This window comes from Capricornis sumatraensis, chromosome 3, assembly GCF_032405125.1.
Source record: "Capricornis sumatraensis isolate serow.1 chromosome 3, serow.2, whole genome shotgun sequence".
Classification (NCBI taxonomy): Eukaryota; Metazoa; Chordata; class Mammalia; order Artiodactyla; family Bovidae; genus Capricornis; species Capricornis sumatraensis.
Window position 1 is genome coordinate 175,439,046 of NC_091071.1, and position 60,948 is coordinate 175,499,993.

Consider the following 60,948-nt stretch of genomic DNA (forward strand, 5'->3'; position numbering starts at 1 on the left):
GTGTCAGAGGAAATAATTCAGTCAGGTCCACCTGACTCCCAGCCCACACCGATGTCAGTCCCTGTGTGTAGTCCGACAGGAATAAAATTTATTTTGTCCTTCCTTTTGTTCATTGCCAGCCTAGGACCCCATTCATTCCCTGAACATTGATGGAGCGCCTTCTATGCCAAGGAGACCAGAGAGCTGATCTGGGCTCAGAGGCTGGGGGTCGAGGGTCAGAGGTTAGACAGTAAAGTAGGAGGGTCTCCTGACCCTTCTGAACCAAGGATGGCCACGCTCCCTCTCCATCGGTCCCCATGCCAGCCACAGCCCACATGTTGGTGACCTCTTTCTCTGCCCATCATTTTGCCCATGCTGTATGCTGTAGCCTGACTTTTCCCTCGTAAGAATTGGAGGTGTGACTCAGCAGGGGCTTCTGGATTTCATACACCTCAGAAGACTCTGTGGGCAACAGCAAGGCCAACCACCACCATGCTAACTCTTCATGGGCACAAGGCACCATGGCGACTCCTCTCCCTCTGCCCCACCTTGTATGATGGTCACCATCACCTGTGAGTCAGGAGCTGGTGCTCGCCTACTGTCCAGATGTGAGAACTGAGGCTTACTCAGGCCTGGGCTGGGCCCCACTCTGTCCGGCTCTCAGGCCTGTGTCCTTATCCCTGGCTCACATTGCCCTGCTCTGGATCCAGGCTCTGTGCCCAGGCTGTGTGGCTGTGCATTTAGAAGCCTGGTTCCTAGAAGGCAAGCTTCAGCCAAATACATGTTGAGTGTGCCTTGGGAAGTGCTTTGTGGGGCTAATGCTTGTGAAGATGGAGAGACTGGGTTTTGTTTCTTTGAGGGACGTGGGACTCCATGCAACTACCCCCACCTGCCCCCCTGAGGCAGAAGAGGCTTTCAGGTGTCCAGGGTGTCAGGGCCAGGCGGCGTGTGCTGTCTGAGGGCTTTCTTCTTGGCTGAAATGTCCCTGAGACTGACTCAGAGCTGAGTCACCTTGGGGATGGGGGGAGTGGGGGTGGGGGGAGAGGTCTTTTTTTTTCTGTTTGACTTGGGTCTTAATTGGGGCTTCCCTGATAGCTCAGTTGGTAAAGTGTCTGCCTGCAATGCAGAATACCCGGGTTTGATCCCTGGGTCCGGAAGATCCCCTGGAGAAGGAAATAGCAACCCACTCCAGTACTCTTGCCTGGAGAATCCCATGGACAAAGGAGCCTGGTGGGCTACAGTCCTTGGGGTCCCAAAGAAAGGCATGTGGGTGTGGGATCTATCTCCCTGACTAGAGATCAAACCTGGGCCCCCTGTACTGGGAGCTTGCAGTCTTAGCCGCTGGACCACACCAGCAAAGTCCCAGCCTTAGGGGATCTTCACAGCTACTTCTATTTCCCTGGCCCTTGGGCAGGCAAGCCTCTTAGCCTCTCAAAGTTTCTGTTTCCTGGTCTGTGAACTGGGGATAATTTACAGGGTGGTCATGCGGACTGAACTAATCAGAGTGCCCGGCACATGGCCTCAGGGACTAGCAGCGGCTCTTACTGAGCTGGGATGCTCTGTGTGATGGGGGCTGAAGTCTCCCAGGAGAGAGGGGGGTGGGGGAGAGAGATTGGGGTGGCAGGAGAGAGCTGGATCTGCTCTTTGGGCCGGCCTCAGTTTCCCCATCAGCCATGGCTGACATAAAACTCTTGCATAACCAGCCTCAGCGGGGGCTCTTGTGATCACAGAGGTCCCGGGGCGCGTAGGTGCGTCTCCATGATCTGCACACCCAGGGGTCGGCTCCGGGGGGCGAGGGGGCGGCGGGAACACGGTGGGCGGCGGCACAGGTGCCACCATTGTGGCCCGCAGGTGTGTTATTGTGGGCCGGGAAAAGGCACTGGCAGTTCGAGCCGGAGATTAGGGGGGAAAGCGGGTTCGCGGGCCGCCTCCGCTCACGGGGGAGCAGAGGAGGTCGCGGGTGAGCGGCGCGCGGAGCGGGGTGCAGGGCGCATCCTCCAGGCCCCCTCGGGTCCCCGCCCTCTCCGGAAGAGATGCCCGGGGCGCTGTCCCTGGTCCTGGAGCCTGCCCGTTTCCGTGCTGGCCAGTGGAGGGCGCCCGGGACCGCGGCGGATGCGTGCTTTATTTTCCTGGAATGGTATTCCCAGATAATAAGCCTACCCACACACACAGTTTAAAAATACCAAAGACCAAACTGCCCTCAGAGAAGTAAAAGCCCTCACTTCCATGGATAAAGACTCCGGCGTGATCACACCAGGGGACCTAATGAATTAACCGAATGCTTGATTCTGCTTGTATATTTTTTTAAAAATTTAGATTTAAGGGCAGAAAATCTTATTGTGGTGCCTGACTTTTAGTTCAGAATGGCTCCAGTTGTTACATCTCTGGGAGGCTCAGTATGTATTCGGTTCAGGTCAGTTCAGTCGCTTAGTCGTGTCCGACTCTTTGCGACCCCGTGAATCACAGCACTCCAGGCCTCCCTGTCCATCACCAACTCCCAGAGTTCACTCAAACTCATGTCCATCTAGTCGGTGATGCCATCCAACCATCTCATCCTCTGTCGTCCCCTTCTGCTCCTGCCCCCAATCCCTCCCAGCATCAGGGTCTTTTCCAATGAGTCAACTCTTTGCATGAGGTGGCCAGAGTACTGGAGTTTCAGCTTTAGCATCAATCCTTCCAAAGAACACCCAGGACTGATCTCCTTTAGGATGGACTGGCTGGGTCTCCTTGCAGTCCAATGGACTCTCAAGAGTCTTCTCCAACACCACAGTTCAAAAGCATCAATTCTTCAGCACTCAGCTTTCTTCACAGTCCAACCCTCACATCCATACATGACCACTGGAAAAACCATAGCCTTGACTAGACGGACCTTTGTTGGCAAAGTAATGTCTCTGCTTTCCAATATGCTATCTAGGTTGGTCATAACTTTTCTTCCAAGGAGTAAGGAGCTGCCCTGAGGGGAGCTCTGAACATAAGCTGTCTCTCTTCCAGTTCAACTTACCGCTTCTGAACATGGGCGGGGAGGGCCATGCTCTTAGCAGGGGCAGGACAGACAGGCTGGCTGGATCCCAGCCTGTAACGTGTGAGAGGGGATCTTGGCTTCCCCTCTCCTAGGGAGGCAGGAGTTCACGCCACTTGATCTCTACCTTTAGTCCTTCCCAGTAGTTGGCTGAGCACTGGGTGTGTGTGTGTGTGTGTGTGTGTGTGTGCATGTATGCCTGTGTATATTTTGTGTGATCTGAGTGTGTGGGCCTTAGTGATTTCTCTGCATGAATCTGTTGTCATTGGTGTGTATTCATGTGTGTGTACAAACCCAGCCCTAGTCAGCAGGTGAGCACTCACCGATTTGGGACCTCTGGGTGTGAACTTGACCTTTGCAAGTGTGTGTGTGTGGGGTGTTTCGACTGTGGGGGCTGATGTTCTGCATGCCTTAGCCCCTGATGTGATCTCTACAGGCACGAGTCAGGCGTCTCTGTGCCCAGTACAAGGGCAGGCAGCCTGTGTGCCCTGGTGAGGTTTCTGTGCAGGGGTACACAGCAGTCCACACAGACTCTGTCTTGTTCATCCTCTGCCCCTAGTTCCTGAACAGCATCAGACACACAGTGTGTATTTGAGTAGCCGGAGGTCTCAGGAACTCACTCAGTGGGACGGGAGGCTCAGAGTCAGGACGGTTTGTTGGTTCAGTAACCTCACCAGACAGCTGCCTGGGGACAGGGTGTGAGCCAAGGCACACCCACTCCTCCCACCATCCGTTCCCAGAGCTTAGGGACCCTCCAGGAGACTCCCTTTCCAGGAGCTCAGGGTTAGCAGCATCTTAGGTTTGGGTGGGTGCAGCTTGGCTAGAAGGGCCATGAGCGAAGGATGCTTTGAACCTATGAAATTCTCTCAAGGCAAATGTATTTTTCCATCATTATGTCTCTAGTCCAGCAAAGTGAGAGTGATGAGTCAACGGAGACCGAGAGAGGAAAACTGGTTAACATGGGAGGCTGCCTGGCCAGGCAGGAAGCCCAGCACTGCCCTGCCCCCTTCTCAGGATACCGCCCCCACCACCTGCCCCCGGCAGATAACCTGAATGGGAATGACAGGGGGCAGGGAAAGCATGGAAGGCCACTGGGGATCCACTGGGTTTCCCCAGGGGCTTAGATGGTAAGGAATCTATCTGCAATGCAGGAGACTGCAGTTCGATCCCTGGGATAGGAAGATGCCCTGGAGGAGGGCATGGCAGCCCACTCCAGTATTCTTGCCTGGAGAATCCCAGAGACAGAGGAGCCCAGCGGGCTATGGCCCACAGGGTCGCATAGGATCGGATGTGCAACTAACGCTAAGCCTAGCTGGTGAGAATAGGCCCCACCAGCCCCATCTGGAGCCCAGGCTCTTCTCTTCCCAGGAGGCTGCCCCTCCCTGGGCCCTCACGTATCCCTGTGGAGTGTTGGGAAGGCAGCACTGGAGGCAGGGGATGGGACTTTCAGGGTTCAGCCCGGGGTGAACTCGGAGAGGGAGCTCTGCGTCCTGCCACCCCTGTCTGCTTTCCTCCTCCTTCACACTGTCTGGCAGCTGTTTGAACAACTCGGGTGCAAAATCAGGGTGGCCCAGAAGAGGAGGCTTCTTCTGAGAAGGAGGGCCTGGTCCCTGGAGGGCAGCCTGGCTCTGGTTTCTAGGAGAGAGGCTGGAGGAAAAGGAGGAAGGCGCTCCCTCCCCCTCCCTCCCCCAAAGATGACAGTGGCTTCCCCGAGCCAGTCTGCGAGCCCCAGCTCTGTGCTACCTCCAGAGGACTGAGCACCCTGTCACAGGCGAGTGTTAGACACGATACAGGGAGGCAATGCCAGAGCCAGGCGGGGCACCCCCTGCCCTTACTGCCTCATGCCAGTGTGTCTGTCTTAGACGTTGTTCCACATGCCCACACATCCACCCACCCACCTTCTTTCCAACAGCTGCATATACTGCAAGGTGCCAAGGGACCTTAATTTACTTATCTGGTTCTCTCTGGATGGCCATTAGTTTGTTTTGGAACTCTTACTAATATATCTTTCAGTTCAGTTCAGTCGCTTAGTTGTGTCTGACTCTTTGCGACCCCATGGACTGCAGCACGCCAGGCCTCCCTGTCCATCACCAACTCTCAGAGTTAAACTCATGTCCGTGGAGTCAGTGATGCCATCCAACCATCTCATCCTCTGTCCTCTCCTTCTCCTCCTGCCTTCAATCTTTCCCAGCATCAGGGTCTTTTCAGATGAGTCAGTTCTTTGCATCAGGTGGCCAAATTATTGGAGTTTCAGCTTCAGCATCCATCCTTCCAGTGAATATTCAGGCCTGATTTACTTTAGGATGGACTGGTTGGATCTCCTTGCAGTCCAAGGGACTCTCGAGAGTCTTCTCCAACACCACAGTTAAAAAGCAACAAGTCTTCGGTATTCAGCTTTCTTTATAGTCCAACAGTCACATCCATACACGACTACTGGAAAAGCCATAGCTTTGACTAGATGGACCTTTGTTGACTAGATGGACCAAAGTAATGTCTCTGCTTTTTAATAAGCATCTTTGCTAACTCAAAAAAGAAAACAGTGATTTCATGTAGTCCCGCCTAATAAAGATGATGCTGGAGAGTTTTATTTAACAAATGCATTTGACTCAAATACTATTCTCAATGCTTTTAAAGTATTAACTTAGTTAATCCTTGGCAAAACCCTTTGAAGTAGGTATGCTTATGTTCATCATCAGCCTTATTTTGCAGATGAAGAAACTGAGGCACAGAAAGATGAAGTGACTTGGCAAAGGTCACACAGCTGATGAGGCGGAGAGCTGGGATTTGAACGCTGAGGAGGGTCGTAAAAATGAGGATATAAGCCCTTGTTTTCCTGTCCCTTGTCCTTGGCCGTCCGTCTTGAGAGTCACCTGTGCTCATGTAGTGGGTCCATTCTAGGAGGTGCTTCTGCAGGTTCAGAAGAGGCATTAGGTTCTGCTGTGGCCAGAGGGACTGGGGCTGGCCTGGGGGTGGCCTGTGCATTGTTGGTCGAGGGACTGTGACACCTACCCCACCCCACCCCAGCTCTTGCCAGTGAGCCAGCTGCAGCTGGTCAGCGCCCAAGAGTCCGGGCCCACACTGGGCTCTTTGTCTTCGGTAGGAACGCTGCAGCCCCCACGGCCCCTCTCAAGGGCCCACTGTCCCAGCACCAGCAGGGCCTCCCGGGGGCCCAGCCCGGCTGGGAAGCTTGGCACATCACAGGCCTCCTGGTTACCCTGCCAAGCGGACGTGCAGGGTCCTTCCCACTGAAGGGCCTGAGGACACCTTCCCACTGAAAAGAGACTGGTGAGCATGAGGGCTGTGTCCAGGCGGGCGCCGCACCCAGGATGGGGCTGGAGTCCTGGGTCCTGGCCCTGAGGTTGTGTATGCTCCTATGACCCAGGCCCAGTGCCCAGTGCCTCCTCCTCCACCCCCTGCAGCTCTGGGGGTGCCCTGCCACTCCCACCACTGAGGAAGGAGAGACTTCCTCCCTCTTCGGGGCAATCTCAGTGTGCCTAGGGTTGCCCCTCTGGAGCCCGACCAGGCTGCCCCGTGAGGAGTGGGCTTCCCACTCTGCCCAGGAACCTGCAGCCCTGCCCAGAGCAGGAGGGGCCCGGCCCCAGCTCCAGAGTGCCCTGCCAAGGGGACCCTCCTCTGAGAACCCAACCAAGGGGGTGGTTCCTGGATCGGGAAAATCACACAGGCCCTTCCCAGTCTCCGAACTCTCAGGGGGCTCTGGAGGGTTCTCCCGCCTACTGGTGTGGAGAGGAGAGGGGGTCCAGGGGCCGCAGAGAGGAGGGCTAGGGCAGAGGGAGTTCTACAAGAGAGGGGCATTTGCTCTGAGCCAAGGTCTCCGTTTCTTCGTATCTGAAAGGAGGAGATGGCTACACTCACAGCCCTGCCGGGGCGAGGCAAGCTGTGGAATCTTCTCCCCAGAGCCACCATTTCCCAGTGGAAAATGGAGCTCACTGAGCCAGGGCTCAGGGCCCAGGAGGAACGGTTCGTGAAAGGCCTCTTAAGAATCCCACCACCCTACAGTTGTGCCCTTGGGTGTCCTTTCTCTTGTCTCCCCCCATTGCAGGCTCTTTGAACAGAAAGCCCCTTGGAAAGTGTCAAGGTTCTGGGAGCCTCTCTGGGTGCGGGGTGGGGGGTGGGAGGCCGACTGGGTGTTCTGGGAGGGGTGAGTGAGTCCTGGGGCAGGGGCAGGCCCCCTGCCTCCTGATGCATCTTTTCTTGGAGCGGGAGAGACAGCTTCCTGTGGGATGCAGCCGGGATCGTGGGCTCTGGGGACTGAATGCACAGCCGGCTCAAGGTCTCGGGGCCCAGTTTGTCTCTGAAGGCTGCTGAGGGAGGGAACCCAGGCTGGATGCATTTTCGAGAAGAGGGTGGGTCCTTGCGCTTCCTGCTCTGCTCCTCTTCACCTGGGCACAGGGGTGATCCTGGGAGCGGGGGATGAGAGTGGGCCACTGGGACTCTGTTCCCCCCTCCACTCATTTGAGAGCAGACTGGCACACAGGGCAGGACTCTCCCAGCTGGCATTTACTGAGCATTTACTGTGGCAGGCCTGGCCCTACAGCTCCACATCCGTGGACTCCTTCCGCCATCACGAGGGCCCCAGGGGATCAGTCCTGTTCTGTTGTTACTGTGGGTCAGTCGCCCTGTTGCGTCCGACTCTGCAACTCCATGGACTGCAGCACGCCAGGCCTCCCTGTCCCTTACCATCTCCCGGAGTTTGCCCAAGTTCGTGTTAGTTGCATCGGTGATGCCATCCAGCCATCTCATCCTCTCAGTTCAGTTCAGTCGCTCAGTCGTATCTGACTCTTTGCAGCACGCCAGGACTCCCTGTCCATCACCAACTTCTGGAGCTTGCTCAAACTCATGTCCATTGAGTCGGTGATGCCATCCAACCATCTCATCCTCTGTCACCCCCTTCTCCTCCCGCCTTCAATCTTTCCCAGCATCAAGGTCTTTTCCAATGAGTCAGCTCTTCACATCAAGTGGCCAAAGTATTGGAATTTCAGCGTCAGCATCAGTCCTTCCAATGAATATTCAGGACTGATCTCCTTAAGGATGGACTGGTTGGATCTCATCCTCTGACACCCTCTTTTTCTGCCCTCGATCTTTCCCAGCATCAGGGACTTTTCCAATGAGTCTTATTTTAAATAGGTGAGAAATTCGAGGTCGAGTGCAAACCATTTTGACTCTGGATTCGTAAATTCTGGACCCAGCTCGCTCTGGGCTTCCCCCCCGCCCCCCCACACCTCCTGATGACGGGAGAGGGGACAGCTCCGCTCCTGGTGGGAGGGGGCGGTGCGCTAGAGTGTTGCCTGCAGAAGAGGGTGTGCAACCCGGGTCGCCCGGGGTCTGGGGATGGGGGCGGGGACGGGCCTTGTCCTCCCCGCTCCCCGCCCTCCGCCAGCGCCGAGGCCCCGCCCGGCCCTCCCGCCTCCCCGCCCCGAGGTCCCCGCTCGGAAAGTCCAGCGAATCCCCCGCGCCGTCCCCCCACCCGGCCCGAGGGCGGCGCGAACAAGCGGCCCTTTCTGTGCGCGGCTGCCCCGGACAGCTGGCCTGCAGCCCGCGGGGGCGCGGACAATCCCGGGGCTTGTGGCCGGGGGTGGGGCACCGGGGGTTGCCAAGGTGACCCGGGCTCGGGCAGCAGCTCGGGCTCGGCGCGGGCGGCACCATGAGCGGCCGGAAGCGCAGCTTCACCTTCGGGGCCTACGGGGGGTAGGTGCGCGGGGGTAGGGGAGCGCGCGCGCCCGCAGGCGTCCTCCTCGGGTCTGGGGGCGCCGGGAGCTGTGAACCTGTGTGGATGTGTGAGGTGATCGGTCTGATGTCAGGGCCGTAACTTGCGGTGTTGGTAAGTCTGTGTGTGTGTGTGTGTGTGTGAGTGCGCGCGCGCGCGCGCGCGCTCCGACTGGATACCCCTATGCACGTGCGCGGACGCAAGTGGCCGTGGGCATTTCTGTGTTTGTGTCTAGCGCGTGGCAGTGGTAGGTGTCTGACTGTGTGTGTGGACTGACAGGCTGGGCCTGTGTATGTCACGCCAGGCGTGTGCATATAGGTTGTGGGGGGTGGGAAAAGGCAGGTCCAGGGGAAGCCCTGCGGGGGCCCCCGACTTGGCTTCTGAGGCTACCCAGCCCCTGCAGTGAGGCTTTGGGAGGAGGGAACATATAAGCCGTAGCCACCCCGAACCCCGGGGCACCCCGCTGGCTGCCCCGTCTCAGCCTGCCTGGCTTTCAGGAACCCTCTCCTCTGGGACTGCTGGCTGGAGATCTGGGGGTGGGGGTGGGGGGCTGGAGAGTCGAAGTGGTGCCTGGTCCATCTTGGGTTCACTGTCCTTCCCGACCCCAGGTGCCCACCCCAGAGGAGTGCACAGGTGGGCCAGGAGGATCTGTGTCTTAGGCGGAGGTTTGGGACCTTGGAAGGGAGACTGAGGAGACAGACCGGCTCCTCTCCTGGCTGGCCAGGAAGTTGCATAACCTTCAGCAGGGCCTCCCTCCTGGTGGTCAGAGGGACACCAGGGACCCACCTTCCGTGTGCAGAGCCTTTGGGGCTGCTCACACGTGTCACACTGCAGACTGTGGGTTCTTTGAGCTGTAGGGATGGTGTCCCCTCTCTAGGCGCCCATCCCCCCCGGGGACCCCGCAGAGGGGCCGGGTGCGGTGGGAGACCCGAGAGCTGCCTTCTGGGCAGGGGGGCTCTGCGGGCCATCAGGCCAGCCCCCAGCGATTGGCCTGGAGCCTCCTGGTGCAGGAGGCTCTCCGCTGACGCCAGGAGGCAGCAGGGCGCGGGGCTGCGCTGTTGTGTGACGTTGGGCAAGTCCTGGCTTCCCTGGCCTCCTGGGCCCCACCCGCACGAGGTGGTCCCCGGGAGACCCCAGCCCTGCATCCCCAGTTCATGTCTCCTGAGATGGCAGGTCCTATCTGGGGCCCCTTTCCCCTTCTCCTTTGGCCTCTGGCCAGGGAGCAGGGCTTGTTTGTTGTCCCAGCAAGGTGGGAAGGTTGAGCTGTCCTCTACGCCAGGTGCCCTTGGAGGGTGGTGGGGGGCCCCAGGGAGGGGCACTGCCTGTATACCCTCCCTGATGCTGGGTCTGGAGGGACTGAGGGGAGACAAAGGCTGAGGGTGGCCCCTGAACCCTGGGGGCTTGTCTCCCCCTGGCTCTGCCTCCCTTCCTCCTCACCCCACACCCCACGTCCCTAATGTGACATTAAGGCCCCTACAACCTATGGCGGGCGGTCTCAGAGCATCAATGCCTCCGCCAGGCCCCTGTGAGGTGCTGGGACCATGTGGGTAGGAGTTGGGGTAGGGGTTGGCCTGACGTGCTGGGCAAGGCCTGGTAAGACGGGGCTGCCCCTCACCTGCCGCCGCTCTTGTTGTGTTTCAGGGTGGACAAGTCCTTCGCCCCTCGCCGGAGTGCATGGTGAGTACTGAGGGCCCTCAGTACTGGGCTGCTTGGCTGAGATTTACGGACACTCCCAAGCCATTTGTTGTTGTTAATCACTAAATCATGTCTGACTCTTTGTGACCCCAGGGACTGGAGCCCGCCAGGCTTCTCTGTCCATGGGATTTCCCAGGCAATGATACTGGATCATGTTGCCATTTCCTTCTCCAAGGGGTCTTCCCGACCCAGGGATTGAACCTCCGTCTCCTGCATTGGCAACTGGATTTCCTTGAGCCACTTAACCTGGATTTACCCCTGAGACACCTGGGAAGCCCTCCCAAGCCATCACCAACCCCTCTGATACCAGACCAGGCCCCAACAACCCTCCCCTCATCCTCTGCCAGCCTTCAACAGCTCTGCCCCATGTATTTTCCCCCACAGTTCTTTCTAGAGCTCAGCCTTGAAGTAAGACAAATCAGGTTAAATCTCAACCTGCTGCTGCCTGTGCAGCTGTCACCAAGTCACTCGTCTCTCTGAACCTCAGTGTTCTCATCTGTGAAATGCGGATTAACATGCCTATTTAATAGAGTGTAAAGTTGTACCAAAAAAAAAAAAAAGGTCAAAGCGGGGCCTGGTATAGTGTAGGCCCTCAGTGAAAGGGTTTCCTTCCTTTTCTCTATGCCTCCCATCTCATGGTGGCTCCTGGCTGGGCCGGGGGTGCCTTTAACCTTCCCACTGATCCTCAAACGCTCTCCCCTCTCCCACTCCATACAGAGCCTTCGGGACCCCCTCCTCCAACCCATTTCCTGTGTCTGAGGCTGCCTCTCTCTGGAGGAGGGCGCGTCTGCAGCTTCCCCTACACTGTGAGCAGGAGGTGGGGGTGCAGCCACACCTCGGGATTCACAGCCCCCCGCCCAGTGCCCCCGCAGGTGGGTGCCTCCTGGCCCCCCAGGACGCCGCTTCAGCTCCAGCAGGAGAGCCCCCAGCTGCTCTGGCTCCTGCTTTCTGCCCCTGCTGAGGGCTTCCAGGGGTCCCCCGGCCCTGCAGTGCCCCCCAGCTGCTGGATCTCTCCCATCAGGCACCATCACCTTACCTGCTGCCAGAGCCCCCCTAGGGAGCCACACCTGGGTGGGAGGCACGGGGTGCCCAGGCTAAGCTTCAGGGCCTGCCCTTTCATTTTCTTTTGACAGTCTCTGTGCCACCTAGAGTCAGTTACTTTCCCTCTCTGGATTTTCTCTCCTGCTGCTGGGCTTCTCCTATGTGCAAAGTCAGTTGGAGCCTTCACCATGTGCAAGGCCATATGCCAAGCCCAGAGCAGGGACAAGGTGGGGAGAGAGACAGGTGGAGGTGAGGAAAATGCCTGTTCCTTCAAGGAGTTTAGTAATAGTGTCCCAACAACTGCCGTTTGTCAAGCACCTGCTGTACACCAGGTCCTGTTCGGTGCTTGACCTGCATCCTCTCACACGATCTTTACTGTATCTCTGAGTCGGGACTGTTGGCCTTAACTACAGATGAGAGCAATGTGCAGAGGGGACAAGCGACTTCCCTGAGTTCACGCAGCTAGTCGGTGGCAGCTGGGATTTGAATCTCCATCTTCCAGGCTCTGTGCGGAACCCAGAGTATCACTCACTCTGCCCCTAGGACCTCCAGGCCAAAGGGCAGATCTGATAGATGCACTTGGAAGATTTGGAGACAGAGGAGTGACTCAGAAAGCTCATTCCAGGGAGGCCTGAATGAAGAGTCAGAGATGACGGTCTAGGAGTGAGAGTAACTAACCACTGTGTGACCCTGGGCAAGTCCCTTCCCCTCTTTGGGCCTCGGTTGACACATTTACGAAGTAGGATTCTGGGAGGATCAGGACTTACCCATCATCCACGATGCCTTGCCCGACCCTGGCCTTGCTGGAGCCGCTGTCCATGGTGCTAGCCCCCAGGCCCTCCCTTCCCCCATCACCAAGCCAGCTGCTTCACCTCCAGCCTGTGCCTGGGCATAGAGTTTGTGCTCTGTAAACGGGCAGTCATTTTGACTATTAATTGTGATTTCCTGGCATTCAAGGCCTGTCTCCAACTCAGCTTCCAGCCTGGGACCCATTTCTCTTATGCCTTGTGTTTCTTATTAATGAGAATATGGCCCCCGTGAGCACCACCTCCAGGCTTTTGGTCACATTGTACCCTCTTCTTGACCTGCCTTCCTCTCGCATTTCCACAAGGCCTCCTTTAAAATATATATTTATTTGGGTGCCTGTCTGGTGGCTCAGATGGTAAAGCGTCTGCCTGCAATGCAGGAGACCCGAGTTCGATCCCTGGGTCGGGAAGATCCCCTGGAGAAGGAAATGACAACCCACTCCAGTACTCTTGCCTGGAAAATTCCGGGGACGGAGGAGCCTGGTGGGCTACAGCCCATGGGGTCACAGAGTCAGACACGACTGAGCGACCTCACTTTTAGCTGCAGCATGCGAACTCCTAGCTGTGGCATCCAGTGGCATCCAGTGATCGAACCTTCACCCCCTGCATTGGGAGTGCAGAGTTTTAGCCGCTGGACCACCAGAGAAGTCCCCAGCTCACCTTTATCACTGTTTGTTGAGTGTTTCCTTCCTGATCCGCACACCCCCTCTCTCTCCTTGAAGGCCTTTCTGCTGCTTACGTGCTTATAGAGCAGATGCTAGTGCTCCCCCCTGGGGCAGTGGGAAAAGCACAGCCTTTGGAGTCTGACAGACATGGGTTTGAATCTGCCTCCGCCACATGCTAGTGGTGAGACCTTGAGCAGGTTGCTTCCCCTCTCTGAGCCCACTTGCTGCTCAACAGTATTCGCTGACTTGGATCCTTCAGTGAGGTGACCACATATAACACTGTGCCTCAAGACAGGCTCTGAGGTCCTTGAAAACAGACGTTGCTTGAGTTACTTTTGACTTAGGCCCAGTTTTCAACATGAATCCCCTAAAAGCTGGACTGTACTATTCTCATATCTCTGTCCTCCACAGTCCTGCCCAGCTACCTGAACACAGTAAACACTTAATGAATGATTGAACTGAATGTGTCCAGAGAGTGGAACAGGTGAAAACTTGCCAAGTAGGCTAGGAGGGCTTCCTGGAGGAGGCGAGGTTTTCACCACCTATTTTTTTTTTTTTTTTAAGGTTAACAGTTAGGAGCGTGGATCAAATGAGCAGTGAAGACTGGTAGAGGCCAGGTGTGATCATGGCTGGATTCCCCTACCCTCTGCCCCTCGTTAGCAATCTGCAGTGGAGGAACACACGAGTGTGCAAATGTTGGAGGAATGACGCCCAGTGGGAGGATTAGGAGGCAGTGTAGTGGCTCTGACATCCAGCCAGAGTGGTGGATTAATCTGGCTCTGCAGCTGTAGTGGACATTAAATATGGAGGCTTCTCTGATAGCTCAGTTGGTAAAGAATACCCCTGCCGTGCAGGAGACTCCAGTTCGATTCCTGGGTTGGGAAGATCCACTGGAGAAGGGACAGGCTTCCCACTGCAGTATTCTTGGGCTTCCCTGGTGGCTCAGCTGTTAAAGAATCCGCCTGCAATGCAGGAGACCTGGGTTCTATCCTTGGGTTGGAAAGATTCCCCTGGAGAAGGGAAAGGCTACCCACTCCAGTATTCTGGCCTGGAGAATTCCATGGACTGTATAGTCTATGGGTTGCAAAGAGTTGGACACGACTGAGCGACTTGCACTTTTTCACTTTGCACTTTCAGATGGTGGGGGAGGGGAGATGGCTAAGCAGGGCTGAACAGGGAAGGATGGTTCCAGAAATACCCTGGGAAGAGGGGAGTCAGCTTTAACCTTCAAGCTGGACCCTGGAGGAAGAGGCAGGACCTGGCGAAGACTAAGTGCCCGTGTGCGCTGGGCATTTTGCTCTGGTGGTCTCATTGAGTCATGGTGACAGTCCTGAAAGTTGGCCTTAGTGTCCCATTTTGAAGGTCAAAGCCAAGACTGAGGATGTTGAAGACTGGCCCAAAGTCACACAGCTGGCAAAGGCTGGATGGAGTCCAGCTTTTCCTCCTGCCAAGGAAGCACGTAGGCCAGAAACATGGAAGCCACAGAAATGAGAGAAACCCTGGTTATGGGGTGAGGAGGGGAGACGGAGAGTCAGATGATCCCGAGGACTTCCAAAACAGGGGTCACTGCCCAGCCTCGTGTGTGCCCCCCAGGAAGGCCCATCTGGTTCCTGAGATCCCATGGCAGTCACAGTACCATCTGCTCCCATATATGAAGCATTTTCTGGGTCCCAGGCCCTGGGCTGAGAACTTCGTTTGAATTATTTCATTGTGTCCTCACACCGGCTTTACACTGTAGAAACTGTTACTGTGCGTGTCCCATTTTACAGATGAGGAAACTGAGGCTCCAGGAGGGGACCTGGCTGGCCCCGGGGCACAGTGGTGAGCCCGGACTGGCAGCCCAGTCAGTCTGAGCCCATACGTTTAGCCGCAGCTGTCCTGGCGGCTGTGGAGTGGGGGCTTGACTGGGCGGCCCCCGTCCTCAGGGGGCTCCTTTGTATAATCTCTGAGCCAGAAGCTCCCAGGGGCCTGTGCGCTGCTGCAGGAAGCACGAGGCTGGCCTCATTAGTGGCTCTGAAATGCCAGGTGGGCCCAGCCTGCTGGGTCTCCTCATCTATTATGTACCTGGTGGGCAAGCCCCTGGTGGGCAGCTCACAGAGCACAGAACGGGGGCTAGTCGCTGCTTCCTGTGCCCACAGCTGCCACCACGGCTCTGGGCAGGGATCCCCCAGCCAAGGTTCCCAGTCTGGCTGGCCCTGCTTGCCGCTATATCCCAGCGATGCTCAGGCTCAGTCCTTTTGTTCGGGAGGTGCATGGAAAGATAGGGCTTCTGTTCTCAGGCAGATCCGAGTTGAGATACCAACTTCAGCTTTTCTTCCTTGCTGTGTGGCCTTGTCTAAACTACTCTGCTTCTCTGAACCTCAGATTGTCCATGACAGTAAGAACCAGGCTGCTTGCCCCAATGGAGGACTTAGAATGAAATAAGTTCATTGTGTGGGCTCAGTGGATGTTTTTCCTCTCTGTGAGCATTTGCATTTTGAGAGAAAAGACTCGTTAAACCAAAGAGAGACTCATTAAAATTTTTAATGCTCGAATTTTCAGCACTGTGGAGGTGGCTCATTTGAGAAGTGATTAAGGAGGAGACCTTTTTGATATCCCCAAATCTCACAAAGGCTTTCCTCTGCTCAGGGTCTCTCCCAAGACAGTCAGTCATTCATTTAGCAAATTAATTCAACAAATATTTAATGTGGGGATACTCTCTAAGGGCCAACCCAGCCCTGTGCTGGACCCTGAGGTGATGGAAGTGACAGACAAGGCCACGGTCCTCGTGGAGTTCAAGGGCAGGGCAGAGAATAAGGAAACAGCTCTGAAGGTGGGGAGGAGTGATACGTGTTGACGGGGCAGATGTGGGGACTTTCGATAGCTCAGAGACGCCCTCCTCCCCCACACCTGGGCATCGGGGAAGGCTTCCTGGAGGAGGCGACCCAGAAGTGGGTCGAGAGGCAGTGTGTCGTGTGCGTGGTAGGGGAGGGAGGGCCACTGCCAAGAGGATGTTCCAATAAGAGGCAGGTCAACAACAAGAAGGAGAAAAGTGTTTGGTGGCATGTGCTGGGTACAGGACTGAACTGGAGCTGGTGGCAGAAGGTGGGCAAGGCCGCCACAGGGTTGTGTCCCTGCCAGCCCTGTTGGGACTTCCTCTGGGCACCCCAGAGGGTCTCAACCCCCAAGCCATCAGGGGGCCGCCCATCATCCACTGCCCTCCCCATGGCGGAAGCCACCTGTGCTCTGCTGTGAGTCCTGGGCTGTGGACAGCAGAGGATAACTTCTCCAGGTCTTGTGAAATAAAGACAATAAAAGCACCTGCCCTGAGGATCATTGTGGGGGTTGAGTGAGATACAGCGTGCCAAGGTCAAGATGCCAGCAATCACGGTCACTGCCGAGTTGCCCCCACAAGCTAGCTGGCCCTGGCAGTGGGGGCAGAATCACTCAGGGTGTGGACTCTGCTCTTTGGAAGTTCACCACCTGCCGGGAAGCGAGACCTGCCCACACGTGAGCACATGCTCAGCCCTGGGCTCTGACCTTGACACTGACCCTGAGAATGCTGGCTTTGCAGCCAGCCAGGTCTGCACCGAGTCCTGGCTGGGGTGACCTTGGGCAGTGCCTCCCTGGCTGAGCCATGGTTTCTTCCTGTGTGCAGAGGGGTTGTTCGTGTCCCGGTCTCGGGGTGAGGGAGAGGGGGGAGGAGGTGCTTTAGAGCCCAGCCCAGCCTAAGAGTGCAGCTCTGTCAGACCAGGGGAAGCCGTGGTGACCTGAAGAATCAGTTCTCTCGCTCTCTGAGGCTCTCTTTCCTGTCTGTACAATGGGAAGGTCAGCTACAAAGCCCTCTCATGTGCTGGGGTTCTAGTGGAGTCAGATAGTTCTTAATCTGGACCCAGTCTGCTGTGTGACCTTGGGCTAGAGGCTTAACCTCGCTGAACCTCAATTTCCACACCTGTAAACAGGAACAGTATTCACCTCACCTTTCAAGGTGCCCACTAGCCACTTGTTCATTGAGCAGATACTTATCAAGTCCCAAGCATGTGTCATGCAACATCTCAGAACCAGGGCTACGGCAGCGAACCTCATAGACCCAGTGTCACACAGGTCGCCTTCCAGGGCGGGAGACACGCTGCTAGACAAATAATTGGGCAGGGGGCAGTGAGGGGCAGGGCGGGGAGGCACCCGCCTCTGCTCAGGATATCAGGGAGGGCCTCGCAAGGCTTGAATGGGAAGGGGTTGACTGGGAAGGGCACTCCAGGCAGAGGGCAGAGTATGTGTCCAGGCCCTGAGGCAGAAATAAGATTCCTTCCTCTCCCCAGATCTGGAACATTCCAGATCATTTCCTGGCAGCCGGGGGTAAGGTGGCTGAGCCGGCAGCGGGGGTGGGAGGCCCGTCTCCTCTCAGATCAAGAACTGCTGCTCACAAGGCAGGCGGGGAGGGGCCACTGTGGGCACTGTGGGCAGCCATGCAAGGAGAGGCTGGGATCCGGCCTCGGGGGAGGTGAAGGGTGTGGGCAGAAGGGCACAGGTAGGAGGCCAGCTTGGCCACCACCCAGAAGTGTTGAGGGTCGGGTCCAGAGACCCTGGGCTGGACTGTTTCAGGAGGGATTTGCAGAAGAACTTGGGCAGGCTTTCTCTCTCACTGCAGCCCACATGGGCCTGAGCACCAGTCAGAGTGCCCCGGCCAGAAGTCTCAGATCTGGCCTCCCGTGGGCCAGAGGTTCTCTTGAGACGCCACCCCACCCCCGAACACACACATATTCCCTGTGTACATGCCTAGATTTGACTTCAGTCCCTGCAGCTTCATTGCGAGCACACAATTATGTACACATTCATTCAAGTGGCAGACCAGCGTCCGGCATCGACGGCGCGCCGGGCCCCCAGACAGATCCGGTCCGGGCTCGGTTTCTGGTGGGAGAGGCTGGGAGTGTCTGATAATCACACTGTGACAAGTGCAAACCAGACTGACAGATCTGAACAGCCGGGGACAGGCTTCTGAGAAAGTTGGTCAGGGTGGGGGCAGGCCGACCCAGCCTGGGGAGGGGGCTCCAGAAAGACTGGATAAGAGCGTAGCCTGTAGGTGTGGGGGCGGGGAGGAGCCAGGCAGGGTGGAACAGGTGGAGGGTATATGGTGTGTGCAAGGGGGCTTCCCAGGTGGCCCTAGTGGTAAAGAACCCACCTGCCAGTGCAGGGGACATAAGAGACGTGGGCTCCATCGCTGGGTCAGGAAGATTCCCCTGGAGGAGGGCAAGGCAACCCACTCCAGTATTCTTGCCTGGAGAATCCCAAGGACAGGGGAGGCTGGTGGGCTACAGTCCATGGAGTTGCAAAGAGTTGGACACGACTGAAATGGCTTAGTACGCACGCCGAGTGTGTGCAGAGGCCGGGAGGGGGGACAGATGCTCAGGGCCTCATGGGCCACGTGAGGCAATCGAATCTCCACCCTGCACATGGCGGGAAGCCACGAGGTGCCTTTCGGCAGGTGGATGGCGTGATCGGTACAAACGCACGCCTGCAGCCCACACACGCCCCAGACACGAGCGCTTTCTCTCCCGCCCACGTTTCACATTCCTGCCAGGCCTCCCACCCACGTCCTCACCGCACACACCCTGTCACACCACCAGGCAGCGCTGCAGGGAGGCCTGTGCCAGCTCCCAGCAAAGGTGGCAGCCATGCGGCCCACCTGCTTGCTGATGGGGCGGGGCAGGGCAATTTGCACCCTCCGCATGTTCACAGACGTGCACATGGCCCCCTCCCCCACCACACGCAGGGTCGTAACCCATCATTCTGGCACGTGAAAGGCGGCTTCTAGTTTAGGGAGTACTTTCACAGGCGCTATCTCACTGAATTCTCCCGGCAGCCAGCCCTTCATAGGGTATTTATCAACACCGTTTTACAGCTGAGGCTCAGAGAGGCAAAGCAACTCGCCCCGGGCCACACAGCTAGAGCGTGACCTAGTCAGGACTTGAACTCAAGTCCATCTGACTTGTAGGTCTATCCACTGTCTATGTAGAATCAGGAGCATGCACCTGCCTTCTCTCTAGGCATCTCCTCTCTAGGAGCTCAAGAAGGCGGCAAGGGACCTTCGACCCCAGATTCTTCCAGAAACATCTTGATTGACTTGGAAAGTTATTTAGAGCCCCAGTGCGTGCACACTGGCCTGGTGATGCTGAGGCCTTGGGGAGTGGTTCCAGGGGTGGGGTGGGGTGCCTGCCAGCCTGCTAGCCTGGGGCAGCTCAGGGCAGGGACCTGACTCCAGCAGCAGAGCCCGCATTTATTTGCATTTGCAAATGAGGCAGACAGCCTGGTCCCCACACAGGCTGACCCCGGCTGGCCATACTTTCCTGACCTGACAGCTCAGTCCCAGGGAACATCCTGGGCAGCTTCTCTCCTGCCTTCCCTCCTCCCTGCCTGGTGTGGGGGGAAGAGCGTGAGCTTCAGAGTCAGCCAGAACGAGGGCTACAGCCCAGCTCTGTCACTCCTGCCAGGGGTGACCTTGGCCATCGTGGTATTTAACGTCCCTCGGGGTTAGCCTCTCCCTGGAGTGAGGAATATCTCCTTCTCAGGCTGAGTGCGGAAAAAGAGTCAGATTCTCAGTGGGCTGACACGTGAGGCTCAGTGTTTTTAATCTGTTTTTTTTTTTTTTTTCTGATGGCAAAAATAATACGTGCTCACTGTAAAAATTCAAACGGTGCAGAAAAATGTATCCTGTAGACGACAGAAAGCCCCTGGCCATCCTGTTTCCCAGAGATAACCCATGTGAGCTTTTACCTGCAACTGAACATTTTTCAAGGGAGATTTCAGTGGTGCTACTTGCGCTTTTCACTTGACAACAGGCCTCAAACCCCCTTTACCGTCAGGACTCGAGACCGCCTTTGTCATCGCCGCATGGTCTTCCGTGGCCTGCGCGTGCCGTGTGTGTTTAACCAGCTTCCAGATTTCAGCCACGGCAAACCCTGCGGCAGTGAATGGTCTCTGTCCGCGTCATTTTGTGTCTATTTTTTGGTAAGCGTTTCTGGAGGATAAATGCCTAGAAGTGGAGTGACTGGGCCAGAGTGTGCACATTTTCATCTTTAATGGGAGAGGCAGGCAATCCATGTGCCCCAGGAGACCCAGGGAAGTCCATTCCCTTGAAAGAATGTATCCGCTGCCTCTGCCCTTGACCACAGGCTGGAGAGTCACGAGGACTCGATTCCACGCGTGGCAGGCGCCTGGCAGCCCTCTAGTGAAGCCCTGTGCCCGCCTTACTCCTCTGGCTCCCGTACTTTGGAATCTTCCCCTTCACCCCTGCCTGCCTTTGCTCGACAGGCGCTCGCTACCTTACGTGGCTCCACCCACTGCACTAGTTCTCACGTTGGGCCCTAGTCTCCCGTCTCCGGACCCGGAAGCCCTGTCTCAGTCCGCAGCAGCCCACAGAGGAAGGGAAAAAAGGAAGAGAGAAGGGAAGGTCAGAAGGTGCTTGTGGTGAATGTCTACGTACTTTACACGTATGAACTCGGGTAGCCCTCATGTCAATGCTTGAAGGCAGACACTGCTGTTATCCCCATATTATAGATGAGGAAACTGAGGCTCAGAGAGGTTCAATAACTTGCTCAAGTCCCATAGCTGTTGCTGTTTTATTTATTTGGCTGCACCAGGTCTTTGTTGCAACATGTGAGATCCAGTTCCCCAATCAGGGATCAAACCGGGCCCCCCTGCCTTGGGAGCATGGAGTTCTGGCTCCTGGACGACCAGGGAAGCCCCCCGAAACAAGCTGTTAAGTGCCAGAGCTAGGATACAAACCCAGGCAGTCTGGCTCCAGAGCCCACACCTCTGAGGTGATGCTCTCTGCCAGGAGCTTATTTATAATGTATTGATACCTACTGTATACTCAGCTTCCACCCACCAGCGGCCTGGAGCCCATGAGGCAGCAAAACCCATTGGCTAGCAGGGAGAGGGTTGGGTTTACAGGGCCTCCCCTCTGCAGGGTGCAGCGTCTGAGCAGGGAGGCCACAGGGCAGAGAAGAGCTCTGGGCAGTGTCTCCGGGCTTCGCTTTGAGGTGGGGGAGGCCCGGCACCATTGTCTGGCCCAGAGCGGGTGTCTGGATGGGAGTCCCAAGGGAGTGACTAGTCACCAGAATGTAGAGCACATGAGGGGGTGGGGGGGTGACGGAGCGAGCAGGCGAAGGGACGCCTGGAGATGTGGGCAACCCCCCTGGGCAGCAGAGGCTGGGCAAGGACACAGAGGGAGGCAGGTGCGGGCGCTGGAAAGGGCCCTGTGCACCCTTCCCCTGGGAACTGAGGGGGGCCCCCACTCAGCTGTCCCGTGCCCATGTGGGCAAGGAGGCGGGCAGCTGGGTGGGGCTTCAGGGGTGACACCTCGGGCAAGTCATCGCCTCTGCCCCGCTTCCGTGTAGAATTGAGGTAGTTTTCCCTGCCTCCGGCTCCTTGTGAGGCTGTCGAGAGGGTCGGGAGCAAAGGAAGTCTGTAGACTGTAAAGCGCCGGGCAGGAGGAGCAGATATTATTCTGGAGCAGGAGGAGGCCCCGTGGCTCGAGGGAGGAACCAGTCCTGCGCAGGCGGAGGGCCAGGCTTTGGGCCGCTGCGGGCCTCGGGCCACCTGGGCTGGGAAGGCGCTGGCGGGCAGCTGGCGGATGGGAGGCCTTGCTCCCGGGTGCTGTGCCCCCGCGTGGGGCCCATCCCGTGACCTCCTCTCGGGGCTGCCAACCTGTTGTTTGCTCAGGAGGCCGCCGCCTGGCGCAGCTCCGGGATCCGGGTGTCTTGGCGGTCAGCCAGCTCGGAGCCGGGGTGGGGGCCCCGTGTGCCTCCTTCCTGCTCCCCTAGGGCCCTGCCTGGAGCCTCAGGTCCTCTCCTCCCGCCCCCGGTGGCTGTGAGACCCCAGCCCATCTGTCAGCCTCCCGAGCCTGTACTTCCTTGCCTGTGACACGGTGTGACGATACCAGCCTCGATCCGGGTTTGTTGTCAGGATTACCGGGCATCAAAGCGCTGGGCTCCCCACGCCGCACCATTCCCCTTGCCCTCGAGGCGCCCTCCTGAGTCCCGGCTGAGGTCAGAGGTGCCTGGGGCTGAGGTCAGAGGTGCCTGGGGAAAGGTGATCCAGGAGCAGCCACATCTGTGTCCCCACTCTGTCCCCTCAGGGGCTTCCGGAGGAGTGGGCCAGCCTCTCAGAAACTCGCCCACGGCTGCCCCTGGCCACCTTCCCTGCACCTTTGGCAGGGCCAGGGGCAAGCAGTGCCGGATGGTTGAGCTCTGCAGACAATGGGCCTCTGTGGCCCCCGGGGGCGGGAGCAGTTCCAGGGTGGCCTCTAATCTCTGGTTTCGGGAGATTAGAGTCCCTCAGACCTGATTCTGTGACTGGGGGAACAGGCCGCCTGTGGAGGGGCAGGCCCCCTCCTGAGGGCCCTGTCTCAGAGGTCTGAGGGTCTTCAGGAGGAGCCCTCTGCAGCTCTCCTCACGGTGAGGTCTGCACCTTTCCCCACATGTGTCGCCAGGCTGGTAGAAGCAGCTGGTCTCATGGGTACCAGGGATACCCAGGGAACCCTGACCTCTGGTCACCAGCAATGGGCTGTCCTGGGCTCCTTAGGCCCACCCCAACAAATCCATCTTGGCCGTGTGTTCTTGGCTGGCTGAGCCCCTCTTCCGCCCCCCCAAGTCCAGTTTCCCGGCCTCTGTGCGTGCTGTCCAGCCCCTGCTTGGCTCCCCGTCGCAGGCCTCCTGTCTGGGTGGTCATGTGTCACCTGTTCTGATCACCAAATTTCCCCTTGAATTATTTTTTTCCGTTTATTATTATTATCTTGTATTGGCGTATAGTTGCTTTGCGATGTTGTGTTTCTGCTGTACAACAGCCTCAATGAGGCATGTATATATATCCCTCTTGAACCTCCCTCCCGCCCTTCACAAACCACACCCCCACCCCCAGGTCATCGCAGCACCGGTTGAGCTCCCTGTTTCCTCCCACAGCTCCCCACTAGCCAGGCATGTTACACGTGGTGGCACGTACATGCCCCCCCCCCAGGTGGGACACGTGTGTCCACCAGTGTCCGTTCTCTGCATCTGTGTTTCTACTCCTGCCCTGAACCTACAAACAGGTTCACCTGTATCATCAGCTGAATTTTAAAGCATGGATAGTTTATCAGGAGGAAAAGAAGGAAAAAGGAGCTCCCGGCAAAGGGCAAAGCCTGTGCAGAGGCTCGGCGGTGGGAAGCAGCGTGGCTTCTCTTTAAAAGCTGCCTGCAGCCCAGCCAGGTGAGGGCAGAAAGTGGGGGTGTGTGAGGATGAGGCTGGGCGAGTCTGCAGGAGCCAGGCCCACCGTGGGGGGTGCGGGGAGCTCCATTTGGGGCAGTTCTTGCTGGATGGCCAAAGGGCCAAGTCCTCTTCATGGGATGCCCCAGCCCCTCTCTGATACCCAGAAGGGCGGGGCTGTCTGGGACAGTGTCTAACAATAATAATAATAATAATAATAATAATAATACCACCACTTCTGCTGGGCTTACTCTAATCCGTGGTTTAGGAGGTGGCTACATGCTCTCTCATTTTATAGATCAAAGAAAAAGACAGGACCCCCTGCCCCTGACCCAGCTCTCCAGCTGGTTAACAGGTGGGAAGCGACCAGGGCAGCATCTGGTCCCCTGTCCTCTGCCTTCCCCGTTTCCCCAGTCACTCTGGGTCTGACCTGAGTTTTTGCAGTGTGTGGATTCCCCCCTAAAATGCACCCCCGCCCCGCCCAGTGCAGCACCTGGGGCCCTGGACTGGGGGTACCCTGGTTCTAGCTCCCCAGCTGCTCCTGCCTTGCTGGGTGACTTCCAGACGGTTGTTTAACCTCTCTGAGCCTCAGTTTACCCTTCTGGGAGTGGAGGATCCTAGTGACTGCCTTATCTCCTGCTCCAGTTCCGCTGAGACTCCCAGGCATGAGCAGATGAAGAGGGCTTTTGAAAAGTACAGAGAGCTGCACTCACGACACGGCAATTATTATTGTTACCTCGATGTGGAGATAAGGGAGGGGGAGGCGGTGCAGTGACAGTTGCCAAGAAACCCGGGAGCTGTCGGCAGGCTTCCGGCCTGGCCCATCCCGCCTGGGAGCCCGCCACACCCTTTCGCAGGGGGAGACGGGCACTCCAAGGGGGAGGGGAGCCGGAGCCAGCTGGCTGCAGGCCACACACCTGTAGGGCCTGAAGGTGACCCCAGAATGTACCTGGCCTGGACTCCAGGCTGGCTCTGGCTCTCTGTGTGACCTTGGGCAAGTCACCTCCTTCCTGGCTGCCGCCTACTACTGTGTCCAGGAATGTCCTTTACCTGCAGGCAGGTGTCCAGGCCAGACAGGGCAGGATTGGAGCGGGACCTCGGGAAGATGCTTGGTGGCGGCCGGAACCAGGGGCTGCTATGGGGAGGCCGCTGGGGGCTGGGTGACGCTGGGGTCAGCCTGCCTTGAGAGCAGCAGGGGTGGGTGCCGTAGAAGAGCCCTGAACTAGAGGGAAACCTTGGCACCGCCCTTTCCCTGGTATGACCTTGGGCTTGTCCCTTAACCTCTCCGAGCCTCAGTTTTCTTATCTGGAAGAAGGCTGATAATAATCCAACCTCAGAGCTGCCGTGGTGATTGAGACAGTGCCTGTGCCAACTGTAGAGCGCTGTGCAGCTATGACTGCGGTCCTGGCTGGGGGAAGGGAGAAGTGGCGAGAGTTCCCCGTGTCCCCCGTCAGCCCCGGGCACCTCCCAGCTGCTGCGTGTGTGGGAAGAAGGTAAAGCATTTTTAAGCCGAGCCAGGGGGACTTCCCTGGTGATTCAGTGGTTGAGATGCTGTGATCCCACTGCAAGGGGGCTCAGGTTCAGTCCCAGGCTGGGGAACTAAGATCCCACATGCCAGGTGGCATGGTCAAAAAATTAAAGAATAAATAAAAAATAAACTGAGCCAGGCAGGTTTCCAGAGAAGGGTCTGGAAGGCTTCCAGAGAAGTAGGGAGGGGCAGAGACCAGGGGCTGCATGTGCACAAAATGATGGAGACCAGGAGGAGACAAGGGTGAGACGGGAGGGAAAGGGGAGGGACAGAGAGATTCAGGTTCCTGAGAGGGAAGAGCATGACCAAACCGGAGGAGGAGTGCAGAGATCACAGGCAGAGGAGAAGGAAGGGTGGGCTGGGAAGGGGGAAGGAGTGTGTGAGAGGTGGGGAAGGACGAGAGGAGGAGGAGGCATCAGGCCGGCAGAGGGGAGGCAAGCGGCTGGGTTTATTCATTTCTCCAAAGGTATTTACTGAGCAACGGCTGTTTACTGTGAGCGAGTGCGCTAGTCGCTCAGTCGTGTCTGAGTCTTTGCAACCCCATGGACTGCAGCCCACCGGGCTCCTCTGTCCCTGGAATTCTCCAGGCAAGAGCACGGGAGTGGATAGTACAGTGGAGCAAGAGGGCAGCGTCTCGATCCAAGTTCAGGGGTTCGGATCCTCTGTATCTCACTTACCGTCAGCCTGACCTTGGACCTGCTGCTTAACCTCTGTGTCTTGGTTGCCTCCTCTGAAAGATGAGGAGTAAATGAGGGGATACGAGTGAAGCCATTGCAGCCGGGTCTGCACACGGTTGGTCCTGTATCAGCACTGGCTGCCGTTGCTGTTGTTATTGTTACTTCACCGACCCGACCTGCTGGGCCCACAGGCCTGGCCGCCCATGCTCCAGAGTCCGGGTCCTTGGCTCCGGAGTGGCAAGCCTGGGTTCAGATGCCTGTTCCGCGCCATTAACTGTGTGACCTTGGGTGAATTAGTATCCCTTTCTGAACCTCAGTTTCCTTGTGGTGCAAAGAAGCAGGTGGTTGGGAGGGCTTTCCTCGTGGTCCAGTGGTTATGACCATGCTCCCAAGTGCAGGGGGCCGGGGTTCCATCTCTGGGTCAGGGGACTAGATCCCACGGGCCGAAACTAAAGGTCCTATGTGCTACAACTGAGACCCGGGGTTATTTTAAGTATTTATTTATTTATTTAAATTATTATTTAAATAAATATTATTAATTAATTAATTAAATTATTAATTTAAAATAAATATTAAAAAATAATAAAGCAGGTGGTTTTTGAGCACCTGCCTCTTCGGGCAGCTGTGAGGATTAAGAAAAATCAGAAAGCACAGGAAGGCTGTGGCTTTTGTTTTTGTGGTCTTTGAATCCCTGCAGGGCTGGGCTGGGTGGGGGCAGGCATGGCCGAGAGCCTCAGACCTCCTGCTCTGTCCTCATCCCGGAGGCCTTCCCGGCCCCGGCACCTTAGGCCCCCGGCAGTGACCTTGTAGGTGGAGGAGTTGCCCGTGAGGGGGAGACTCAGGCCCGCCAGGAAGCGGAGAGCTGAGGGGCTCGGCAGAAGCCAGAGCCCGCCTGCCCTGAGAAACCTACCAAGGACTGTACCAGTGTGAGCGGCCCTGTGTGAGAGAGGCAGCGGGACATGGGGAAACTGAGGCCGGGGCTGGAAGAGGAGCGTGTTAGGGAGCTGCTGCCGGGCTGACCTGCAGTGGCTACAGCCGGAGCCTTGGGGTGTGGGAAGCATCAGACAGAAGCAGAGCGTCAGAATCGCTCGGTCATGGGCACCCAGCAGCCAGAGCTCCCAGCACAGTGGTCCTCACAGTCAAGGGGAGCCGGCATCCCCTGGCTTCAGCTGTCGGACTTCCAGGTTCTGCTCTCCGTCCTGCTGGCACTGGCCCTGATCGGTCTAGGGCATGGGTTTTAAATTCTGTCTCTGTTACCTGCTTGCTCGGCGATGTGGCTTCATCTCTCTGAGCTTTAGTTTTTCCATCTGTAAAAAAGGTGTGTGTGTGTGTGTTTTTTTAACAAGCCCCTTTTGATTTACAAACCCCTGGTGGTTTAGTGGCTAAGGCTTCACGCTCCCAATGCAGAGGGAGGCTCCATCCCTGGTCAGGGAGCTAGATCCTACACGCTGCAACTAAGAGTTGGCATGACACACTAAAGATCCTGCATGCTGCGAGGAAGATCGAAGATCCTGTGTGCTGCCACTCAGACCCAACACAGCCAATATATATATATTAAAAAGGGAGGGATAAATAATGCCGACCTCCCTGCAGAGTAGTGAGGATGTAATGTGCCTGCCTCAGTTCCAGGCACTCGATCCATCTGCAGGGTCCCCGTGGCAGCCTCAGTGGAATGTGTCTGGACCATTTCTGTGGGCCTCTCTCCACCCACCCTCGCTTCCCAGTCTCTCCCCACGTCACTGGGCCTTGTGATCTACAGAAACCCGTGCGGAGGCCATTCTTTCTCACAAACCTTTAATGCCTTCCTACTGCCAACATTCACTCATTCACCCACTCATCCGTTTAACAAATGCTTAATGAAACCCTGATGTGGGAAGGCAGAGTTTACCACGAGTGAATGAATCAAAGAAAGGGTTCATTGAGTGAACACCTTCTAGCTGCCCAGGTTCTAGGATGCCATTTGTTTTTTTCTGGAAACCAAGGCTGAGAGGAGTACATCATTGGTTTAAGGTCATGCAGCAGGTAAGTGCCTGGGCATACCTCCCCTACAACGATGTCACGGGCCTCAAACGCCGCTGCCAGCACGTCTGTCCCTGTGCATCGAGACCGCCCAGTGCAGGGTCCCCTGGGAAGACGCTAGCCCACCAGGGCCATGGACAGTCCCTCTGAGCCTTCCTCCCTGAGTAGCTGGGCCCAGGTGAGCCAGGAGGGGGCTCAAGCTTTCTCGGGGTCTCCTTCCTGGGTCAGGCTTCCACAGTCCCTTCCCCTCTTGGGGTGTGGCGGTCTCAGCCTTGACTCAAGCGGGCCGTGGGCTGAATGACTCACCCTCCCAGGAACCAGCCTTGATTGAGGGACTGGGGTGGGGCAGCAGCCACGTCAGGGTGGCCCTCGGCGGTGGGTGGAAGCCGGGCCTGCTTGCCCGGCCTGGGCCACCTGGGTCCCGGGAGCCACTGGGCACTTCCTCCCCTTGACCCCAGAAGCTGCCTCCTCGGCAGTCTTTCTAGGGTAACAGGAACTGACTTCACCCTCGCCAGACCTGCTTCCTCTCCTCAGGAGGGTGTGGGTGTGGGCCGAGAGTCTGGGCTTGGAGTCAGTCAAGCATCACACAGGTGCTGGTTCGGCCACTGACCAGCTGTGCAACCTCCGCATACCTCTGGGGCCTCACCTGTACACTGGGAATACCAGTGTGATGACTTCTTGTGCCCTCGGGCCTGAAAGAGGGTCTTGGCAGGGGGCCTGGCATGTCGTTGGCCCAGTGAGTGTCTGTTGTTGTTATTGTCATTAATAATAGCAATGGCCCAGGTGGCCTTTCAGCCTGAAGGCTACTATCTTTTTAAAGGCTCAGGGACGGATGTACCTTGCTTAGTCCAGAGGTCAGGGCTCAGCCCTATACAGCAATCTCCAACCCCTGCCTCAGTCTGCCCATCTTTAGAGTGGGCTGTGGACAACCTCTTGGCTGGAGTATGAGTTCAGTTCAGTTCAGTTCAGTCGCTCAGTTGTGTCCGACTCTGCAACCCCATGAATTGCAGCACCCTAGGCCTCCCTGTCCATCACCATCTCCCGGAGTCTAACCAAACTCATGTCCATCGAGTTGGTGATGCCATCCAGCCATCTCATCCTCTGTCGTCCCCTTCTCCTCCTGCCCCCAATCCCTCCCAGCATCAGGGTCTTTTCCAGTGAGTCAACTCTTTGCATGAGGTGGCCAAAGTATTGGAGTTTCAGCTTCAACATCAGTCCTTCCAATGAACACCCAGGACTGATCTCCTTCAGAATGGACCGGTTGGATCTCCTTGCAGTCCAAGGGACTCTCAGGAGTCTTCTCCAACATCACAGTTCAAAAGCATCAATTCTTCAGCACTCAGCTTTCTTCACAGTCCAACTCTCACATCCATACATGACCACTGGAAAAACCATAGCCTTGACTAGGCAGACCTTTGTTGGCAAAGTAATGTCTCTGCTTTTGAATATGCTATCTAGGTTGGTCATAACTTTCCTTCCAAGGAGTAAGCGTCTTTTTAATTTCATGGCTGCAATCACCATCTGCAGTGATTTTGGAGTATGGGTTAGGGAGGCCTAATGGAGAGTTTACAGGGACACTTTGTCCATATCTTTGATCTCTGGGAAAAGTTGGAAGCCCTGCTCGCCTCCTGCCTCCTGGGGAATCCAGGTTCCCTTCCTTTTCGAAATCTGTTCCCCTAACATCCCCCAATTCTGAGAATGAGTCTTCCTCCCAGAGTTCACAGATCTCCCAACTTGGGGCCCTCCCTGACCTCAGACTCTTTTTCTCTTCCAGGAGGAGTGATGGGCAGAACCAGCGCTTCCCCCAGGCACTAGACCTGCCAAGAGTGGACTTGGTTCCCTCTCAGACTGCCTCATTCCACCCTAAGGTAAGTGCTCGCCTCCCCGTGGCCCCTGGTCTGGAGGACCCCCCCGCCTCCCAGGGCCAGGAGACAGCTAAGAGTGACTGCTGTGCAGAGGCAAAATGTTTGGCAGATGGGGCTTGGGGTTTAGCCCCCCAAGGGGACACCCCTGATGGACCTGACCCAGTCTCAGAGGTTCAGGGTCTGTAGCAAGGTTGGGGGCAAAACAGCTGGGAAGAAACTGGCCAAACAGCTCTTCTTCCTTATCTTCATCATCAACATCACCATCCATTTCCTCAGCTGTAAATCAGGTGTAATGAGAATATCCCACTTCACGGGGCTGCTTCTCAGAGGAGCCCTGTGAAGTGGGGTAAAGTGTGAAAAAGCAATGGTAAAACACTGCATAATATCTGGCACAGAGTGAGAGCCCTGTAAACGAGGCTGTTCTTGCTATCGTCGAAATCAAATGTTTGCCCGGCACATGACCCGTGTCAACTTTCTGCTGGGCGCTGAGGTGCCAGAAATCGGTCTGACACAGACCCTGCTCTCAAGGAGCCACGGTCTGGTTAGGAGATAGATAACTAAACAGCTTCTGCAGGGGCTCCAATACCAGTGATAACCACAGGCATTTATTGAGGTTTACTACAGGCTAGGTGGGCTCTTAATCTTTTGCATGCAGGGTCTCACACTGTGGACTTACATTAGTACTCTTCTTAGTTCCATTTTGCAGATGAGAAAATCGAAGCTAGGAGAGGTTAAGTTACTTGCTCAAAGACACACAGGTAGGATGTGATGGGTCCAGGACCAGAACTCATGGTCTGGTGGAATTTCTAATACCGAGGGTAATAGGCTCTCACTTGTGTAGCACACTTTTCAGACCCTAAAGCGTGTCCACAGGTACCATGCTTCTCAGTCCTTTCAGCAAACCATGGGTGGCAGGCATTCTCGAGATAAGGATCCAGGTGCCCAGAGAGGTAAAGTGGTTTTCCCAAGGTCACACAGCCAATAAATAGCAGTCACAGGATATGCCAAGCTTCTCGCCCAGAACTCTGACCTGGAACAAGAGCCATGTACCCCTCCTAGGTCAGGAGAGGTATATGGCCAAGGAATAGTGTACTTTTCAGGGATCACCACCTCCAACGGGGTCCAAAGTGTGGGTCCTAGGGACTATATCAGGGGGTCCTTGAGATCCTCTCCTGCTGTCTGTGCCTGGGCAACAGCCCAAGACTGGGCCATGTGGATCCTGGGACTTGGAAGGGAGCAACTCCATGGCAGCTGGGTTCAGAAGTGAGGTTCCCAGTCCTTGTCCCCCTAAGCATCTGGCAGGAGGCCTGGGTTCACTTCCCCTCCCTGCACCTCAGTGTTCCCATCTGCAGCAGCAGCAGCAGCAGCAGCAGCAGCAGAGCCCGTCTCCCCGAGTCCTGCCTGCTCAGGTTAGCTCTGGGCTGTCTCCCCCAGGCTTCCTGGCCTCTTGCCCAGTTCGGCTGGAAGCCTCCATTTGTGCCAACACAGTCTCAGACGGCTGTGGGCTCCAGACTGCCCCATCCCACAGCCCACACCCACCCCAGGATCAAGACACAGTCGATGGATTGTTCTCCTTTGACTGGAAAGGAAACCGAGGCCCAGAGAGACTGAGTGATCCCTCTGGGTCCCCAGCAAACCAGGGAGGGGTGAGGGGTCCCAGGTCTGTGACACGTTCTCCATACCCCTCTCCCGGCTCTGCTCACATTAATAATGTTGATGGCGGAGCCAGTCTGAGGAGCAGGTGACCTCCATGCGTCAATGGGCAAAGCCCTGCCCCTCCCTGGGCCTCAGGTTCTTGTCTGTAAAATAGAGGGGACAGTTTCTTCTCTACCCACCAGGCCCGTTTGCCAAAGGGTGATGACTGTGAAAGTAATCTTGGAAAGTTGCAATCAGGAAGTTGAGGGATGATTGGCCTCATTATGTTCCCAGGGCAGGAGAGAACACCCAGAAGGGACGTCTCTCTCTCACTGGGAAGCCACACTGGTACCCAAGGCACTCCTACCCTGTTCCCTTGTAGGGGTTTTTCTACTCGAGGATTTAGAAACCTGTACCTGTTTACATATACAGCCTACCCACACCTACATACATGGGAACATCCACATGTCTGCAGATGCATTCAGACTTGCACGTGTACACATGCATGGATATACAGATACATGTGCACAGACACACCTAGGATGTCCACAAACACACAATCACATCTGCTCTCAGAGTCACACACACACAGTTGCAGGCACACATGTGCACACTCTCCACTCCTGGCACACACACATCTCCACTGATGCAAGCAGCTCTTGCCTCCTCCCCGTGTGGGAATGAATGTTTCTCTGGCTGCATTTTGATGGGTGCCCGGAAGCGCTCAGGCCTGAAAGTGCCTGCATAAATCAATATTTGCTGCTGTTAATTATTAAAAACAAAGCTACGCCGTGTCTGGAACACACATCTCCAGGGTTCCCGCCGGCTTCCTGGGCTCCAGCCTGACCCATGGCCAGGTCTAGGGGAAAGGAAGGTGCAGTGCCTTCCTTCCAGGAGCCCTTGGTCCTGAGATGGAGAGTGGTGGTGGGTAGCTGCCAACAAATCCTTCAGGAAGCTGAAGAGAGGTTGGGTACTGAGCTGGTGGGCAGCCCTGCCCTGTAGGGTCTGAAGCAGCTGGTGTTGACTTGGCCACAACTCAGGAAGCAATTACTGCTTTCCCAGCATCTGTCTGGGGAAGGGGTACTGCAGCCCTGCCCCCACTCACAGTGGCAGACACAGTGCAGGGTCAGCTGGAAGGGCCTGAGGAGGCCTTGTATTTCGCAGATGGGGAAGCTGAGGCCCACAGAGGCGGCAGGGGCTGACTCAAGTCTACTCAGCAGGTTGTAGCAAGGTCAGAGCCAGAACCCACATATCCTGAAGTCCTCTCCACGCATGGGGCCTTGGCAGCCCCTGTTCCTGCCCTCTCCCAGGGTCAGGGGCAGTAAGGGACAGGTGTGGGCCTGGGGCCTGGGGAAACCAGGGTACCAGTGGCCTGTCAGGCATTGGTGGGGATGGAGGTGGATTCCTAGTTCTGCCTTTTCCTAGCTGTGTGGTCTTGAGCATTTGTCATCTCTTGGAATCAGTTTTGTCTTCTGTAAAATGGGGATGACACTCCTACCTCTTGAGTTGTGGGGAGAGGATCAGACTTGCAAAGGGTTCAACATTAAGCAGACGTTCAAGAAAACCCCTCTGTTTCCAAGCTAAGCCTCCCATCCCCACCGCTTCCTTCCCGATTTCAAAGCCCAGCCCAAGAAGCCCATCTCTGAGGCCCTGAGGCACAGTCCCCAGAGGAGGCTCAGTTCAGTTCAGTTCAGTTCAGTCACTCAGTCGTGGCTGACTCTTTGAGACCCCATGGACTGCAGCACGCCAGGCCTCCCTGTCCATCACCAACTCCCAGAGTTTACTCAAACTCGTGTCCATGGGGTCGGTGATGCCATCCAATCATCTCATCCTCTGTTGTCCCTTACTCCTCCCGCCTTCAATCTTTCCCAGCATCAGGGTCTTTTCTAGTGAGTCAGTTCTTTGCATCAGGTGGCCAAAGTATTGGAGTTTCAGCTTCAGCATCAGTCCTTCCAGTGAATATTCAGGACTGATTTCCTTTAGGATGGACTAGGTTAAGAGGAGTTAGAAGAAGGACGTTATAGGAGGCCAGGTAGGGACGCACAGGACAGACCCGGTGCTCTGGTGTCCGCTCGGACGCCGGCAAGAGCGCGCAGGCGCAGTGTTCCGGGCCCTGCGGGGCGGGGCCTCCCGTGTCCCCGCCCCGGATGCCCGAAGCCCCGCCCCGTCCCCGCGCCGCCCGTACCTGGCGCCCCGCCCCCTCAGGGCCCGGCCGCCCGGCGAGCCCAGCGCAGGCAGCGCGCCGCCGGATCCCCGAACCGCGAGCGCGGGGCTCGGCGTTGCAGGGACCCAGGCGCGGCTCGCGCGGGCCGGAGCCGGCCGGGCCAGTGGGAGCGACGCCGGGGTCGGGGGGCCGGGGCCGGGCCGGGCTCGGGATGGCGCAGCCGCGGCCCCTGGCGCCCCTCGGCCGTCCCCGGAGAGGATCGTTGCCTGCAGGGGCCGGCTGGCAGGTGAGGACTGGGGCGAAGGCCGAGGGGTGTCCGCCAGAGACGGTTCGGCCCAACTTCTTCGGAGCCCGGCGGGCTCTGTCCCGGGCAGGGCGGGTGTGCGAGGCTCCGTCATGGAGGGTGTGTTCGCTTCTGGGCTGACACCCGGCCACCGCGGCCACAGGGCACACCCCTGCCCTGGGGTCCCAGGCCCTGGGCTCTTTCTGCAGTTGCCTAAGCAACAGAGTGTCCGTGTTGGTGCTGTGGCTCTGGGCTAGAGGGGCACTCCGTGTGTGTGTGTGTGGGTGTGTGCGCGGGCGGGCACGCGCTAGCCTTGAGACCACTTCGTCCATCCCCTCTCCCCTTAACGAGGGGTCTGAATGTCACCATGTAGCTCTACTTGGAGCCCTGGGCCACTTGGCTCCCAGCCTTCCCTGTGTCAGGGTGTCTGGTGCATGAGTGAGGCTGTGTCTGCGGTGTCACTTGTTGCTGTGCGTGCTCTGGGTGACAGTGTGCCATGTGTCAGTGTTAGGTGGCTGAGACTCCGGGCGCCTGCTCCTGGCCATGTGAGGTCACCCCAAGTGGGGTGTCCTGGAGGACACTGGTGCCCCGGGATGGCCGGCGCCAGGCCTGTGCTGGGTCGAGGCTGTGTGGCTCATTTGGGCACACAACCGCTGTTGTTGTACAAGGTACAAAAGATGCTGCTTGTTGTACAAGGTGTTGGTTGACAGGCGTGTTTGCCTGCCTGGACTGTGTGTCTGTGGTCTGTGCCGTCACTGTCTGCGGAATTGTCTCTTCCAAGCTCCCAGTGTCGGGGGTGGCCTCGAGGGCCGCAGGTCACCCATCTCCTAGGGACACCTATCGTGCATTTTCCAGGGTGGGCATTTCTGTGGGCAGGCCTCACAGTGGGGTGCACGTGGGGTGTCCGTGTCTTGTGATCTTTCACAGAGCTCTGTCTGTGTGTGGTTGCGGGGGGGGGTTGGAAATGAAGCAGCCCCCTAGTTATTGCATGCTCTTTTCTTTTCCTCTGAATGCTGTGGGACCAAGTCTGGCATGCCTGTTATACGGGGTGTGCGACTCTGATGGGGAGGGCGCGCATGCGGGTGGGGGTGAGGCTCTGAGGCTCCGCTTCCATGAACTTACCTGCCTGTGTCTGTTGCTGTGTCGCTCAACACAGTCTCGAGAGCGATCGTGTGGTGTCTGTGTAGCTTTGTGTGCAATTACTTGCACAGATTTTCATATGGGTGGGGCTTCCCAGGGGGCTCAGTGGTAAGGAACCCACCTGCCACTGCAGGAGGCACTCGAGTTCGATCCCTGGGTTGGGAAGATCCCCTGGAGAAGGAAATGGCAACCCAACCCGCTTGAGTATTCTTGCCTGAGAAATCCCATGGACAGAGGAGCCTGGAGGGCTATAGTCCGTGGGATCTGCAAAGAGTTGGACAGGACTGAGCGATTAAAAGCAAGCAGAGTGAAACACAGGGGTGGGCTTGCCTCTGTGTGTGTGGCTCCTGGGGGACATGGAGCCGTGTGTGTGTGAGGGAGCATGCTGTTGTGTAACGTAGGACACTGATATGTGTTTGTGTATGTTCGTGTGTAGCTCTGAGTCTAAGAAGTGGTGTACACAGACCTGGTGGGTTTGTGTGTATGGGTTTCTGTGTGTTTGCTTTCTTTGGTACAGTGAGACCGTGTTTAAATATTGGTGTGCAGGCCTGTGTGTGTTTGATCCAGAGAGAGAGAGAAAGAGAGAGGGCGTATGTGCTTCCTGGTGCACAACCCCATGGCACATGTGTGTGAGCTCCAGAGGTGCCCCCACTGGACAGCGGGAGCTGGGAGCCGGGAGCCGACTGAATTGAGGCCTTGAAGGTGCTGGGGGAGGGGCGCCCTCCTAGAGACTCCAGGGGCTTCCCAGGCCCAGCCCCCAGCCCCGCCAGCCAGCTAGGATGCCGCCTTCCAGGAAGGCTCGTAGGGAGTTGGCGCTGGAGAGGCCGAAGCTGCCAAGCACAGCTGGCAGATGGCTGGATTAACCCCGTGTGTGCCCAGGCTGGCCTCGGGAGAGCCCGGTGCCCATGTGAGGGGGAGGAGGGGGTGTGTGTGCACGCACACGCAGGTAGGGGACGGTGTGTGCATGCACACGCAGGTATCAGGCCAGTGGGACATCTCAGCGTCCTCTCTCGGCCCCCCGACAGCCCCCAAGTCCACACTGCTTGGTGGGGAGGGTGGGGTCCTCCTTCCAGAGGTGGGTGGCACCACCGACCCTCCCAAGGATCCCAGCTGTGTTCATCTCTGGAGCTGTGACCTGGGGCTCCTCTGAGAGGCTCGTGGGCTGATTGTGGCACTTCCACTCTTGCGGTGACAGGGAGGAGGTGTGTCTCTCCCTGAAGGTCATGGCCCTCTCATCTGAGGCCCTCCTTTGGGGCAGAGTATCAGTTGGGGTGGGCTGCCTGGGAAGGGTCCTGGACTCTGGGTGGACAACCCTGGGCAGCTGGTCAGACTCTGCCAGTCCATGGCGCAGAACCCCAGCCTAAACAGTGTCCCTTTTGGTCCCTCTTGCTGCTCGGACAGGTCCACAGGGATTGGTCAGAGCTGGAGGACCAGGAGGGCTGGGGTGGGTGGAGACGCCTTGGGGACTTGCGGTGTCTGCGGGGCCACCCCAGCACTGACCTGCTCTCCCCATCTCTGTTGCAGAACACAGATCTATTTGAGATGATTGAAAAGATGCAGGTGAGGCGGGCTCTGAAGCCTGTTCTGGGGAGCCACCGAGGGAGCTGGGCTGGGCCTGGGGGGGCGGCCCTTGCTGTATCTTCAGCCCGACACCTCTCTGAGGACTGGCCCGGGAGCTCTTGCAGACCGTGCCGGGAGGAGACAGTGATGGTGTGGCATCCAGAGCTCCCCGTCAGGGTCAGAAGAGAGAACGGGCACTGATAACGCCCGGCTCCCTGGCTGACCCCCAGGGCCTAGGGCCCGCTTGGGTCTCCCCAGCTCCCATTCCTGTGGAGGCGGCCGGGCTCAGCACCTCAACCCACCGCTGCCTACACAGACCATCCCCCATCTCCCAAGAGCATCACAGGCTCTGTAGGACCCCCATGTGGAGCGGGAAGAGGGCACAGGGCAACCAGAGGCTGGGCTGCAGTGGGGAGGGCAGCCCCCACCCCCTCTGCCTGACCCTCCGCTCTTCCGCTCTGGTCTTCCAGGCCCCTTGCCTGCTGTTTGGCTCGGGGAGGTGTTGGGAGGTGTGGGCAGGCCCTTGAACAAAGCTCGGGAGCTTGCCTGAGCTTTGGTTCACCCTTCAGACCCTGTCCCCCGCCATCTTTCTGTTTCTCTGCCTCTCTGAGTTTTCTGTCTTTCCGTTCCCACCTCTCCCCCTCCTTCTCTCCCTCCCTCTCCCCCTCCTTCCTCTTTTTCTCCCTCTCAGCGGCGCATCTGTGTAGATGCCTCCCTCCCTCCCCAGCTCCTGCATCAGCCCTGCCCCCACTCCCAGCAGCGGCCAGCGCCCCCAGCTGCTGCCCGCCCCTCTCAGCCCCAGGGCCTTCTAGGAGGGCCCGCCCTTCGGAGAGGCCGGAGGCCTGGGTACCCAGCACCTTGCCCTGGGAGGCCGCCCCCCACCCCGCCCCCAAACATCACCGTCTACCTGGAGGGGGTGCTGCCCGCAGTGGGGAGCGGCCCTGCGCTGGGCCCTGCCGTGATGGGCTGCGCTGCCTTCTCTTTGCAGGGAAGCAGGATGGATGAACAGCGATGCTCCTTCCCACCACCCCTCAAAGTAGGTCTGGACGCTGGTCCCACTCCACCCTTCTGGGGGCCGTCGGCTTCCCTGAGCAGTGCACTCCCAAGGGCTTGGGGATGGAAGGGGATGGGGACGGGGGAGGCAGGCCCCCTTTCTAGGGGTGGGAGAAGTGATGGCCCAGTGGAGCAGCCAGCCCAGGAGGACCCAGCATCCTTTCCTGGAGTGGTCTCACTGCTAAGGCCAAGGGGGAAGCCGGGCATACCTAGTCCCTGCACTCTGGGAGGCCAAGATGCGGAGAGCCCCTCGCTTGCTATAGGCCCGGGGCCCTGGTTCTGCTCCTCCTCACCTGCTCTACTCCGCTGCAAGCTCTCCAGGCCTCTCCAGGCTTCCCCCTTCCCAGTATTGAAGCCCCATCCCTCACAGTCTGCTGTGAGAGGTTTCCCTTGAAGCCAGCTACGCCCAGGACCCAGGAGGCCCAAGACCCAGCAGGCGTGTGCTCCTCCCAAGCCTTGTAGCCCCTGCCTGGAAGGCTGAGGGGGGGTGGGGGCAAGAGATGGGGAGGGGGTGGCCCGGTGGCCCCCCAGCCTCCAGAGGAGACTGCCAGGAAACTCAGGACTGAAAGACACGTATGGAGTTTCTTTAGACTCAGAATTTTCTTGGCATGGGGGCTGCAGGGCCCCTCCTGATAGGTATCGAGCTCTGTGGTGGGTGACTGGGGACCCCTGCCCTCCAAGAAGACCGGTTGGTCCTGTAGGAGTGGGCCCGGGGCTGCAGGGATGAGGGCTGTCATGGCTACAAGGCCCATGCTTCGTCCAGACCCAGGCTGCTCAAAGTGTGGTCCTCAGACCAGCCGCGTCAGCGTCACCTGGAGGGCAGGTTGGCATGTAACTTCTTGGGCTCCACCCAGACCACAGCCTGGGAAGCTCTGGGGGTGGGGCACAGCAGTCCGTGTAACCGGCCCCTCAAGCCATTCCCATGCACCGAGGGCCACTGGTCCAGAGGTGTGTCTCCTGGGGAGGCTCTGCGCCTCTTTTCCCCAGGCAGAGGGAGGCCCGGAAGAGGCGGCCAGCACTCAGTGAGCTCAGCCTGCCCCAGCCCCGGCCTCATGGGGTCACCCCCCAGCCCCCCACCGTGGGATGGGGAGGTGAGGATACAGCCCCACCCACTCCTCCAGCCTGGGGGTGGGGGTGTGTGATGCTGGCGGAACCAAGGGCGTCCTGGGGAGGCTGGAGGAAAGGGGCGACCTCGGCCCTGCCCTGTTTTGCAGACGGAGGAGGACTACATTCCGTACCCGAGCGTCCACGAGGTAAGCAGCCAGAGACCCCACGGGGCCAGTCTCCGCCCTGAGCCCGGGAGGCGCTCACCCAGGGAGCCCGGACACCTGGGTCCTCCCCCTGTCACGAGCCTGACTGCAGGCCTTGCTGTGGGTACCGGAGCCTCCGTTTACAGGCCCAAGACTTCCGAGCCCACTCGAACCCTTAAGCGTCTGAGCCCACACGCCAGCCTCTCGGCCAGCGTCACGCCCCACCCCCAGCTCTACCTGCCCCCACGCCCCCATCCTCCGAGGCTGTGTGCGTCTGGGTCTAGGCCTGCAGGGGGAGGAGAAGGGTTCGAGCTAGTATTGGTTTGGCCAAAAAGTTCCTTTGGTTTTTTCCTATCCCATCGTCTGTAAAAACCCGAACAAACTCTCTGGCCAACCAAATAGGTAGGAGGAGGCCCTGGGTGTGAGCCCTGGGGCCCTCAGAGGCTCCGGGCTGTCCCCTGGTACCCTCAGCCATGGCAGAAGTGGCTCCGGGTCCGAGTTGGGGGGGGTGTCCCAAGGGCCCCCACCGAGGTGCAGGGTGAGTGACCCTCAGCTGAGTGCTCCTTCAGGTCCTGGGCCGAGAAGGGCCCTTCCCCCTGATCCTGCTGCCCCAGTTTGGGGGCTACTGGATTGAAGGCACCAATCACGAAATCACCAGCATCCCAGAGACGGAGCCGCTGCAGTCGCCCACGACCAAGGTGAAGCTGGAGTGCAACCACACCGCCCGCCTCTACCGGAAGCACTTTCTCGGCAAGGTGGGATGGCCCACGGGTCTGGGGGTGCTGGGCTGGGTGGGGAGGGGGTCACCGCCCAGCCCTGGGGGTGGAGGCTGGGCTGGCCAGCCGTCCCGGCAGCCCAGGGGGCATGCGTCGTGGATTCGCTCGTTCAGTCAGCAAACACGGATGGCACCAAGGCAGTGTGATGCGCGGTGGTTAGCAGAGTCTGCCTCTAGCTGCGTGGGGCCCCTGGCAAGTGGCTTTCCCCTCGCTGTGCCTTGGTTTCTTCACCTGTACAAACGGAGAGGGTGGTGATTCCCGCCTCACCCCTCAACGCGATGCTATTTGTGAGGCGCGTAGAAAGGCCTCTGGTGCCAAGTGAGTGATCCGTCAGGGTGAGCGAGTGATGAGCGCCAGCTGGGCGCCTAGTCTGGTTCTGGGTGCCAGCGATACAGCAGGCCCAGGCCATGCGCTCAGGCAGCTTGAGGTGGGACGATGGTAGTGCCATCGGGTGACCCGGACGGGGGCAACCCCTACGCCACCACCAGCCCCAGATCCGGGACCCTGCCCCGTACAGTGTGTGCTGGCATCACCCAGCTCCTAGGCGGAAGCTGCTGGACAAGGCAGCGGGAGCTGGGTAGGAGGTCACACGCTGGGACCCCATTCCAGGTGCCATCAGTTACAAGTGAGGTGGCGGGATGTTGTGCCGGCTCTGGGGTCTCGTGACCTGGGGGCGCTCCTTGACTCCTCTGTTGCTTCGTGGCATGACCTTGGGCAGGTTGTCTAACCTTCCTGAGCCTGTTTTCTCATCTATAAAAATGAGGATGATAGAAGTACATGTGAAGCATTGAGAACCACGCTTGGCCCCTAGTAGGTGCTCAGTAAAATGTTAGCTCTAATTACCCCTTCATAATTAACTCTGTGACAGCAGGACTGTCCTGATTTTTCCAGAAGAGGAAACAAGAGGCTCAGAGGTAAAGTGGATCGGTTCAGGTCACTGAGCTGGGAGCTGGACCTAGCTCTGGCTGACCTTCCATTGAGACCTGCTGTGGGAAGAGTCTGGCTTCCTAGGTGGTGCTGTGGTGAAGAACCTGCCTGCCTATGCAGGAGACATAAGAGACGCGGGTTCAGTCCCTGGTTTGGGAAGATCCCTTGAGGAGGCCTTGGCACCCCACTCCAGTGTTCTTGCCTGGAGAATCCCACGGACAGAGGAGCCTGGCGGGCTACAGTCTATAGCATCGCAAAGAGTCAGACACGACTGAAGCGGCTTAGCACGTACCACATGGTCACGTTCCTGGCACTCACTCCCATGCGTGTGTGTGTGTGCATTTGTGTGTGATGTGTGTGTTTGTGCACATGTGGGAAGGACGCACAACTCTTTGAGGGGTTGAGGAGCTGCGTGTACTGAGTCTGGGCCCAGGGCGTTGGCCTGATGCTGGTGGGTGTGGGTGCTACAGGGTGACGGGAACCAAGCCCGCAGGCTCGGCTTCAGGAGCTGTTGCCTGGGGACAGACCCAGAGCCAGGCAGGGGGTTGCACCCGTGAGTGGAGGGGGGCCTGCATCCCAGGAGCCCACTGTCTGGAGGCTCTTAGTTGGTGGGACCTGGGGGACTGTGTGGACTGAGCATACAGTTGGCGCTCAGAGGAGTTTGCTGACGGAGTGATGAGTGACAGCAGTGAGTGACGGGACGAAGGCGGAGCCGTGAGCACCAGAGGATAGGAAGGGGTACAGGTTGGGGGTTCCTGGGGGAGGTATAATGACCAGGGTCCAGGTAGCAACACAGAGAGGAGGGACCGGGGGCCCGTGGAGAGGGGCAGGGCCGTTCGCCTCTCCAGCCAGGGTGACTGGGGAAGCGGTGGGCCCTGGCATGGCAGAGGTTAGGGTGACTTTGGCCTTGGTGCAGCCCTCCTTACCAAGTGCCTGCCTCTCCTTTTCTGCAGATGGTGCCAAGCACTGGGGGTTTCCATTACCCTGTGCCCAAGCAGGGCTGGGAGACCTCTGCCCCAGGTCCCCGCAGACGCCCCTGAGCTGTGGATGTGTAGGCCCGTCCCCTGGCCCCTACATTTTTTTCTCCTGTCCTTTGAGTGCAGCTGTTTATATTTAAATCCCATGGGCGGAGGAGCCTGGTGGGCTGCAGTCCATGGGGTCACGAAGAATCGGGCACGACTGAGCGAATTCCCTTTCACTTTTCACTTTCATGCATTAGAGAAGGAAATGGCAACCCACTCCAGTGTTCTTGCTAAATAGGACTTCCTTCCTCGATGATGACTCCTGGCGTGGGAGTGGCTAGGGAGCCGAGCTGGCAAGAGAGCCCGGGGTCACGTGGGGTAAAATCTGGCGCTCCCGTCCTTGGCTTTGGGGCCTCCCCACCTGGAGGTGCCAGCCCTGCCCTGCTCTCCAGGGGTGCCAGCCCTGCCGCAATTTCCCCTGGGCCCTGGGAAGTATTTCTTCCCAATCCCACGGCTTCCCAGTTACGGCGGCAGGAGGTTAGGAAGCAGCCAGGTCAGCCGCCCAGTGTGTTCATGATGTTTCATTTCCTGATTTTCTGATTCTCACGGGTCCTGGCTTCGGGGGCCACAGAGCTACGGGTTGACTGTGTGGGCTTCCCAGATGGTGCAGAACCCGCCTGCCAGTGCAGGAGACGAAAGGTTCGATCCCTGGGTCGGGAAGATCCCATGGGGTAAGAAATGGCAACCCACTCTAGTATTCTTGCCTGGAAAATCCCATGGACAGAGGAGACTGGTGGCCTACAGTCCAGGGGGTCACAAAAGAGTCGGACATGACTGAATGCATGCATGTGCACACACACACACGCACACACAGATACTGTGTGCCCAGCTTGGAGAAGGGTAGGGGCTGGGAGATGCCATGTATATACAGATATCCTGACCTTGCTGAGGACTCAGAGAGCTGAGGTTACTACAGACATTCAGGAACCCCTTCTCTGCTTCAGGCACTGCCTCTCTCAGTCCCTGCCGCCTTCCCACAAGGTAGTTGGCCTCACTCCCACTTTAAAGACTAGGAAACGGAGGCACAGGAAGGTAAGGTGGCCTTCTCAGGTTGCCCAGCTGGCCAGCGGCAAAGCTGGGATTTAAATGCATGTCTCTTTGAGAGCTTCCCTGGTGGCTCAGACAGTAAAGCATCTGCCTGCAATGCAGGAGACCCAGGTTGGATCCCTGGGTTGGGAAGATCCCCTGCAGAAGGGAATGACAACCCGCTCCAGTATTCTTGCCTGGAGAATCCCATGGACTGAGGAGCCTGGTGGGATCCAGTCCCCCGGGTTTGCAAAGAGTCGGGCCCGACTGAGCGACTGACACACATGCGCTGTCTGAGGCAGGGTGTGCTGTCAGCCCGGACACCCGGTGCTTGGGGAGCGACGCTGCCCAGGGGTGAACTGGCCTTCTGGGCGGGTTTCTGGAAGCCTCAGGCTCAGCCTGGCTCGCTCCCTTGGCCCCCCTCCCCGCAGGAGCACTTTAACTACTACTCGCTGGACGCCGCCCTGGGCCACCTTGTCTTCTCACTCAAGTACGATGTCATCGGGGACCAGGAACACCTGCGGCTGCTGCTCAGGTGAGGGCATGGGAGGGGGCCTGCGACAGCAGGGAGGGCCACGGACTCGGGGTCTGCGAGCCCGTCTCAGTTTACCTGCTCTTCTAATGGAGGCCCAGAGAGGGCAGGCCATTTTCCTGAGGCTGCACAGCAAGTCAGCGCCTAAGCCAGGCTGGCCCCTCCTCCCCTCTGGACCTCCCCGAGGTCTGCCCCTCCTGGTCTTACTGGCTGAGGCGGGGCTCCCATCTCCCCTTCCCCTTTCCTCGCCTCTCAGCATGGGTTTTCTTCTCCCAGGACCAAGTGCCGGACATACCACGATGTCATCCCCATCTCCTGCCTCACTGAGTTCCCCAACGTGGTCCAGATGGCAAAGGTGAGGCATCTGCCCCGTCGGGCGGAGCCCTGCAGCCAGCCCCTGTGGGCCCAGAGCTGGGCTGCGGCCTGGCCCCTGCAGACCCTCGGCTTTAGCCCCAGATCCTGGCCTGGGTGCTGCAGCCTATCTCTGCGGTCCTGCCCCTTCCACGTTCCCCTGATGCCCGCACACCTGTGTGTTTGGGGCACTCTTTAAGACACCTTTTGGAGACAGGGGCCCCAGTTCTCCCTACCTTATTCTGAGTGACAGCGAGCCCCCAGGCCTGCTCCAGCCTTGACTGCACGCTGGTGTCCCGCTGTCCCTGCCACCTGACTTAGGCCCGGGAGGCCCAGAGGGCCCACCCTCAGGCCTTCCCTTATCTCCTCCTGCAGCTGGTGTGTGAAGACGTGAACGTGGATCGATTCTATCCTGTGCTCTACCCCAAGGTATGGCTGGACCTGGGGAGGGTGGGTCACTCAGGGATCAAGCACGTTATTGGGCACCTGCGCCGTGCAGGGTACTTTTCCTAAGTTCCCTCATCTAATCCTCACGATAATCCTGCAAAGTCCGCAGTTTGTAGAAGAGGAACTAGAGGCCCAGAAAGGTTTGGTGCCTTACCTAGGGATGCCCAGCAGATAAGGAAGTCCACATTTGAACCCAGTGCTGTCTGCCTTGGAGGCAAGTCTTTCTTATCTCTGGAAACTCTCCAGTGCCATTTGGGGACCCGTCTAAGGGTCATCTGTGCTCCCGAGCCAAGGCTCCACTGGCTTTGCTTTCTGACTCCAGAGGGGACATGGGGAGAGAGTAACACAGGTGCCTCCTTAGGTACCACCCAGCAGATGGCAGTTGCGCTTGCAGCTCTGTTGCTGGGTGCTGAAGTCACTATGATAGTGTGGGATGAAGGAGAGGGGCTTCAATCTTCAGTAAGCCAGCTGCTGCTGCTGCTAAGTCACGTCAGTCGTGTCCAACTGGGTCCCCCGTCCCTGGGATTCTCCAGGCAAGGACACTGGAATGGGTTGCCATTTCCTTCTCCAATGCATGAAAGTGAAAAGTGAAAGTGAAGTTGCTCAGGCGTGTCCAACTCTTAGCGACCCCATGGACTGCAGCCTACCAGGCTCCTCCATCCATGGGATTTTCCAGGCTAGAGGACTGGAGTGGGGTGCCATTGCCTTCTCCACAGTAAGCCAGAGGGCTTCTCAAAAGAGCTGGACCCTGAAAGACAGGTATAGCCTGTGGCTCTGACTGAATTCCCCAGCAAGATGAGGTCCCTGAGAAGTGAGTGGTCCAGGAAAGGTCCCCTGAAGGAGGGGGTCTCAGTGATCAGGTCCCACCTCCAAGGTACAGAAGAGGACAAGATGAGGAGGGGAACTTGCTCAAGGCTTCACAGCACAGTGGCGGGACTCGGTCTGTTCTAGAATGATGAGATGACTTCACAGAAGAGCCGGACATCAGGCCGGTGATAGAGCAGAGTTTGGGTGGGAGCTCGTGGGCAAAGCTCAGGAGCAGTGAGCTTAGGCTTTGGAATCCAACAGACCTGAGTTCAAGCCCCAGCTCTGCCATTTGGCAGTCGTTGACCTTAGCAAGTCAGTTCCTTCAGCTCTCAGAACCTCGGCATCTTCATCTGTGCAATGAGGGCAGCAGGAGTCCCTCACGGACCCTTTCTAAGGAGAAGATGAGATGATTTGTGTGCAGTGCCTGGCACAGTGCTTGACACATAGAGCCATAAACAGCAACTTGAAAAAGCGGTGTGTCAGACTTTAAGAGAGTGAACTTAGGGTTCCCACTGGGGAAGGATGGAGGGAAGGGATAGTTAGGGAGTCTGGGAAGGACATGTACACACTGCTGTATCTAACCTGGATAACTGACAAGGACCTACTGTATGGCATAGGGAACTCTGCTCAGTGTTATGTGGCAGCCTGGATGGGAGGGGAGTTTGGGGGAGCAAGGATACATGGGTACGCATGTATGGCTGAGGTGCTTTGCTGTTTACCTGAAACCATCACAGCATTGTTAATCGGCTATACGCCCATATAAAATACAAAGTAAAAAAAGAAAGAAAAATAAAAGCAGTGTGCTTCACCCACCACCCTTTCCCTGCAGGCCTCCCGCCTCATTGTCACCTTCGACGAGCATGTTATCAGCAATAACTTCAAGTTCGGAGTCATTTATCAGAAGCTCGGGCAGGTGTGTCTCCTCCTCCCATCTGCCCATGTACCTGGGGCCTCAGACCTTAGCCACGGAGAGCCCTTACCTGGGGACTCAAGCTCAGGAACCCTGGGGCTGCCAGAGGTCCCCTTCCAGCCTTCCTGGGTGTGAGTGGGGGACGGCACCCCAGCTCGGTGACCTCTGCCCTCTGTGTGCCTGCTCCCCCCGCCAGACCTCTGAGGAAGAACTCTTCAGCACCAATGAGGAGAGCCCCGCCTTCGTGGAGTTCCTCGAGTTTCTGGGCCAGAAGGTCAAACTGCAGGACTTTAAGGGGTGAGCCCCGGGTTGGGATAGGCAGAAAAGAATCCGACCCAGGCCTTTGGGCAGGGACAGAGCCCCCATCCTGGCCCCGCCGAGGCCTGGCTGGGGCTGGAGACTGAGCTGCGGCCTGGGGGGTCCTGGGGCAGGTTCCGAGGAGGCCTGGACGTGACCCACGGGCAGACGGGGACCGAGTCTGTGTATTGCAACTTCCGCAACAAGGAGATCATGTTCCACGTGTCCACCAAGCTGCCCTACACGGAAGGGGATGCCCAGCAGGTAGCCTCCCACCTGTCCCCCCATCTACCTGCCCCTTCAGTGTCCACCACACCAGACTCAGTGGGCCCTGGGAGAGAGAGAGGGAGATGATCCAGTCCCCCGACTTGTGGCCTCCTCTGGTTGGGCCAGGATGAAAAGTGGCTGTGATGCCATGGAAGCCTCAGTTTCCACATCTGTGAAATGGGGATAATAATGGCACCTACATCACAGGTGAGCCCAAGTGAGAGGATGCACACAGGGTGGCTAGAACAGGACCTGGTAGCGATGGAGCAGGAGCTCAGTAAGTGAGAAGATTTTTACCGGGAGTGAAGGGTTTTGTCAGGTCACGTAGGGGCACTTAAACTTGGCAGAGGTGGGAGTCAGGCAAAGCGTTCAAGATCAAGTGACTTTTAGGCTGCAGAGGAGGTGGGAGCGGGCGGCGGAGTGTTCCTGGGGAGAATGGCTCCCACCTTCTGCAGAGGCCTGGTGATGAGCTAGCACAAGGCACGCTCCCTGAGCTGAACTCGGAGATCTGACACCCTGTCCTAAGCTTCCTGGGGGCTGCCTGCCTTCTCCCTGTGACCCCCACGCCTCCACCCCAGGCGGATGAGGGCGTCATGGGAGAAAAATGGAAACGTTTCTTCCTTACCCTTAATGTCTTTTCATTTTCTTTGAATAAGATTCCCTATTCAATTTAGCAACTCATATATACCAAGCGGAACTTAACTTGTTCAGGAGGGGCCATGTGTGGGGTGTTTAGACAGGAGGAGGGCAGAGAGGTAGGGCCTGGGGACCGGGGGCCTGGATCCAAGTCCTCTAGGTCACTGGAAGACCTTACAGGCCCCTGCTCTCTCAGCCTCGGTGTTCTCCTCTGCCACAGAATTCCAAGAAAACAAAAACAACTTCAAGACCAGTTTCTCACCACATTTTTCTGGGGGGAAGCAACTCCCTAGATGTGCCCCTCTGCCTACCGCCAGCCCCCCTCCACCCCAGTGGGCACCCTCCCCGCGCCCCCTGCCAGGCGCTGAAAGGCTGTGGCCCTGTGTTCAGTTGCAGCGGAAGCGACACATCGGCAACGACATCGTGGCTGTGGTCTTCCAGGACGAGAACACGCCGTTTGTGCCGGACATGATTGCGTCCAACTTCCTGCACGCCTACGTGGTGGTGCAGGCCGAGGGTGGGGGCCCTGACGGCCCTCTCTACAAGGTGGGTGGTCTCGGAGCCTCCCGAGGGCACCCTCCTAGCCCCGTCCTCACTCGCTGCAAGGCCTCTCCGAGCCTTGGTTTTCCCAGGTTTAAATAGGGGTGCTGTCCGGAGGACTCTGAGCCCCACTGTTGGCCGGATGATGGCGGAGGATTCCCATCCCGTTCTCTCTGCTGCCTGAGTCCCTCCCCTAAAAGAGGCTGCTTACGCCCCTCCGCCCTTTAGTCTCCTCCTGCTCTTGGCCCTCATGAGCCACCCCTCCTCACCACTCAAATTCAGGACCAAGGATGGAGCCGCTGAAAATGTGGGGTCTGCCCACCCCATCTGTAGTCACCGAATGTCCCCCGCCAAGGGGCAGCCCTGTGTCAAGCATTGGGCTAGGGAGGTGAATCAGGGGTCTCTGGCTGGTGTGGGGACCCCGCATGACACCCGCCCGCCCTTCCAGGTGTCCGTCACTGCAAGAGATGACGTCCCCTTCTTTGGGCCACCCCTCCCGGACCCCGCTGTGTTTCGGAAGGTGAGGGGCAGCCCCCAGCCCCGCTGTGGGCAGAGCAGGACTAAATGGGTGGGGGCCTTGGGGTGCACAGTGCGCTGTACCAGGTCGTGGAGCCCCCTGGGTGCCAGGACAGGCAGGCTCCCCTAACCAATTGGCTGGGGCCCAGCTTTTCTGCCCATCTTGATAAGAACTGTGACTGTTTCACAAAGTCACAGAGCAGACTGTATCATTGCTTTACATTCCACATAGCGGACTCTGTGGCCTTCCCTCCACTCTGCTGTATTTTTGACAATTTCAGTCTTCTGCAATGTTTGGGAGGGGCACACGTCTCTCACCTCTCAGAAGGAGCCTTGGCTCCAGTCTCCCAACAGATCCCCCAGACCGAGGCAGTGGGAGACCCCCAGCCCAGCTCTCCTGAGGGGTGGGCAGCCTTGAAGGGCATGGAGGGCTCTCACAGGCGCCTGGGCTGGGGCACTGAGCCCAGGGAGGTGCCCTTCCTGGAGTCAGGAGGACAGAACCCAGCAGAGCCCCAGCCCCTGACTCGCTGGGTCTCAGCCCCTGGTTTCTTGTGTCCCCCTGGCCTCCCCCCTTTCTCTTCTCCACGCTGGGGGCCCCCAGGGGCCTGAGTTCCAGGAATTTTTGCTGACAAAGCTGATCAATGCCGAATATGCTTGCTACAAGGCAGAGAAGTTTGCCAAACTGGAGGTGAGCATGGGCTCTTGGAACTGGGAGCCACCATCCCCTAGAATTTTAGCCGAGCCTCCTGGGAAGGGAAAAGCCATGTTCAGACCTTGGCCTTAGGGAAGGCTGCCTGGGGGGGAGGACGGATCGACAGGTGAGCAGGGCCAGAATCCAGGGAGAGGACGCAGGGGTTCCCACGGGATGCCCAGGAGGCGCTCCGAGGTAGGCTGACACATGGCGCAGTGGAGGTGGGGTGCGGGGAAGCAAGATCTCAGAGGAGCCTTGGTGAGACCCCCGGGCGCTGCTGGAGCTGCGCAGGGGCCCGAGGGAAACCGGTAGAGGCGTCCGGGCCCCAGGCCCGCTTCCCACTCAGAGAAGGCGGCCGGGATTCCGAGTGCGGGAAGAAGGGCTGATCCCTGGGTCTCTCCTGACGGCCGGGCCCACAGGAGCGGACACGGGCCGCCCTCCTGGAGACGCTCTATGAGGAGCTGCACATCCACAGCCAGTCCATGATGGGCCTGGGCGGCGACGAGGACAAGATGGAGAACGGCGGCGGGGGCGGCGGCTTCTTCGAGTCCTTCAAGGTGAAGGGCGGGGGTCCACCTGCGCGCGGGGGGACGCGGCGGGGATGAGGTGCAGCGATGCGGGGCAGGACCAGGTAGGGGTGTGGCTAGAGGCGGACTCGCCCGGGAGGTGGGGTCGCGTGGGGGTGTGGCTCGGGGTGGAGCTAATAGGCGTGAGCTCGGGCCAGGTGGGCGCACACCTCGGGTAGAGTCCGGAGGACGGTGAGCCTCAGGGTGGACCCAGGTTTTAGCGTGGGACTGCAGACTCGTGGCCGTGCGCGCGCGCTCTGCCCGGGGCAGAGCCACGGTTGGGAGCTGTAAGGTGCGCTCTGGCTGGAGGAGGAGCTGAAGGTTGGAGGCGGGGCCCAAGCTTGGGGGCGGAGTCTGCCTGGAGGGTAGAAGGTTGGAGCGCTCTGGTGCCAATGGTGGTGACTGCCAGGTCAGGGCAGAGAAGAGAGGACCCCGTGTCCTGACCCAGGGAAGGAAACCAGAGGTCCGGGAAGGAACGTGAAAAAGGAGCTGATCTGCATGGCATTAGGCCCGTGTGACCCGCTTTGGCTCTCTGGTTCAGTTCAGTTCAGTTCGTGTCCAGCTGGACTGCAGTACACCAGGCCTCCCTGTCCATCACCAACTCCCAGAGTTTACTCAAACTCATGTCCATCGAGTTGGTGATGTCATCCAACCATCTCATCCTCTGTCGTCCCCTTCTCCTCCTGCCTTCAATCTTTCCCAGCATCAGGGTGTTTTCCAGTGAGTCAGTTCTTTGCATCAGATGGTCAGAGTATTGGAGTTTCAGCTTCAATGAATATTCAGCTTAGTGGTAAAAGCATAGACACCCTGGTTTGGGTTCCAGCCCTTCCACTTATCTGCTTGAACATTGTCTGAGCCTCAGTTTTGTTTTGTTTTGTTTTGTTTTAATCTGTTGTTTAGGCTTCTTACCTCATACAGCTGTTGAGAATTATTTGTAAAGCAATTTGATCAGTGTAATGTAAGCTAAGAAACAAAATGCAAAGCTGTGCCCGTTTACCTCGGCGACTACCGACTGGAGCGAGAGGCAGAGGAGAGAGCAAGTTCCCTTCCCCACCCCACCCCACCGCATGGCCAGTTCCCTTCCCCACCCCACCCCACCCCACCCCACCCCACCCCACCCCACCGCATGGCCTGGACCCCGCCCCTCACCCAGGCTGCGGGTCCCCAGGCAGTGACCCCTTTGCCTCCACCACAGGAGGAGGGCTGCTCATCCTCCAGGTCCCCAGCCAGGCTGGCGGGGCCTCACCTTTACCCCAGGGCAGGCCACAGAGCTGGAGCTGGGTTTGCATAAGAGGATTAGCCCAAGCCGCCCAAGTGCTGCCCTGGGCCGAGGTGAACTGACTGCCTTTGAGAAAGAGACTTGAGGAGAACCCTACCTTTGCAAGGAGCAGACAGCGAGTGGGCCTGGGCTGTCTTCTCTGAGGGAGGGCTCCAGGGGACCCGCATCTGGTGGGCACTGGATTAAGTCACAGCCTTTCTCAGACAGCAGAGCCCACAGCCTAGGCCTTGGGTTTGGCATGTGGGTCCCAGACCCACCTCTGGTTTCATCACGTGGAGAATGGGCCTGGTGGCAGTGCCTGCCTCCTGGGGCGGACTGAGTGAGAGCAGAGGTAGAGAACCCCGGCCTGACTTGAACTTTCTGGGCAGGTTGTCTGAAAACGGCAAGGAGGGGAGGGAGGGAGGAAAGCAGGAAGCAGGCTCTAAGAGACCCTTAAAAGCGGGAAACTGGCGTTTCTGGGGCATTCTCTGCACACGCTTTGGGTCACAACTCTGCGTCTCCTGTGGTCCTTACAACAACCGCACGACAGGTCGTGAGGCTCCAAGGCTCAGCGGTGGAGTGGTTTGCCTGAGGTCACCCAGCAAGCTAGTGGCAGAGCCGGGACATACATAGCCCTCTGCACGGGTGGAGCTGACTCCTGTGTGGACTCGTGGGAAGGGACTTACCGGGGTCAGCTAGGGTGGCATTGGTGGGTGGCTCCCAGGTTTCCCCAAGGGAGGGAGGCCTTACGAAACCCCTGCCCCACCTTCGCAGCGGGTCATCCGGAGCCGCAGCCAGTCCATGGACGCCATGGGGCTGAGCAACAAGAAGCCCCACACCGTGTCCACCAGCCACAGCGGGAGCTTCACGCCCAACAATCCCGACCTGGCCAAGACAGCTGGAATAGTGAGTGCCCTCCCCTGCCTGCCCCGCCCCCAACCCTCCTGTCCCAGGGCCCATCCCAGACTCTAGGCTAGGTCTCACCTCTGCTGTCCAGGGGGTCAGGCGCCTGGGCTGTGACCCTGAGACCCTGCAGCCCCCTCTCCAGCCCCTTGGCGCACCCCCTGCCCTCCTCCGGGCCCCTTATTCAGCCCGGGCTTTCTGCAGCGTGTCAGCCCTCTATCACGCTCCTTAGGGAACACCTCCTGTCTTGTCGTACACTGGGAGTGGGGCTGCTGTGGGACACCTCTGGCCAAGCCTTGAGTTTCTGGGAACACCTACTGTGTGTCAGGCTGTGGGCGCGCACTGTGTGTTGGACCTGGGTCTCTGCGTGAGCATCTGCTGTGTGTCTGGCTCTGAGATGCTGCTGGGCACCACTGTGTGTCCAGACCTGGGCTGCCGTGCGCGCTGTGTATGGGGGCCCGGTTGCTGTGTGGACTTGCGCGGTGTGAGCATCTCCTGGGGGCCCGGCCCTGCGTGTCTGCAAGCCCCTGTTGTGTGTCAGACCCTGGGCTCCTGTGTGGACCTGCCTCTGCAAGTGTCTGCCGTGTGCCCAGCCCCTGAGCTGCTGTATGAGAACCTACTGTGTATCGGGAAACGGCCTGCTGTGATAAGCCCTGGATATCGGTGAATGCCCGTTACGTATCGGGGAAGCGAGCTGTGTGAGCGCCCTCTGTGTGCTCACAGAGCCTTTGTGGTTGTGGCTGCCTACTGTGTGTCAGGACCTGGGCTTCTGTGTGAACCTCTCCTGAGTGATTACTTCCTGTCTGCCAGGCTCTGTGGGACTCTGCCACTAACACACAGAGGGTGTGCTGGGCACAGGATGAAAAAGGCCTTCAGCGATGGGCCTGTCCGCTTTCCACTGCCCAGCGGCCAACCCCGAGCTCTGCACCTGCTGCTTTGCTGTCCCCTCCCCATCCGTCTTTCCTTCTATCACCCATCCTTCCATCCATCCATCCATCCATCCTCCCATCCATCATTTATTGACTGTCAGCTGCATGCCAAGCAAGCCCTGTGCTCAGTGCTGTGAGGCTGTGTCCTGTGGCAGGAGGGACCCCCCGCCCACCCCCACCCTGGGGCCTGGCCTGGCCAGGGGAGCAAGGCGAGTCTTCTGTTTCCCAGCCGTCACCAAGCCCACCGCCACGGGAGCCGCAGCCCACCCTCCTCCAAGCCTGATGCCCCGGCCACTCTCTTCCTCCCCGCAGCGGGCCCAGCCTCCCGCAGGTGGCTGCAGAGGGGGCCCCGGGGGCAGGGCCAGGCCAGTGGCGCCCGCCACGGCAGTAACCAGACCCATTTCTGTTTTTGTCTTTGCCCAACTCTCCCCTCTCCACGTGGCCTCCTTTTCCTTCCCTTTCTCTCCTCTCCCCTCCTCCCGCCACCCCCACTTGCCTGCACTGTGCGTCCTCCCCTCTTGCACCTTCCTCTCGCCCTCTCCTCCGCTTCGCCCCATCTCCCCCCTGCTTTCCCTTTGTGCCTCCCCTCTCCGTCTCTTCTTGTCCGTCTCACCCCCGGGGCCGTCTCTGTCTGTGTTTCGCCCTGCGCCCCTTCTCGTGTGACTGTCTGTCCACCTCTCACCTCTCTTCTCTGTGTCTCCGTCACCTCTTCTCTGCTTCCTTCCCCGGCCTGTCTCTCTAAACCCCCTGGCCAATTCTTCTTCTCTGTCCTCGTCTGTCCGTCTGTCCCTCCTCTCCCTGTCTCACTTCACTATCTCCCTGTCCTGCCGTCCCTGTCTCTCTGACTCTCTGTCTCTCTCTGCCCCTGCCCTCTGCCGCTTGCCAGTCATTGCTTATTCCCGGGAAAAGTGCCAGTAGATTCGGACGCCGAGGCAGTGCCATAGGCATAGGAACCGTGGAAGAGGTTGTCGTCCGCGGGGCCGCCGGCTCTGGAGGCTGTCTGCACGCGCTGTTCTCTGCTCGCTCTCAGGACGGAGGCCATATTGGGGACGTTGCCCCCGACCCCCGACCCCCCAACCCCCGGGACAGGCCCGAGGGCCAGGCGGGACACTCAGCAACCGGCTTTGGGGCCTGGTGCCTCTGCCAGAGCCAGGGCCCCCACCCCCACCAGGGACTCTGGCCCTGCCCTGGCCCCTGGGACTCAGGCCCAGACCCCGCCGGGATCTGGCACCTGAAGACCCCACACCCAGCTGCACGTCCCCCAATATCGCCGGGCCTGCATGGAGCGCCTTGCCCTCCTCTGCCCCCCTTCCCGGTCCCGACTGTGAACTGGCCTGGGGGCTCCTGCCCCTCCGTCCCTCCCTGGGGACCCCCATCCTGCCTGCCTGCCCCAGAGAAGCCGGCGGGGATGGGGGCCTGCTTCTGGCGCCTGGGATGACCCGCAGTAGTGTGTGTGGAAACCTAAGCGGGCGTCTTTCACCTGCTGAGCTAGAGCCTCCCCTGCAGGGCTGGAGTGGGGCAGTGCCTGGGTGGCTGCGCCTGCTTTCTCCCCGCTGCCCTCCATTGTAGGTCCCATAATGCCCGGGGGGGCTGCTGCTCTGAGGAGCTGGCCTCCCTCCCCACCCCAGCCCAGAGCGGCTGTCCAACCCCCCGCTCAGGCCTCTGCCGCCTTTTCCTAAGATCCCGGGTCCAGAGCTGCTGTGTGACCTCAGGGGGCCCCTTTGCCATCTCTGGGCCTGTTTTCCTTTGTCTGTAAACTAGGTTGGCTCTCTTGGGCAATGGACAGTCCTCTGCTTCGGGGCCTGGGCAGCAGGGCCCCAGGGTGGCCTATGGGGTGGGGTGGGGGGGGTCCCTGGAGCTCCGGGAGCAGGTGAGCACTGAACTGGGGCCTCTCCCCACAGTCACTGATTGTCCCTGGCAAGAGCCCCACGAGGAAGAAATCAGGTCCGTTTGGCTCTCGCCGCAGCAGCGCTATCGGCATCGAGAACATCCAGGAGGTGCAGGAGAAGAGGTGGGTGGAGCAGCGGGGCGGGATGGTGTCCTGCGTCTCCTCCGGGTCCTTCTCCCCACTCCGCACCCCTGCGCTGACCCCCATTCAGCGGTGAAGGGAAGCAGACCTCGGAGCTCCCAGCTGCTCCCCTTCTGTCCCCACCGGTGACACCCGCACCCTCGAGGATCTACTGTGCACCAGCTCGTCATCTCAGCGAGCTGCCACCACCCAGTCCCAGCTCTGCTGGTCCCGGGAGCCATGGTCAGGGGAGGGCCTGGCCCGGGTCTCGCAGCTGGTGAGGGGCAGAGCTGGGGTCTGCGGAGCTCTGTAAGTACATCAGTGTGGGCGGGGTGTGGACAGCACCCACCGCATGAGAAGCAGGGAGCCCTCAGGGAAGCAGAGGGTTGTGAATCCGGTCTTCACCACGCTGCGGCTGTGTAATCTCGGGAAAGTCACCTCTCTGAGCCTCATTGTCCTAATCTGAAAAAAAATAAAAAACAGAGATAAGGACACAACCAGCAGCATGGGGCTGGCTGTGGGGGTGCGTGCCAGGCGTGCGAAGCCGGGCGCAGGCTCGCGGAGAAGGCTGAGGTCTCAGGAGTGAGCTGGCCCTCCCTTCACAGGCAGGAGAACCCAGAATCCCATGAATCCAGGGTTCACGTCTTGGCTTTGCCACGTCCTGGCTGTGTGTCCTGGGCAGGTCTCTTCCCATCTCTGAACTCCGGTCTACTTATCCGTAACGGGGGACACTTATACCCCCATCCGTGGGGGATGTCCTCTCTCTTTCTTTCTTTTTTTTTGGGGGGGGGCCTCTCTGTGTGGCGTGTGGGATCTTAGTTCTGAGATCAGTGATTGAACCTGAATCCGTGGCACTGAAAGTACCAAGGCCTAAACCCTGGACCACCAGGGAATTCCCAAGGATGTTCTATGTAGGTGCTCCGGCGGTGCCTGCTCTCCCCTGGTCAGCCCAGGGGCCACGGGGACCGCTCTGGGGCTGGCCCCTGAGGATGCGGGGTATGGGTACGAGGTAGGAGCGCCCGGGACCTCCTCTCCCCACCTGGGGCTCCTTCTACCCTTGAGGCCAGGCCTGGTGCTGAATCCCCCCTCTGCCCCCATGTGCCCCGTAGGGAGAGCCCCCCGGCCGGCCAGAAGACCCCAGACAGCGGGCACGTCTCCCAGGAGCCCAAGTCGGAGAACTCATCCACTCAGAGCTCCCCAGAGATGCCCACGACCAAAAACAGGTTGGGGCTCGGGGCATGCTGAGCCGGGGGGCTTGGGTGTGGCGGGCCCATTCTTTCTCCCCCACTGTCTGGGCCCGGGGCTGCCCAGGAACGTGGACACGGCCACCCCAGGGCAGCAGGGGGGCCTGGGCACTCTCCTGGGTCCTCCTCTGACACACACCCGCTGAGTGCTTTGTGCATGCCACACTCTGCAAGACCGCAGTCAGCTGGGCATACAGGCCCCTGCCTCGCAGAGCTGACAGTGCAGAGAAACAGAATCTAGTAAGCTACTTCCAGGTAGCAATGACAGAAGGGAAATAAAGCAGAGGTTGCAATGAAGAATGGCTGGGTGGGGGAAGGAGGTTAGCTGGGGGCTCAGGGAAGACGTCTCCTGAGGGGTGAGGTTGGAATTGAGAGCTGAGAGAGGAGTTGGCCCTGTTAGGACGGACTGATGGTGGCAGGGCAGAGGGAGGAGGGTTCCAGATAAGAAGCACAGCAAGTGCAAAGGCCCTGAGGCATGCTTGAAGGCTTGGCAGAAGGGTGGTGGTGTTGGAGCTGAGTGAGGCTGGGCCCGCACGGTCATTGACAGTGGATGGGAGGAAGCTGAAGAGTTGGGCAGGGGCTGGGTCGTGGCTTTGAGGGCTATGTGAGAACTTTGAATTTTTAAAAAATTTTATTTATTTTTGGCTGTGCTGGGTCTTCACTGCCGCGCGGGCTTTTCTGTAGTTGTGGAGAGTGGGGCTGCTCTCCAGCTGTGGGGCGCAGGCTTCTCTTTGTCATGGAGCCTGGGCCGTCGGGGCTTCAGTACTTCTGGCACACAGGCTCGGTGTCCGCGGCGCGCGGGCTGGGTGTCCGGGGCCCGAGAGCTGGGTGTCCAGGGCCCTCGGGCTGGGTGTCCGGGGCCCTCGGGCTGGGTGTCCGGGGCGCGCGGGCTGGGTGTCCGGGGCCCTCGGGCTCGGTGTCCGGGGCACACGGGCTGGGTGTCCGGGGCGCGCGGGCTCGGTGTTTAGGGCACTCGGGCTCAGTGGTTGCAGCTCGTGGTGCTCGGGCTTAGTTTGGCGACAGCATGTGGGATCTTCCCGGATCAGGGATCAAACCTGTATCTTCTCTGCATTGGCAGGCGGATCTTTTCCCACGGAGCCCCCAGGGAAGCCTGAGAACTTTGGTTTTTATCCTAAGTGTAGCAAGGAGGCTTTGGAAGATTTTGTTGAGAGGAGTGATGCTTTTACGAGCTGATGGTGGTCACCTCGTGAGGATAGGCCCAGGAGTGGGGCCCCCCACCCCCGCCCCCGCGAGGAGGAATCAGGGAGGGCCTCTTTGAGGAGGTGTCTCCCCCGACTGGTGTTTGAAAAGTGAATTTACTTTTTAGGACGTGAGGGAAGGCGTGGGACTCCAGGCAGCAGACACAGATTGGCCCGCAGTGGATTTTCCTCCAGAAAGGGGGGAGGAAGGAACAAGTGGGTAGATGTTTCTCTCTGAGCAGAAGCTAGAAGGCAGGAACTCCTGTGCAGTGTTTCGGGAGCTCCTCCGGCTGCATTGGTGACATTGGAATAATCAATGTGATACAGTGGTGATCGCGGGGAGAAAACCCCTTGGACGTGGAATGAAAGTGGGAGAGAGTTAAGGGAGGAGACAGTGGAAGTGAAAGGCCTGGGTCCCACCTGCTCTCCCACCTCGGGCTGGGTGACCTCGGGCTGGGTGCCCACCCTCTCTGTGCCTGGGTGCCTGCTCATTTGTGACATGGGTCTGACAATGATAGCAATGAAATAGCTGGGGTCAACACACTTAGATCAGTGCCTGGCACAGAGTCATTCTGCACTCGCCAATGGTGCCGATGGTGTAACCATTAACCGATGGTGTATAAATAGTTCCGACTGAACATACAGCCAAGAGAGCTGGGCTTCATCAGGGGCAGTGGGGAGGAGCAGGACTGGGGCCCAACAGGATCTCTGTGCTAGGAAGGGCGGTGGCATTGGGGAGGCTCAGGGGCCCGGGGAGCTATAAGGTGCCACGGAGGAGCTTGGCTGGCTGCAGGCTGGGCCTGCCTGGGCGGGGAGGGCAGGGACCGGGGGTGTCAGCTCAGGAGGTGCCCAGCGCGGATGCTGGCTGACGGGATGTGTTCCATGGCAGAGCGGAGACAGTGGCCCAGAGAGCGGAAGTGCTGAAGGACTTCTCCCGCTCCTCGTCCAGCGCCAGCAGCTTCGCCAGCGTCGTGGAGGAAGCAGAGGGCGTGGATGCGGATGACACAGGCCTGGTGAGAGGCCCAGGAAGGAGAAGTGTCCCACGGCAGCGTGAAAGGGGTGTTGTCTTATCCCTGGAGGTGATGCTCCAGGGTGAAGCGTGAGCCCGGCTGTGGCTGAGTTGTGATCAGGAGACCCAGCCCAGAGGAGTAGTGCAGACTGACCTTCCCTCACTCTGAAGCCTCCCGTGGCTCCCCAGTTCCCCACACAGCCCCACCTGTGAGGCCACTGAAGGTCCAGCCCCTCCCTCCCCAGCCCCGTCTCTTACCCCTTCAGCCAGTCTGCCCTGCTCCTCCAGCCAGTCCCCTGAACTGTCAGGCTTGCTGCTCTACCCCTGGGTCTTTGCACATGCCCTCTCCACTGTCCGGAACACTGCCTGCTCCCTCTTTCCCCCTTTGTCCGACTGGCTGTGTTCTTCCTTCTCAGCTCAGCCTCACAGCATCTCCTCCGGAAAGCCTGACTTTGCAGTCCCAGGGTAGGTTAGGAGCCTCTTGTACAGTCTCACTGGAGAAGACAGTGGCACCCCACTCTAGTACTTTTGCCTGGCCAATCCCATGGACGGAGGAGCCTGGTAGGCTGCAGTCCATGGGGTCGCTAAGAGTCGGACATGACTAAGCGACTTCACTTTCGCTTTTCACTTTCATGCATTGGAGAAGGAAATGGCACCCCACTCCAGTGTTTTTGCCTGGAGAACCCCAGGGATGGGGAAGCCTGGTGGGCTGCCATCTACGGGGTTGCCCAGAGTCGGACACGACTGAAGCGACTCACCAGCAGCAGCAGCAGCACACTCTCACCGACCCTGGGCTCTGTCCTTGGCACGCTCCATCACACTTCGTTCGACAACCCTTCAGTTCCCTGCCAGTCTCCGTGTCAGCTGCTGAGCGTGCAGACCACCGAGCCCCCACCCCGTGGAGCCTGGGATCTAGAACTGTGCCAGTCTCTTCCCAGCCTGTCTCTCCTCTTAACTTGGAGCTCTTGGAGGGCCAGACCCTACTCGAGTTCTCTTGGGGGCTTGGCTTACGAGAGCCTCGGTGTTTGAACGCACGGATGAGTGGAAGTGTGTGTGTGTGTCTGTGTCCGCTTCTGTTCCTGCTCTGCCCTCCTGGGGTCCCCTGGGGCAGACGTGGTTGGGCCCTCACCCTCTTTGTAGAGGGGCCTGGGTCGGGCGGGAGGTTGTGGATCATAGCAGAGGAGGGGGTGAGGAGGGGAGGGGGGAGCCAGCCAGTGCTGTGGGCAAGGACTTAGCCTCCCTCCTTTCTTCCCCCGTCCCCAGGAGAGTGTCTCCTCCTCAGGGACACCCCACAAGCGGGACTCCTTCATCTACAGCACGTGGCTGGAAGACAGCATCAGTACCACGAGTGGAGGCAGCTCCCCAGGTACCAGCAGGGCCAGCCCCCTACGGGCATGGCCACCCCTGTGATGGCCGGGGGCCAGGGCTGGGCACGGAGGGCCAAGACCTGTTTTCAGGCCCCAGGTGGTAGGCGTGTGATGGGCCTGCCGCTGACGTGGGCTCCGTGGGCTGGTCCTTATCCTACCTATTATGGTAGTTGGTGGCTTGGAGGACTGGTGGCTTCTAGAAGGGCCTTGGAGGTTGATGGGGCTTTAAAGGGGGTAAAGATGGGAGTTAAGGGTGGGAGTCCCTGAGGGAGGGGCTTGCTGGGGTTGGGGGACGCTGGTGCCGACCGCCCATCCATGCCCCCGTCTCCCTGGTGCCTCCCCGCGGCCAGTGAGGTGGCTCCCTCCTGCCTCCCTCCCCAGGCCCCTCTCGGTCACCCCAGCCCGACACCGGCAAGTTGGGGGACCCTGCGTGTCCCGAGATCAAGATCCAGCTGGAAGCATCTGAACAGCACACGCCCCAGCTGGTACACGCAGCTGCCAGGGGCCTGGCTGGGGCTGGGACGGATGGCCTGGACGCTGGCCCTGTGGGGGGCACCCCTGCCCCTGGGAGGGGGATCAGCTGTTGGGGAGAGGCCTCAAGTGGCCAGGGGTCCCCAGGGATGGCGCTGGACCAAGACGCGCCCCCTCCCACTCAAGCCTGGAGGGGTTGGGCTTGTCCAGCTTGGGCACAACTGCTGACTTCTGCTCACCTGTGTCTCCCACCGTCCCCTGTCCTGGTGCTTGTATTGCCGCTGTTCTGACCGCAGGGCTGTTAGCCACACTGTCACTCTGAAGGTGACCCCGAGCAGGTCAGTCCCAGCCCTCAGCTCCTGTTTGGTCGGGAGGGGGGAAAGGGCAGAGGAAGGCAGGGCTGGGCCGGCTTCTCTTTCTCCATCGCCTCTGTGGGATGAGAGTTACGTATCTAGGATTGAATCCTCGGCCACTTAAGTTTGCTAGGTGACCCTGGGCCTCAGTTGCCTTATCTGTACAGTGGGGCCAATAAATTCTGCCTCGCCTCTGCCCATGAGTTGCTGGGAGAATTTGATGAAAGCCTGAAAGGGCTTTGGGAATCGTTGGGAGGGAGGGGTCTCGGGGGTTCCCCGTTGGGTAGAAAGACCCAGAGCCTGCTGTCCCAAGGGCGGGACCCCTCCACATCTGGCCCCCCATTTCATGGCACATCCGTCTCCCTTTACCCTGCAGACGAGGGTGCAGACGCACGAGGCGAGGGCGCTCCGGCAGATCCGGGCGGACGGGACCTCTGCCCCCCGAGGCCAGCACCAGCCTGGGGGCCGCCCCTCGCCTGCCCAGCCCTCCTCCTGGCCCACATCCGGGCTGTCTCTGCAGGGCGGAGCTGGCCAGCCCTGGGAGCGGGGAAGCTGCTGGCACCGTCCCCACCCCCTGGGCTGGGAGGCTGGCTGGGGCAGGGAGAGGTCAGTTGGAACGGGACTCCAGGCCTGGCTCATCCATCACCCCTGGGTGCCCCTCTGGATTCGAGGGAGTGAGCTGGAAAGGAGAACTGAGGCATCTCAGTGCACACAGAGCCTGCCATGGAGGCGGTGGGTAGGGGGAGCCCTGGGCTGGGGTCCTGAGTCCTAGCTTGTGGTTCGGGATCCGCTCTGCGATTCTAGGCCCATCACACTCCCTCTCTGTCTCTGCTCTAAATGGACGAGGTCATTTCAGAGGTCGCTGAAGAGTGGGATTCTGCACACCTGCCCCAGAGTGGAGGATCCCGGGGGCCTCCTGTCACCCTCTCCTGCTTCTTGGGGTTCCTGGGGCCCCAGGTGGGCTGAGGGACAGGGGGCTGGCTGTGGCCATGGCACCTCCTAGACCTGCCAAGGCCCTGCCCGCCGCCTCTACATGACAGACGAGTGACCCCCTTGTGGGCGTCGGGGGACCTACCTGGTTCTCCCGCCAGCCCCCGGCTCGACCCCTGGCATCTCCGGCCCCTGGCGCTCCAGGCCGAGGGGCCTCAGCTGGCTCACCTTTGCACCACCCCCACCCGGCACGGAGCGGGCAGGCAGGCACAGCTGCCGTGAGCCCACATCGTCGTGTGTGTCTGTCCACACTTTTTAGGCACCACACCAAGGGGCAGCCTTCCAGCCCCAACACCTGTCTCAGAAGCCCCCGTGGCCGCGTGTGTGTGTCGGTAACAGTTGTAATAAATAAATTCTATTTATCGCTATTGTACCCCGAGTTGGACCTGGCTTCATGTGACCCTCTCCCCCCGCCTCAGATCAACCCCAGACAGATCTTAGTGGTGCTGTGGTCAAGACCAAGAGCCTGTTCACATCCCAACCCCCCCAATCTCCCCACCCTGCCATCCCCACCAAATCAGAGCTCCTGGGTCTGCAGACACCTCCAAGGCCAAGTGATGAGCTCTTGGCCTGCCAGCTGTG

At 58.8% G+C, this 60,948-nt stretch overlaps 1 protein-coding gene across 3 annotated transcripts; it reads left to right on the forward strand.

The window, feature by feature from the left end:
• The first annotated feature begins 10,379 nt into the window (after window positions 1–10,379).
• RAP1GAP (RAP1 GTPase activating protein) lies at window positions 10,380–60,662 on the forward strand. Of its 3 annotated transcripts, XM_068967097.1 has the most exons (24): window positions 10,380–10,400; window positions 29,149–29,242; window positions 35,986–36,021; window positions 37,010–37,057; window positions 38,289–38,327; window positions 38,894–39,079; window positions 42,507–42,610; window positions 42,884–42,962; window positions 43,334–43,387; window positions 45,042–45,125; window positions 45,319–45,419; window positions 45,554–45,683; window positions 46,713–46,868; window positions 47,311–47,382; window positions 47,980–48,066; window positions 48,489–48,626; window positions 50,668–50,799; window positions 52,612–52,689; window positions 53,627–53,736; window positions 54,843–54,956; window positions 57,066–57,189; window positions 58,449–58,551; window positions 58,934–59,037; window positions 59,753–60,662. In XM_068967097.1, exons 3-24 carry the CDS (start codon window positions 36,004–36,006, stop codon window positions 60,146–60,148), a joined length of 2,457 nt encoding a protein of 818 aa, XP_068823198.1. In that variant the 5' UTR covers window positions 10,380–10,400; window positions 29,149–29,242; window positions 35,986–36,003; the 3' UTR covers window positions 60,149–60,662. The 3 variants fall into 3 exon arrangements, with proteins under 3 accessions (XP_068823198.1, XP_068823196.1, XP_068823197.1); XM_068967095.1 differs by lacking the exons at window positions 10,380–10,400; window positions 29,149–29,242; window positions 54,843–54,956 and having other exon boundaries at window positions 36,004–36,021; XM_068967096.1 differs by lacking the exons at window positions 10,380–10,400; window positions 29,149–29,242; window positions 45,042–45,125; window positions 52,612–52,689; window positions 54,843–54,956 and having other exon boundaries at window positions 36,004–36,021.
• The last annotated feature ends 286 nt before the right edge of the window (window positions 60,663–60,948 follow it).

Excerpts from the sequence above, each read along its gene's own strand:
- RAP1GAP (XM_068967097.1), top strand. Across the intron at positions 48,067-48,488 it reads AGAAGTTTGCCAAACTGGAG|GAGCGGACACGGGCCGCCCT; the intron begins GTGAGCATGGGC and ends CCGGGCCCACAG. Across the intron at positions 59,038-59,752 it reads AACAGCACACGCCCCAGCTG|ACGAGGGTGCAGACGCACGA; the intron begins GTACACGCAGCT and ends TTTACCCTGCAG.